General features: G+C 41.8%; 1 protein-coding gene and 1 long non-coding RNA gene across 5 annotated transcripts; both read right to left on the reverse strand.

Moving 5' to 3' along the window:
- Window positions 1-27795: 27795 nt before the first annotated feature.
- Window positions 27796-60228, reverse strand: LOC147454992 (Regulator of chromosome condensation (RCC1) family protein). 4 transcript variants are annotated; one of them, XM_086516847.1, is made up of 10 exons: window positions 59814-60228; window positions 59662-59735; window positions 59479-59563; window positions 58882-59403; window positions 58452-58697; window positions 33389-33432; window positions 31946-32128; window positions 31750-31840; window positions 31589-31632; window positions 27796-28313 (listed from the first exon to the last, which is right to left on the reverse strand). In XM_086516847.1, the coding sequence occupies exons 1-10, from the start codon at window positions 60079-60081 to the stop codon at window positions 28179-28181; spliced, it is 1692 nt and encodes a 563-aa protein (XP_086372973.1). In that variant the 5' UTR covers window positions 60082-60228; the 3' UTR covers window positions 27796-28178. The 4 variants fall into 4 exon arrangements, with proteins under 4 accessions (XP_086372973.1, XP_086372976.1, XP_086372975.1 ...); XM_086516850.1 differs by having other exon boundaries at window positions 28203-28313; window positions 31946-32073; window positions 59814-60227; XM_086516849.1 differs by lacking the exon at window positions 27796-28313 and adding an exon at window positions 30553-30911 and having other exon boundaries at window positions 31946-32073; window positions 59814-60225.
- On the reverse strand, window positions 32127-33320 carry LOC147454993 (uncharacterized). The gene is made up of 3 exons (XR_015188724.1): window positions 32820-33320; window positions 32520-32597; window positions 32127-32285 (listed from the first exon to the last, which is right to left on the reverse strand). It is a non-coding gene; the product is annotated as an uncharacterized LOC147454993 (long non-coding RNA).
- Window positions 60229-62126: the final 1898 nt, after the last annotated feature.

The raw sequence follows: 62126 nt of genomic DNA on the forward strand, positions 1-62126 counted from the left end.
CAATGATATCTTATTAAGTTAAAGAATTATCCTTTTGAAGATGCAAGGGGGAACAATACTCAAAGTTATAAAATTCAAAAGACTAGATACATTACATGCTTTTGCCAGCTTAGTCTCTCAAGCACCTAGTAGACCTTGCCAATCTACTATGGAAGATGATAAGTGCTAAGTAAAGACATGCTTGCGATAGCTAAGTCTTCCAAGCACCAAGTGAAATTATTCACCAATCTAGAAGAATGTCGATGGGTAAAAAGTGATTTAATTAGGGAAATATAGGAGTTTAAAAATAGAAGCTAGCTATGTAATTCCAAGTAATTAAATTTAATCATTAGATGCCAAGTATAAAGTCTCAAAAGCATTATGGTAATTTTTGGCAAACATTCCAACAATGTTGTGGTGTTAGCGATAGATTTTGCTGAAAATTACACTTTCCAAATACAAAACGAGGTATAGTAAAATGCATTGGCACAATAAGTAATGAATAATTCTTGTGCATATATAATACTGTGACATGAAGAAGGTAGTTGGCAAAGGAGTGCATTTTTTACATGTCTGATGATAAACAACATGACACCTTCTTTGTTCAACATTGCTTGTTATTACACCATGAGTATCTAAAGTGAGCATGGAAATAGTTTATTGAGAATTGGCTGTGGTATGATGGAGCCCCTCATAGTTCAAAGCGAGGCAACCTTTTTATTGCATAGGCAGGTATGTGTGTGCTCATTTCTTTGTCTGCTAGCAGTTGTTTGTTCATTTATTTGTCAATTAACAATTGAGGCTTTCTAAAGGTAGGAATTTCCTAATGGCTATTTCATTTAGGTATTTCATTCATGACAGGAGTATGCATGCAACACCACTATTTTGGCTCAGGGCATGGAAAGGGTGAACACGATGGAGTAGTTGTGAAGAGTGCACTCACAATTGAGCAATTGAAGGTGGATGGAGCAAAGCTTTGAGATACAAAAGATTTTACCAACTATTTTGTAGCAACCCTAATTAGCACTCATAAGGCAAGGAGGAGGTTTGTGTTGGTAAAGTCTAAAAATGTGAACCAAAAAACAAAATGGGATGTCAACCTTGTAAAGGGTGCACAAAACTTCCATTCAATGTATGGTTTCTCCAAAAAGGACCCAAGATGGGTTCTTTTTAGGTCTCTATCCTATATTTGTGCATTTTGCATTGATGAGGACAGGGATCAATGCACAAATCTTAAGCATATTAGAACATGGCAGCTAAAGAAGCTCATACCAATGACTGCAAAGAAACCCAACAAAGAGTCTGCACCAAGATTAAGGTGCGTTCCATGCAATGCTTTGTTGGGCGATCTTGTGAAGGTTGGTGACAATTTTGTAGTCCATGTAGAAGAAGATAATGCAAAAAATGTACCCTACTATAGATAATGTGCGACAAGCCAAAGCATAAAGGGCCCAATCTTTTTGTTGTCAAGGAGGAATTCATCATTGTGTGTACTATCAGAAGATCCCATCGAGGAAAGTGAGATCTTCTCTCCTACAAGACGGACCTACCCGAAGCCATTGTCTCGTCTTCAAGTGGCATACACATCAAGTTTCCATTGCCTCATGTTCTATATAAAGTGAAGGGATACAAAGCTATTTTTTGTGTTTCACTAGAAGAAGATGCAAAAATAATTGAAAATTTGAGAATATAGCTACTAAAATTTATATCACTGAAGTAGAAAAATCTAGAATGTGGAACCAACAATTTGTAGCCAACGGTTTCGTATTATCTATTTGTATAATATGAAATGTAGTTTCCTAATTATCTTTTTGCATCAATTACACCAAATGTCCTCTTATCTTGTGAATTGATCACATATATTGTCAGATTCTCAAGTCACATAGAAAGAATGTACACACTATGATAAGTCCTATCCACAAAGAATCATCGATCATTTATAGTTGCACGACACTGAGAACTTGCATGTCACACCATGTAGAGAGTAAAACATAAGAAATTTTCACTTTTCCTCTTTTTCAAACTACATCTTTGAACCAAAATGAGATGTGTTTCATAATATATGAATAAAAAAAGGGCTTTGCAAAAAAGATGTGCTATATTATATGCATATTCCAAAAAGGGCTTTACAAAAATATTTGTATACTCTTTTGTGTGTAAACTACCACAATGGGTCATATACAAAAAAGTGTTCTCCATAAAACCATATACAACCATTATCTAAAAAGGATTCAAATCTTGTTTGTCCTTTTGTTCAATACTCCTAACATTTCCTTGAGCCTATCTTGGACTATTGTCATAAGTCTAGGAGTTGGTGGGTGAACCCCTTGTAGTGAATAGCCAAGGGTTCTACAAATGCTTTTAACATAGCAAATTGAAAATAAGGGTGCTGCCAATGAAGTCTCCAGAAGAAAAATATCCCTTAAGACCTCCATGGGAGTACCAACCATATGGATTAACATTTACAAATTCTGGTATAGTGCCCTTGAAATTAGCTAATTTCTTGAGGTAGGTTAATAATAATATTGAGAAATCATCATCGCTAGAGTTTCCAATGTATGACCAAGATGAGATGCATGTAAACTCGGGGTTCAACTGCCCTTTCTCTAGAGTGTCATTTATCAATAATGTTGGCATAGGGTCGTAAGGGTACCCCAAATCATTTAGAGCAATAAATGGCTTTAGAAGTAGAATTTCACCCTCCTTATGGGTGGTGGACACCACTCTATTGAGCACACATGGTCTGGAACATGTGAAACTCCCAGTCAATAGCAAAACCATTCTTTTGAGCTTTGCTATCATTAAGGTCAATAAGGAGAGACCCATTGTTCTTTGATGACCAAGTTCCCACTAGAAATTATTTACTTAATTATTTTCAAGAACTTAGGCCAACCAGGCCATAAAGAAACCACATGGTTTCCCAACCTGTACAGTTTGGTTTTGTGTGAAGCACAAGCATTTTTGAAGAACCATCTTTTCGATAGGACTCCATTAAGGTCTAGAATTATGAAAAAAATGGAGAAAAGTCTTCATTAAAATTGGATGCATGCATATACAAATATGGGGTCTATAGTCAGTCAATTTCTCTTTTTCATTTGCCAAGTCACCACCTTGGCTACTCTAGAATTTTGGTGAAAGGAAAACATGATACCAAGAGGAAGGTCATCATACACTTTTGACAATCTTGTGAGAGGGTCCTTGTGATGCTCTATCTCTCTCATGATATCATCCACCATAGCATCCAAGATTGATTCTCCTATGAGAGTGGCAAAGGCACCTATACAACCTAAAACAATATCATCCACCAGAGCATCCAAGCTTGAGTCTCCTATGACAATGGCAGAGGCACCTACTGATCTTGTGAGAGGGTCCTTGTGATGCTCTATCTCTCTCACAATATCATCCACCATAGCATCCAAGCTCGGTTCTTCTATGGAAATGGTAGAGGCACCCGATGATCTTGTGAGAGGGTCCTTGTGATGCCCTATCTCTCTCACAATATCATCCACCATAGCATCCAAGCTTGATTCTCCTATGATAGTGGTAGAGGCACCCATACAACCTAAAACAAAGACATTATTAATAAACAATGTCAAGCCCCTTCCAAATTGTACATTGCCTCCGATAAGCTAAAATCTACCTACATTCTATTGCATGACCTTTGGCTTTATCCTCCTCTCTGGATGGCCCTTCACATTCACTCACCTACATAGCAAGTGGCTCTTCTCCAATATCCTTTGTTGATTTACCCTCCTCCTTGGTAGGCCCTTCACCTTCACCCACCTCCGTAGCAAGTGGCTCTTCTCCAAGATTCTTTGTTGCTTGGCTTGCAATTGAAACCAACTTTGTCGCATCTCCTCCTCCTCAATTACCATTATCTCAACCCGGTTGGAATCCTTTTCCTACAAGTGTTGCCCCTCCCTTTCCAAGTTGTTACCCTCATCTGCAACTTTGGCAACTTTTAACGATAGCGTGTTACTACTACTCAATACTTTTACCTCTTTAGCTTCACCTACATGTTTACCCAAAGCCAACAATTCCTAAAAATTGATACAAATTACTAGTCCATTATTTTAAAAAATTTGCCTATAAGACAAAGCCATTGGTTGCTTAATTCTTGAGTGCTTTGGGGACTTCATACAATAATTTAGGTTATCCTTCACCTTAGTGCCTACATCCTTTGCAATAGGAATTGGAGCAGTAGATCTTGGTGACCTTTGGCATAATGAATCTTGGCCTTCCTTAATTACATTAGATTTTTGCAAAGGTGTCGCATGCTTGACACCTTCTTGATCCCCTGTACTTTTGGTGCCTACACCAACCTTCTTTCTATGCGATAGCACGGTGGACAAATTCACCTTCTTTTTTTGGTGCTTCACCTTCCTCAATTTGTCATCTTCATCAGATGATGTGTCTTCGTCTTCCAGAAAATCACCTTCAGACACACGCTTTATGGGAGTGCTCTTCACATCCTTCAACATGTCTGTTTCCAAGTCATTGAAGGAACCTCTGCTCTTTTCCTTCACTCTACAATCCACAAAAGCTCTCTTTGCAAGAATCTACTTTCTCTATGTAATTAAAGAAAGTTGGAAAAACTAGATAGCACAAAAAAATGTATTTATAGATCTACAAGAGTGATAAAAAAACAAATGGAAGCAAAATCGCTAGCTAAAAACATTAGGCTATGCAAAGTACTTAATATTGAAGTAATCTAACATGAGTACTTACGAAAATAGGTCTATCATGCACTATACCATTTCTATTTTTTGGTTCTTATACTAAACACAACCTCAAGATACTAAGAGTACTATCCTTAGTGATCATTTTATGAGTACTAGATAAAGAGTACTATACTAAGTGTACTTTACTAGTTAAGAAGTACTGAGGTCTACCAGTCATTACTATACTAAGAGTATTATACTAAGTATAATGTACTAAGAGTCCTGTACAAAATTTAGTACTATACTAAGTGTATTGTACTAATTAAGCATTACTGAGGTTTGCCAATCATTATAGTATTACTATTCCAAGGTAGTATACAAGAAACTACAAAAGTCTAGTAGGAGTATATATAACTATATTAGAGTTTTAATTAGAATGTACCATTCATTGAATGCTTATTTTTGGATGAGCATTGCCATTCATTGTAGCAATAATTTTCCAAGATACTACAATAAACACTAAAATGGTCTACTTGGAGTAGTGTACTATTAACTAAGATGTACCATTCATAACGACATGCTATGTAAGTACTACAATGAGCTAATAATACTATACTAAGAGGTCTAAACACTAGAATGGTACTACTGTAATGGAAATGGACTATGAACTTTGAGAATAGCAGAATTAGGAAATTAGGTGAAGCACTTTTGAGATATTACTTTGTGAGCATAGCGGGTGAGCTTAATTGATGGTAGCAACATAAACATGGTACCTAGTTAACTTGGCATGAACAATACTTTTGCAAGAGAGAGAGTTTAGAGAACATGACAATAGTTGAGGACCGAATTCATATGGAGCAGGTCCCCCCTCCAATAGGCATTTGTATTATAGTTTCTCCCATCAAGAGAGACTTGGTACAATACAATCTTTGTGTTCTTTGTCACCTAGGTGATGCAATGAAGATGGAAAGCTTCATGCATCACAAGCATAAGATAAACTTGAAGAAAGCATTAACTATCCCAAGCCTCAGCCCCAAGGCCTCAAACACCTTCAAAGGTGGAGAGAGCTAGCGGGGAATGAGGATAGGGAAGAGGAAGAAGAAACATTCCATAGGAGAAAGAAATAGTTCATCACTTATCATTACTCTCCTTGCTAGCATATATAATAGCATAGTAATGAAGATGGAAAAGATGGCAAGCTTAAGCATTGAAGCATAGCTCTTCGTTGGATTTGCATTCCATAGCCAAGAGTGTTGGTGTAGGCTTTCACTCTCACAAGCTTGGAGAAGGAGCTGGTGTTCCTCAAATTTCACCAAGTGAGAATAGCCTTGCAAATGAGTGTGTGTGTGTGGAGTATATCCCCCTAGCACCCCCCTTTCTTGCTTTGGGCAAAAATTCTACTTGCTACAAGCTCATTGGACCCCTCTCCCCTTAGCCAATCACATCCAGCATGCAGTCAATCATATGGGTAGTCTTTTGACAAGTGTCCTCCTTACCCCTTAGAGAGAGAGAGCTTGAAAATATCTAGATACTTGTTAGATTGAAGTAGAATCTCATTGGACCCCTCTTTAGCCCAACCAATAGCATTCAAGCACACCATGTGGTTAAGCTTAGTGAGAGTCTGACATGTGTCCCATGTGCTCTTTTAGAATTCCCCTAACTTTGAGATTTTTATGCATAGGAAGTTTCTCAAGCAACTTCCTCATTAAGTGAGTAGGTTCTCTTTTTGACTAAAGCATCTTACCCCCCATGCATAGGAAGATTCACAAGAAACTTCCTCATTAAATGTGATAAGTACCTCAAGTACCTTAGTCATCAAGCATGACAAGAACCTTAGGTGGGGTTCCCACCTCAAGCACATCCTTAGCTTGCTTAAGTTTAGGTCGGGTTCCCACATCAAGCACAGCCCTAGCTTGCTTAAGTTTAGGTCGAGTTCCCACCTCAAGCACAACCCTAGCTTGCTTAAGGTTCCCACCTCAAGCACAGCCCTAGCTTGCTTAAGTTTAGGTCGGGTTCCCACCTCAAGCTCAGCCCTAGCTTGCTTAAGGTCAAAGGACTTTTAACACTAACCATTGGAGGTCTTTAATGAAGCTAACCCTAAGGTCTTTTAAGCTTCATTAGTTGCACATTGCTCTTTGATAGACTACCTCCTTTTGGACCCCTATTGAGATGTAACCATCTCTCCTCTTGGTCCCCTGCTAAGGTAATTCTAGAAGCACTTATTGCACATTGCTCTTTGATAGACCATCTCCTTTTGGACCCCTATTGAGATGCAACCATCTCTCCTTTTGGTCCCGTGTTGAAACAGGTCTAGAAGCACATGTCTCTATTCTAACTCTTGTTCTCGTTTATTCTCCCACATTAAATGATCAGTTTAATATGAGAAAATCATTTGGTAAAGTTAGATATTATATTTTATGACAACTACCCTAAACACAAGAATAGTGCACTTGTAGCAAGTGCACCATACTTAATGAGGTCTATAATGCATTGGTGAATTACTATTTTATAGTTCTATATTAAACACTACACAAGGATAATATGAGTACTATTATATAGAAAGTGTACCATGCCCTCTAGTATTAATATTCAAGAGAACAATATAGCATGCTAAAGTAGGATACCATAAGTACTATGCTAAAACAGGTCCACCATGCACTATAGTAATAGTATTGGGTATAATAGTAATATTATAGAGTACTAGGTTACACACTAATTTAGGCCTCTAAGAGCACTATGGTAAACAAGATCCTCTTGTACTAAATGTGGTATATGTGGTGCTGCCAATAATTATACTTCAAGAATCAAAGGTACTATTGTGCTAAATGTGGTATATATTGTACTGCTAGTACTTATACTTCAAGAATCTTAGGTGCAATGCACTCCTATCATTGGTATATGGCCTTCCAAAATTGTGATTGTGTATTTAGATTCTAAGTGTAGTACTCATAAGGCATATAATGTAGATATTAATACACAAGAGTACATCAAACCCTAATCAATAGCTTAACTAATTTTTAAATTACCATGGGATTGATGAAAACTGGAATGCAAGGTGTCATTAATGAATTTACTTGATACTGCTACAAGTGGTGTTTGTAGTTGGCCTTGGAAGCCCATTGCAAAAATCCAACTACTTGGGATTTCCTTTACCTCGCACATGGGCTCATGACAAGGACTGCTCTCTCAAAATGCAAATGCAGTGCAAAACATATGGTATGAGTGAAGACATGATGCAACCACAAATAGAAATGTCAAATCCCAAGCCACTTGAGATAAGGGAAAGTACACAAAAATATTAGCTTTACCTCCTAACTTACATTGTGATGGCTTGTACCTTGACCAAGTGCTCAACATGTGCAAGTCAAAGAAAATGGACTATCTACTTTGACTCCAATTGAAGGCGAATTTTTTGGCACTTCCTATATACTTGTTCAACTACTACAATGTCACAAAAAGCTGCTTCGAGGTCCTCGACGTTCTCTTGTTTCTGTTCTTGTAGACAATAAAAACATGCACCTCTCCTCACCTGGTTAAATTTCACTTTAATATTTTTCAGTCTTCAAGATTTGTTTTTCAATGTGTGTCTTAGAGCCCATATTCTCTTGTAGAGAGAGCTCTGCCTCCTTCTCCTCATCCATTTTTTGGGCTAGAAAATCAAAGGTTCTGGAGAGACTCTCCTCATGTTGGGTCCTCAATTTTTGAATGATGGCCACCTCTTCTTCAAGTAGCTATTGAGATGCATATGACATAAAAGGTTTTGGTTTAAATTCCATTTCATAGTCAATGGATGGTGACACAACATGATGAGTAGCTCTTTTGCTCCTGTTCTCAAAAAAGTTACTCCAATCTACCTTCTCTCCATGCTTGAAAGCAGCAAATACACGAGCCAAGGTTGCTCCCACCTCATTTTTTATCATTGCTTTGATTGAATAAATATTCCCGTAGAGTTTTATGAACTCCTCTTTCCACTCCTCTCTTAGCCGATTAATGTGGTACCCTTGCCAACTCACCTTTCAGCACACCCCCATGTTTTTTCTAGCCATCGACTAAGCTTTGGACAAGTTACAGGCTTCATCTTCAAAAATTAAGGGAACTTCTTTTTGATAGCTAAAGTGGTGAAGAAAGACTTGTAGTTCGCTTAAGTGTAATGAACTTAAACTTTTATTGCCCTTTGGGCTCATCCTGCTTTTATGCCCTTTGGACACATTATGTTGCAAGAGAATCAAGTACACACACACACACACACATTTACAATGGTGCATGCAAACATAGTACACACTTAAATACACACAATGCATCCAATGGTGCAAATAGGCTTCAAAAAAATTACCTTTCAAAAATGCATGTTTGTAGCTCTCCAGGTAGAGTGTTTGAGTAGAGAGTCAGTACAGTGTCCAATTGCATGTGTAGAATATCCAAAGTTTCCAAGTAGAGAGTTGGGGTTGTCGCCATGTGCATGGATAGCACAACGGATAAGAGGGAAATTTTGAAACAGCTGAGAGAGAGAGAGAGAGAGAGAGAGAGAGAGAGAGAGAGAGAGAGAGAGAGAGAGAGAGAGAGCAAGTCCGATGCATTTTTTACCAAATTAGAAATGAGCAGTTGATATGATCAAATCTTTCTCATTATGAAATGAATAGGCATACAAGGTAGGGTTTAGTACTAACAATGGCCCATAGTATGTACACCCTAATGTACCTACACCCAAATAACTTTGCAACCTCCTTCTCAACTTGTGGAATTCAAATCTACATAAATATCAATCTCACAATTAGCTAACCCCTAATGTATTAAGACAACGTCCAACAAGCATCTTATCTTGGGTGACCCTTAAATATCAAAAGATATCTATAATAAACCTTGCTAGTGTGAGTAGTGGTGGTCTCGTGGTCAATTATGTGTGCAAGGATAAGTTGCTCTTCTCGATCTAGAAGTGTAGGTGGATCAACAAGGGTATATTCATTATTGGATGAGAGGGTAGGTGTCCTTAACAAGGTCTCAAAAAGCTAATGTGAGGCATTTTGAATGTGCTAATGAGATTATAGATCTAGCTCAAAAGAAATGTCATTAATGACATTTCAAAAGGACAATAGAAACTAGGAGCAAGTTTGACAAAAAAAATATTAGCTTTGACACTTTTGATTTAGCGCTTTTCAATATGCACGTTAGTAGCCATGCTAATAGTATCAGCCCATTGCAAATTATGTGGCATATTTTTTAATTTTTCCCATTATTTATGAGATTGGTCATATCATATATTGTCTTGACTCTTGTACTTTCTTATTTTTATGGATGTACACTTGAGCCATTAGTGTGTAGTCAAGGCTATGAGCTTCCACATTGTAATTATCTTATCTTTCAGCACTTAGATTACCAATTTTATGAGCCATGTTGGCCAAGGACCAGATTTTACAGTTTTGGCCAAGTATAAAGGTCCATCTTGAACCATAGGTTTTATTAGGATGAGATTTTAGAGCATATGATTGAGTACTCTGTGTCTATACAAACCTTTACTTGCTCATTTCTCTTGCATATAGTGTTGCATTTTAGCTCCAAGTTTGGCTACACATTGCCAGGTAACTCTATGTATTGATGTACATATCTCACTGTATTTCAATACTTTGTTTGTGACTCTCTACTTACTATTTTGCTTCATAACTTGGGATTTAAGTATTCAATTGAAAAATCATAAGTTGTTGTGAATAGATATGGCATAACTAAGTTGTAGGATGCTCCAATGTTGATTTGACCTACTAAAACTAGAATTAATATTTAGTATCATTTTTGCAACCAACCGTTGTTTGGTGGATTTGAGACACAAGGGTTGGCCTAGATAGTCTTATCTACCATCCTAGAAGGTTTGGTAGCAATCAAACATCATGTGCCAGAGAGAGAGAGAGAGAGAGAGAGAGAGAGAGAGAGAGAGAGAGAGAGAGAGAGAGAGAGAGAGAGAGAGAGAGAGAGAAGAGAAATTGGAAAAGAGGAGCTACATGGAGTTGGTAATGAGTGGCTATCACTCATTTGGCAGATAGAGCTTTTTGCAAAAGATTAGGGAATCCAACACAAACTTGATGGAGAGAGCTTTGTGCCAACTGTCCATTCTTTATAAAAAGCTCCCTCTAAAGCTCCCTCAGTTCCCCTACTCGAGTTTGACTAGCAGCCATAGACTAGTTTTTGGTAATTTGGGAACACTTGAGTTTGGGTGTCTGATTATAGTGCACTTGTCCGATTGTCCAAAAGTATGACACATTCTTGTTGCCTCCATGAAACGGACCGACAACGGCCCTCCGATTGCCAGTAATGTATGTGGCTCACTATTTTGTAATAAGACTATTGGAGTTAGGCAACCCCATTCAATTTTGGTATTGTTTTTGGGGATGTAGCCACCTTAAATAGAGAAAATTGTGTACCATTTTCATTATCTCAAAAATAATCTTGGTACATTTCAAAGGATTTTATATAGTATGTGACATTGAAGTGTATTCAAGAAGTTTGTATGTGAATTAGTGATAGATAGAGACCCTAAATCTTTGCTTGAAGGCATAGAGACAACTAAAAATCAAAATCTTCAACATTTGCACTAAAGTTTAGTATCATGATACCAAACAATTGAACTTTGACCTTGCACATTGGTTATACTACTTGTATACATAGTGCCTAAGAAGTTTGGGGTGATTTGAGCCTTGACACTGGTGCCAAGATAGAAAATCTACCAAAAAATACAGGTAGACCAAGAATCTACAAACATTTCTTGCAAACATCACTAGACCCTCCAAGCATAGGTATGTCAGTGATAGTTTGGACCAAAATTGAGCAAAAGTTTAGTATCTGTTACCATATACATGTGGTAGTGATGTGTGTGAACACACTAGGACCGCCGGGGCATTTTTTCCCTCTTTAGGAGGTTTTTTCCCCCGTGCATTGTATATACGCCCATCACTCTAGGGCTATCAATCTTTCCATTGCACACTAAGTAACACACTCTCTATTGTGTGCCTTGAGCTTCCTTCGTCTTCTCCAAGCTGTGTGTGTTTCTCTGCAACCCTAATTCCAACAATTGGTATCAGAGCAGGTCACGTCCTCTCGGGCTTAGTCGCCGCTGCTCCAGCACACGCCTGCTCACTTTCTCCGATTTCAGTGAGCTTTGGCGAGCGTTCGCAAGTCGACAAATATTTTGGGAATGCTCGAAGAGCTTGGTCTACTCAGAATTTTGATTTGGGCTCATTTCGGCCTCCATTTCCACTACAGGCAGTACTGCACAGGCTATTTCGTCATTTTGTGCAGAATTTCTGTAAGTGCCGTTTTGTGCATAACAGGTGCCTTATAGTCTTCTACGGTTTGTGCTATATAGCACAGGTTGTTTCCACTCCGTTTCTCCTATTTTCGGGCAGTTTTCACATCAGGGCAACATTTACCAAGGCTAACAACAACAACACAGATGTGTTCAAGATGTTTGTTGTTGAGGACAGGTTGGATGGAAACAACTACCCTATGTGGGCTTATATGATGCAACATGTTCTTGTGTCAAAGGGTGTTTGGAACATTGTGCAGGGCATTGATGTACGTCCTGGTTCTGAGGATGTAGGCGATGTTGAGGATGTTGTAGGTCTTGCTGCAAGGATTGCAGCTGTTAGAGTTGTTTTGCCTACGGAAAACAAGCTCGTTGAGATGTTAAGGATGCGCAGGCTCATGCATTGATTGTGTTGTCTGTGAAGCGCACCATTGTTCCTCACATCCGTTCAGCAAAATCTGCAAAACAGGCTTGGCATATTTTAGCAGGTCTTTATGCAAGCCGCAATGACGCTAAAATTGCTTTGCTGCGTAAAGAGCTGGAGTCGAAGATTATGCATGAGGAAGATGATATGGACACTTTCCTTGCTAGTGTCAAGGATATCAATGAGCAGCTTATTTCTGCAGGTGAAGTCATTTCAGATAGTTCCCTTGTGCAGACTGTTCTTGATGCCTTTCCAGATTCCTACCAGAATTTTGCTAGTACTTGGAGACTTATGACCCAAGGAAATCCTGAAGTTGTCAAGTTTGATGCATTATGCACATTGCTGTTGCAAGAGTCACTTTCCAAAAAAAACAGGACTAGGTAGCGTGCAGTTGAATAGGCTTTTATTGCTTCTCAAAGAAGGTAACAGTAATGCAGCCACTTCTTATAGTTCTTCTGCGAGTGGAAAAAATTTTGTTCCTAATGCTTCTGTTGGCAGCACTTCATCTGGTAATTCTGGTGATAAGGGAAAAAAGAAGATGCGTTGCCATTATTGTAAAGCCAATGATCACTTGATCAAGTCGTGTCCTAAGTTGAAGGCCAAAGAGGCTAAGAAGAAAGAGGGTGGTTCCACTGCAAATGCTGGTTCCACTACAAATGTAGCCATTGTTGAGTCTTCTGTGAAAGGAGGCTGTGTTGCTGATGTTGATGCAGAATGGGCGTTTAGCGCAGAGTGCACTTACAATCCTGTTGTCCATGATGCATGCTTGTCAGTTGCTGCAGATTCACATGTGTGGTATTTCGACAGTGGTGCTACAAAGCACATTACCTCACATCGTGAATTGTTTACCTCTCTCGAGTCTGTCCCTCATGGGAATTCAGTCACTTGTGCCAACAATGCCTCTTATCCAGTTCAGGGAGTTGGAAAGATTGTGCTTATTGATGCTAATGGCAGTTCTTTCACACTTGTTGATGCACTTTATGTACCTGGGATCAAGAAGAATCTCTTGTCTGTATCCGCACTTGCTAGACTTGGACTTGTAGTCAAATTTGTGGATGACGGATGTACAGTTCATGATCTCAGTTTCGGTGATGAAATTCTTGCATCTGGGTTTTTGTGCCATGGGCTGTATAAGCTCACTTTGTATGACAAGTGTGGACAAAATTTTGCAAATGTTGTTGCAGATTCAAGGGCTATTTCAGATGCAAAACTTTGGCATGCACGTTTTGGTCATCTGAATTTTGCCAGATTGCTGCGTTTGCAGAAATCTGATATGGTTGCTTCTTTGCCGCCTCTTGAAGCACATGTCAAACATGTTTGTGAAGGCTGTATTTTGGGTAAGATGCAGCGTTCTAAGTTTCCAAAGGATGGTTCAGTTCGGGCCACATGCAAGTTGCAGCTTTTGCATAGTGATGTTTGTGGACCCATGCAAACTCCGTCCTTGGGCAATTACCTGTACTTCGTGACTTTCATTGATGATTACTCCAGGCATGCATGGGTATTTTCCCTTAAAGCGAAGTCCGAAGTTTTTATGTGCTTCAAACAATTTCTGGCTATGGCTGAAAATGTCTCGAAATGTACTATGGGCACCCTCCGTTCCGATCGAGGGGGGGAGTATATGTCTCATGAATTTAATGCATTTCTGGCTAGTCGTGGGATAAAACACCAATGTACAGTGCCTTATACACCTCAACAAAATGGTGTTGCTGAGAGGAAAAACACATCACTGACGAAAATGGCACGATGTATGGTCAAAAGTCAAGCTTTACCGCATTCTTTTTGGCTTGAGGCCATCATGTGTGCCACTTATGTACTTAACAGGTGTCATACAAAAGCTTTGCAGTCTATTACTCCATATGAAGCATGGCATGATAGAAAGCCTTCTATTGAGCACATGCGTGTTTTTGGCTATTTGGCATATGCTTTGGTGCCACAAGTGCAGCGCAGAAAATTGGATGATAAGGCTGTCAAATGTTTTTTTTTTTGTTATAGTCCTGAAAGCAAAGGTTACAGGTTGTATCATCCGCAAACAAAACGTATTCTGGTTTCTCGGGATGTAGTGTTTGTGGAAGATTCTGTTCAGCCCTTACTGTCATGTACTAGAGACAGTAATGTAAGCTCACAGGACATTTATGACACTTTGTTGCCTCTTTTCAGTGGTGGAAATACGAATGTAAGTTCCAATGAGGCAAATGTACAGCCTATGGGGGTTTCTGAAAATGTTCTAGATCAGCCTATTACTGATGCAGATGTACATGATGTACTTGATGAGGAAACGGCTGAAAATGAGCAGGCTAGAGGTATGCCAAAATGGCTGGTGCACACTTTGCGTGACAGTAAATTGGATGCACCTTTGTCTAGTCGTACTCGTTCAGGCTCTCGCCATGCATCTTATGCATTAGCTTGTTATGCTTTGGCTGTGTCTAGCTTACATGATGTTGAGGAGCCTCTGACTTTTGATGAAGCACAAAATGCAAAAAATTGGATGGCTGCCATGCAATCAGAATATGATGCACTTATAGAAAATGACACATGGACTTTATGTGATTTGCCTCCTGCTGGCAAAAAGGCCATTGGTACGAAGTGGGTTTACAAGTTGAAACGCAAGCCGGATGGTGAGATCGATCGCCATAAGGCTCGACTTGTTGCAAAAGGTTATGCATAGCAAAAAGGCATAGACTATGAAGAGACTTTTGCTCCCACTTGTCGTATGAGTACTGTGCGTTTTGTATAAACATTGGCAGCTCATTTTGGTTGGGATGTACATCAATCAGACATTGTTACTGCTTTCTTGAATGGTGACATATTTGAGGAAGTTCATGTAACGTAGCCTCACGGTTTTGTCATAAAAGGACAAGAGGACAAAGTGTGCAGATGTAAGAAGGCTTTGTATGGGTTGAAGCAATCTCCTCGTGCTTGGTATGAGAAAGCTGACACTCACTTGGTTAAACGAGGCTTTCGTAATAGTCCAACAGAAAGCACATTGTATGTAAAGCGTGAGGGTGATGTACTTCTCATTGTGGTTCTTTATGTTGATGATTGGCTGATCACTGGACCGAATGAGAGACATATTGCTGAATTTAAGGCTGATTTGAATGCTACTTTCAAGATGAAAGATTTGGGGCTATTGCATCATTATTTGGGTATACAGTTTAAGCAGTGTGATGGTGGTATTGCCTTGTGTCAGAAAAGTTACATAGAGACATTGCTATGTAAGTTTGGACTTGAGGATTGCAAACCTATTTCCACTCCCATGGAAACAGGTTTGAAGTTGAGTCTACATGATGCTGGTGATCCTGCTGATGTCACTCTTTACCAAACTGCTATTGGCTGCCTCATTTATGTATGCAACACGAGGCCGGATATTCAGTTTGCAGTCTCACAGGTCAGCAGATTTATGCATAGCCCAGGGTCTAAGCATTGGCAGGCTATCAAGAGGATTTTCCGCTACCTTAGTGGCACTTTACATCTTGGCTTGTTTTATCCCAAGGGGGGATCATTGCCGCCAGACTTACATGCTTTTTCGGACTCAGATTGGGCTGGTTGTTTTGACACGCGAGTGTCCACAAGTGGTTTTTGTTTCATGCTTGGCAGTTCATGTATATCATGGTTGAGGAAGAAGCAACCTACTGTGGCCACTTCGAGTTGTGAGGCTGAGTACAGGGCAGTCTTCACAGCTACGGTTGAGTGTGTATGGCTCAGACGCCTTATGGCTGATTTGGGTGTTGGACAGGACACTGCCAACACTATCTACACTAACAGTCAAAGCGCATTGGCAGTTGCGAGGAACCCAGTTTTTCATGCTCGCACAAAGCACATTGAGGTGCATTACCACTATGTCATGGAGAGGCTCTCAGCAGGAGAGATCAGCTTGGCTTATGTGCCAACACAGGACAACCTTGCAGATCTTTTCACAAAGGCATTGTCTCGTGAGAAGCTTGAAGCTTTCCGCAAAGCTTTGGGCTTACTCCCCTTTGTGGACTGATCATGTCCTCAGGGCATGGCACTTCCCTTTACTCATGTGCCAGCTCTCGTTCACCGCATCACTCCAGGGGGGATTTGTTACCATATACATGTGGTAGTGATGTGTGTGAACACACTAGGACCGCTGGGGCATTTTTTCCCTCTTTAGGAGGTTTTTTCCCCCGTGCATTGTATATACGCCCATCACTCTAGGGCTATCAATCTTTCCATTGCACACTAAGTAACACACTCTCTATTGTGTGCCTTGAGCTTCCTTCGTCTTCTCCAAGCTGTGTGTGTTTCTCTGCAACCCTAATTCCAGCAGTATCATGATACTAAAACATTGAGAAAATCAAGTCTCAAACATTGTTGTCTAGATGCATTAATGTGGGATGTGAGTATAGCTTGACAAAAGCAGAGTAGCCGGTGTGACTAGGTACCCGCAAAGGTGCATGCGGATGCATGTGAGAGTGGGTGAGTTATGAAGAGAGAAAATGGAAGTGACAAGAGAGAAAGACAAAGAGGACATGGGAAAGGGTGAGGAAATCTAGGAGATTGTGGGAAGTTATTGAGGAGTTACTACAAATGGAGCATGGAGGTGAGTAAAGTGGGGCTAGTGTGTGCAAGGGGAGATTTATGTGGGGTGTGCACAAGGGGGTTTTTGTGTGAGAAACGATTAGTAGAGAAAAACAAAACCCTTAGGAAATGTGTAGGTTTACTAGGCCCAATGAGATTGATTCATCTTACGACAAATAGAATTTTTTTGCATAATGGGAGAATATTTTAAACTAGCCTGCCTATCACTAATATGAATTCTTTCTTTTTTTTGTTGGCCATAAAGGATTGTACAATAACACTCAAGCTCCGGACTAGCCTTGAGGGGCCATAAGATACACCAAGGAGCTCTATAATCCCAAACTTAGGAAAGCTACTACACAATATTTCTTACGTGGTGCTACCTAGTTGTGAGCACGATGACGTGGATTGCTTGATTCCACTCATTGGATTTTTTCCTTTTTCCAATGGATACGATCACTCCCTGGGCCTTCTTGGATAATCTTAATGAAGCTAGCTCTTGAGAGGTCGTTTTTTGAAGACTCGCCAGTTGATAGCCCTCCAGACTTGCTTAAAGTAGCGAAAGCAAAAAAATTGTGTGCAAATTAAAAGAGCTTGGTTATTTACAATCTTCCCTCCCAAGAATAGATCGTTCTTGACAAAGCCAATATTTCGGGTCTTTTGTATCCATTTGCAAATTTTGCCCGCAAGGCCTCTAATTGTCGAGCACTCCTTGAGTAAGTGAGGGGGATCTTCACTTGTCGCTTTGCACCTCGAGCATCTATCTAAGCCAATCCCTTTGGCTAGAACCTTTACACTGATTGGCATAGCATCCCATAGCACTTTCCGCATGAATATCTTCATCGCATGGGTCCACTGGGTTCCCAAATGTTGCTTACTATCAACACCCATCTAGATTTTGGCCATTGCTTACTCCATTATTTGTTGAGAGGGGAAAAACAATCACACTTGAGGGTTAGGATGAGGTAGATATCCTTCGTTTGGGACTTAAATAATTGTCTATTTTTGGACTACTACCAGGCTAGGCTTTCCACTCGAATTCAGACACGCAAATAGGCATCAAAATATTTTTCAACCCTTCAATGACATTATTGATCATCACTCTTTCAATTCCATTGAGATGAAATTGGGTGTCAAATGGTCTGCTTCTTTCCATCTCGTGCTACTGCTATCCCAAACTTGGACCACATGTCGGAGTCCTTTGTTGTTGAACTTTCCAAAAATTTCTCTCCAAAATGGGTTCAATAATTTGCTTCCTACTTTAGATAGCCATGTGGACCAATGTGTTATGGAGATTTGGAATATCTAGCTACCTCCAACCATTCTAGAGCCTCCGTTGCTCTAGGACTTTTCTATACCAGCTCACACATGGTGCCTCCCAAGCTCAGGTTTGTCCACCGAGGTGCCAACAAGTTGAATCCCTAACTCCTTCCATTGACCACCTTGAGGACAAAGCTTCACCTTGCCAATCATTTCCCCTGTCATAATGGCCCATGCCTGGTCTTGTTTTGTGATTGAGACCATAAATTTGGCACATTACGCCTCTGCGTGAATTACAAGGTTGAGGATCCTAATACCACCTTGCTCCTTGGGTCTTTCACAATAATCTTTTCACATGTTTCAAGAATTCTTTTCAATTGTATCTAGCTTTTTTGAGGAGTGGACCAATGAAAGACATGCGTGGGATCATAAACAAACTAATCACCCTCACCCTACTCTCGAAGGGAAGGAGCACATGTTCCCACTTTGGCATCTTGCTCCTCACTTTGTCCAAGATCCATTGGAACATTTTCTTGCGAGTGATATCAACCCCAAGAGTGGGTGAAGATCAACAATCTCTCATGTCCATTCGGCTGGATCAAATGATTTATATTAGAAATTATCACTCTGATATGAAATCTTAACAATACATCGTAAATAGACTATGAGATTGGCTGTATTCTCAATTCTTTATACGAAATTTTTGTGCCTTGAATGAAAATTGCCTTCGCCTTTGTCAACCCATTGTCGCCTCCTCCGTCTCCTTCGGTGCTACACGATAGCTACTCTGCGGCTCTCTCACCCACTCTGCACCTCCCCCAACTCTCAGCAATCATGCCACATAGACATCGCTCGTCAGCAAGAGCCCCCAAGTTGCAAGCTCTTCGTCCTATGTCCGCTGTTGCTCTCTCCCATGGGCATCTCTGACAATTTGTCATCGCTGCTATGGTGCAACAGCTCTCATTGTCGGTGGCAGCGATAGCTTGTCTACAAATAGCCACCACTTGGCATCCTCTCTCGTCGTCTGTAGCCACCACCTTCACTTTTCCTTCATGATGCGTGCGCATGCACGTGCGCCTCCCACCTCACCTGTTCGAAGCCATTTCACTTCGTGCACATCTTGCTAGATACTAGCCAAACAAATTGACCCAAAATCATTGGAAATTTGTTAGTATGTTGCTACGATTTTGAACTAATTTGCTTAGCAAGAATCTCAGCAAATGCTCATCTCTTTCAAGGGATGAGATCTTAAGTAACCCATTAATGGCGAATCACCGATCCCTTATGCAAGAAAAAATTCTCCCCTCAACGTAACGAGAAAGAGAATAATTTCTCTTGTATGGCATGCCAAAGACTTTGGAAAGTGAATTTAGACATTCCTACTCTTAATTCATAAGCTTCCCTTGTTGTATTTCACTCTTGCATGCTCTTAGGATTTTTATTTGGGCATCGATGATGACAATGAGTGCTTTGAATCTCTTATGGTCTTCTCAAAAATTAAAAGAAATTGGATGTTTTGATCTATTTTGTTGGGTTAGGGTATTCAAAATGCATACTCATTACTTGGGAAAGAAGAACCCAAGATCACAGGCACAAAGTATGGTACAGATGCTAATATACAAAGATAGATTGACAAAATGATGGGCATGCAAAGGTAAGGGAGAAAGTGACTTGAATGTCTTTATGTCCACACAAAAAACATGATAATAAATTAGGAGTGAGAAGTAAATAAAATATTTTATTTATATGTTGAAAAATGCAAATCTGAATGGGCTATGATCAACCGATAAGCTTCAACTTGTTTACACACAAAGCATGTGTTGGCACATAATGCTCTCATGATAGTCCCTCTCCTAACATACTAAATTACATAATGTGCCTCAATTTCCTTAGTGTAAGCATGCAACTACCAAAATGAGATTTGACTATTACTGATGTTAATGCTGGCAAAACCAGCATCGAGATTAGCCAAAAAAATCATTATGTCAAATGCACTCGATTATAACCGTACAGTTCGATTCACAAATGGCCTCTTGTGTGCAATAGATACCAACCATGAGACAATGCCCACAAGAAAACACATAAGTTTCATAGAAACTCGGCCAATCCATGTCAAATTTTATGTTGCAATGATTTTCCCTTGGCAAAACAAAGCAATGTCTTGATAAACTTTGTAGTACACAAAGATGTAATAGGCATGGATCAGAAATCCCAAAATGTGCATTAATTTTATCCTTTGAATTACCAGTATATATCTCTTTGGACTATTCATCAACATGTCATTCACCAAAAAGAAAACAACAACCTTAAATTAGAGCCTCATGCTTGATATATAAGCTACCTTCTTGTACCTTACTACCCAAGCAAGGTAGAAATTTCTTTTGGTATTCAATCCTGGCACAAGTTCCATAACTTTTCTGTAGTGCATGCCCTACATAATATATCACATACAAGAGATATCCTACCAACACATTCACCAGTTAACAAACACCCACAGCAGGTCAGTCCAATTGAGTTACTCTTGGTGCACCCAGTTAATATTTGCAAAGGACATTGTTGCGATAAGCTCCCTACTTTTAGCTACTCTGTGTGTATGCTGCACATCCATGTATACACCACCCATGTGTGTCCATATAGCATCCACGTGCGTAGCCAAAGCATTCTAAAAAAATCTTTGGATGGCATGAGATTCCTCTCCCTCTATCAATAAAAGAGGCCTATGTATCTCTCATCCGAATAGAAAAACTAAGTGTTCTTCCATATTTTGTTGAGTATTGTATAGATTTGTCGATCTACATTCTCTTTCACTCTTTCTCTCACTAGTCATGGCTTTCTTGTGCTATAGTCCACCGTAGCCACTTCTCATAGACATCCACTATCCTTGCTTTGGCAATTCATGGCATGAGGTACTCTGTCAAGGCTTGTGAGTGAGTCATAATCCACCATATAATGTCAAGTGGAGACCCAATCCCTACATGGAATTTGTATCCAGTTTGTAGTTAAGTACCCAATGCAAATATCCAATCGATATTGGGGTTATGATTTAAGGAGAGGAAATCCCATGATTACCCTACCGCACTGCCTAACAATGGCGACCCCTTCTTGGCACCTTGCTACGAAGGTTTCTCTTGGCATATCTCAAGCATTGCAACAACTTATCAGTAGACAATTTTAGCGTTTGAATTCACCAACATGCTGATTTATAATAAAGACTATATCATTAGATGATTGTTTCTAGGATCCATCAGGCAAGTGCATTCAAACATGCCATCCATGCAAAAATCAAAATCAAACACTAACTGTGACGGCAAGTTGTGCTTATATGGCATGCATTTGTCATTTCGATTTTTCCTGAAGGTGTCCTACCAATTGTCTACAATAAAAAGGAATTGAGAAGTCCTTGCTTGACAAGGATGAGACAGAGGAAAAGCCCTCGATGGGTGAGGATTAGCACCATCATTGTTGGGGCAATCAAGAGTAGCAATCTTAGCCTCCACCATCCCCTTGATGTTGGGCATTGGTCATTGTGGGTTGCCTATGCCGTCCTTGGGGTATTCCACATCCTCATACCATTTTTGTGAGGGTAAGAAATTTTTGTAGGGATGTGCTTCTGGTCGATCATAATAAAAGAAAGGTGCAACCTATGGTGATATAAGGAATGCTAGGTGGATGCAAGATAGAGTGGGCTAGTTTGTAGGTTAGATAGAAGCTTGATGTGCTAGGGACCCCAACTTGAAGCTAACCAAAGCTGTGTGTGTGTGTGTGTGTGTGTGTGTGTGTGTGTGTGTGTTAGAGAGAGAGAGAGAGAGAGAGAGAGAGAGAGAGAGAGAGAGAGGAGGGAGGGTGAAAGAGAGAAAAATGATGCTCACGAGTAAGGGAAGGGATGGTGGAGGGAGAGCTTGGGAAATCTTGATGACTTTGATGATGCTCCAAAGTGCTAGATTTGGGGTCTTTTCTATGGGATATGGGAGGGGGGGGGGGGGGGGTTTATTATGATCCAAGAGTGAGAGTGTGCAAAGAAAATCTCAACCTTCCCCCCATGTGAGAGAAAATATTAGGCTATGCTAGTTCTAGAGAGAGAGAGAGAGAGAGATTGAGATTAAAGAGGGATGAAGATGTGAGAGATAGGAGAGAGAATTTTTAATCTCTATTCCTAAAATAATCAAGTATCTAACGATGAGGCCAATCACTAGAGTGGGAGATGGACCTGTTTGTTGTTGATCCTAGACATTATAGGGATAATCCCAAGAGATCTCAAAGGTTTCTCTACCAAGAATGGAAGAGAAGGCCTTGTTATTTAACAGCCAATTAGGAAAACCAATCTTTTATGCTTGGTGTCTTTTGGCTTTACTTGTTTTCACTTCTCTTCACAATACATAATGGGACACATATGTATATGTATTATATATATATATATATATATATATAAGGGGAGAGAGAGAGAGAGAGAGAGAGAGAGGAGGGGGAAGGGGGGGGGGGGGGGGGGGGGGGGGGTTTGTTGATGGGATGGAGCTACAATGTCAACCACCCCTCCTCTCCCCTTAATTTCTTAGAAAATCATTTTTTATAAAGTGGGAGGGGCATTTCTCACATCTAAAAACGATGCCCACAAAATGCAGTCTTTGGCTTCTTATACCAGCACAGAGAATCGACTTAAAAGCATACAAATCTCTTTAAAATAAAAAATGTTGATTGGCATTTTTAACTTATGAAAGATTTTCATGACAAAGTTGATATACCATGACTATTATTATAATGGTTGTAAATCATCTTCACAAAAGGAACAATGATGAGATATAGGTCTGAATATGAATCTTTTATCTCTTGAGACACATAGGCTCTTATATGAATCTTTTATCTCTTGAGACACATAGGCTCTTATATGGATCTTTTATCTCTTGAGACACATAGGCTCTTACCAAGATGCATTGGACTTCTGTCAATGGACTTCTATCAAATGTAGCAAGGTATTTAGGAACAAGACGTGATCAAATGGTTCCTAAAGTATGATTTAGGAACAAGACACGATGAAATGAAGTACATGATTTAAATCTTGTTTGGCTACAAAGAATACTCCCAAATTGCAAGAATTTAGCACCTCTTGGCCTACTTCGGTGTATGAAAAAAAACAGTAATTTTAGCTTTGTAACCAAAACTCAGCACATAGATAATGTAGAGAGTAATTGAGAGATAGAGAGACAAGGGTTAGGGATGGCATTCAGAGAGATGGAGAGGTGGAAATCCTCCCCTACACGGTATTGGCCCATTTGGTATTTCTTTCACTTATGTAAAGAGTTATAGTAGCTCATGAGAGATTGCACCTTGATTTTGTGGGAGCATACAAAGAGAAAGATTGTTCAAGCAGTCCTTACACTTGGCTAAATCAACCCTTTAAATAGAGATGTGTGTAAATTTACACAAATTCTAAGTGCCAAGTGTCTGTACTTTCTTCTTTTGCTTGAGCCTTTGATGGGTTGTTTTAAACTAGTGGTCGATTCTTCTCTTGTGTGTGTGATTTTACTGGTACCTGTCATGCTTGAACTACCCTTCACTAGGGTCTTGTGGTAGTTGTTATGCTTGAAGTGAAACCTCACTAGGGTTTCCTAGTAGTTGCTATGCCTGAAATATAATCTCCCATGCAAGGACTCCAGTTGCTTTGCATGAATTGTAATCTCCCCCGAAAGGACTCCATTTTTTTTGCATGGAATGTAACTATCAACCAATTGACTTGCATGGACTTCTACTTGCCATGCATGGGCTCCAGTTGACTTGAATGGATTGCTACATATCTTGCATGGCCTTCAATTGACTTGAAAGGACTACCATGCATGGACCATCCGAGTGTCTACCTACCCTGCATGCTCTTCCAGTTGTTTTGCATAGAATGTCACTATCATGCATGGACTCCAATGGACTTGGATGGAGTGCTACTTGCCATGCATGGACTCTAGTTGACTTGAACGGATTGCTACATATCATGCATGGCCTTCAATTGACTTGAAAGGACTCCTACCTAGCATGCATGGACCATCCGAGTGTCTACCTACCCTGCATGCTCTTCTAGATGCTAAATGCAAGTATCCTTGCTCATTTCTGATCATTCCTTGCTAGTCTATGGGTCACCCTACATGGTCTGCCAATTTACCTTCTTCAAGGCACCCTACACAAGTCAAGCACTTGTAGCTTCACAAGCACCAAAATTTTCGACAGATCTCATGTAGGTTCTCAAGTGATTCCTACAAAATCAAAAAGTATATCAATGCATTAAACACTTGTAGATATTCAGCCCTATCCATGGCTATGGGCTAAATCATTGACATTTGCAAATCAACCTTGCAATGGCCAAAACTGGTGGCATTCCCTCTCCTTAAAAGATGAGTAATTGTCCTTAATTACACCTACATAAAACTTAGAATAAGAGTAACCATGGCTTACGAACATGTATACAAATCATTGTGCCAATGCGTCCCTACACAATATGGCCTACACACCATAATGCAATCATTAACACATATACTATCAAAATAGATACTAGTCACATTTCACATCCATGTTGGTCTAACTTTTCACATTGGATTTAGCATGGTGATCCAACATTTCACATTGGATTTTACCTCTTAGTCCAACCTTTCACATTAGGCTCATCCACAGGTCAGTCACTAGCCATCACACCTTGGTTCCACTTTTCACATCAAACCCATCTAGGTGTACCAATGGACTAGTTATCCAAAGAGTATGCTACAAACTTACATCCCTCATAGAAGTCCCACGAGCAGAGTATTGCCAGCTCGTGTTAAAACTAACACAAAAGTGACTACTATGTTCTCAGGTTGGTCAATCTATTGACAAGGATGGTGAAGTGTGCTTCTTTACGCATCAGGCACTGCATCAACTACTGAAACGACTCGATCAAGATTTTTCTAAAGAAGCTACAAAAACAAAGGTCTAAAGGCATGGATACCAAACCTGAGGGTTATCTATCGATTCACTCTCCACATCCCCAACTCACACTTGGCCCACCTTCATATAATTTGGAAGGATCTACCATTTTACATTTTTTGTAATCTTGTAGATACTGCCAAGTGTATCACCACTAAGTATCTAAAGATGAGTTACTTGATCTTTCATGATCCTTCTTTTCAAAACAAAACAAGAGTTCTTCACTAGTATGTATCTATTGCTTTCACCAATAGAAACCACTTTGTCAGGAAAACATGACCCCATAGAGGTCTTGATGTATCTTTGCACATACTTTCATTAACTTTGAATTGTTGATCTGGATACAACTAGATTGACTAGTCCTGGAGCTTAGCAATCTATATAAATGTCTTAAAACTCTATAGCTTTTGATCATAACCTTTAAGGGTATCTTCCTCTTCAAGTAGCATTTGGTTCCATTCTAAGAGAGCATCTACTTCAAAGGATAGTTTCAACCACGTAGATGGGAAAAATTCACCCCATGTTTTTGGAACTTGGCCCTACAACAAAAGTGTTGACCACCACTATCGAGCATTCCCCTTCAAGAAAAGGGAAGCGTTCTAATCTTGTAGGCTTCTATGAGATTTCCCCAAGAAAGCTTCTGTCAAACTATTGTATGAAGGCAAAGGCCTTATGTTCATCCTTGGAGCCATGAAAAGTGTCAAACTTGACACTCTAGCTTCCTCCCTTGTAGTCTTTTTGGGCATCCCATTATATAAGTTATGCGAACACGTTGTTTGATTCAACCTCTCTCTCATCTTTACTGTCAAGAGACTCTTTATGTCCATATGGCTCCATCATTGTCTTTGACCTGGATCTCCACTCCCTCATAATTCTCCTCCTGCTGATTGTTATTGATCTCCCTTGAATTCTCTAATACTGCTGAAAGTAAGATGTTGGATTTCTTGTAGAAGAGAAATCAACTCTACTTGCAATACCATTGTGATCAACTTGCCTACTACCCATGCGGTAGGGGATAACAAAACAATAAATTTCAGCTTTGTAAACCAAAATTTTATCACATAGATAATGTCGATATAAGACATAGTAAGTGAGAGATAGAGAGACTGAGAGATAGGGATGGGATTGAGAGAGGTGGAGTTCCTCCTCTATGCAATATTGGCCCTTGAATAGGTGGCCCTTTTGGTATTTCTTTTACTTATGTAAAGAGTTCTAGTGCATGAGAGATTGCGCCTTGATTCTATGAGAGCAAGCCAAGAGAGGGATTGTACTAGGAGTTCTTACAATCAACGCCTTAAATAGAGATATGTGTGTGTTTACATAGATTCTAAGTGCCAAGTGTGTACACTTTTTGCTTTTGTTCAATCCTTTGATAGGTGGTTTTGGACATGGGGCTAGTTCTTCTCCTTTATGTGTGGTTGCTTAGTACCTGCCATGCTTGAACTACCCTTCACTAGGGTCATCTGTAGTTGTTATGCTTGAACTACAACCTCACTAGGGTCACTAGTAGTGCTATGCTTGAATTTCAACCTCCCATGCAAGGTAGACTACCACCTGCCATGCATGGACTTCAGGTGACTTGCATGGACATGTAGTTGCCATACATGGACTTCGATTGAATTATGCATGGACTTGAATTGACTTGCATGGAATCCATTAAACTTGCATGGACCATTCGAGTGTCCAACTACCCTGCATGCTCTGCCAGATCCTAGGCGCCAATATGGGTCACCTTGCATGATCTACTAATTTCCCTTCTCCAAGGTGCCTTGCATAGGTCATGCACTTGTAGCTTCAAAAGCAATAAAATCTCCCGCAATTTCTCAAATGATTATTGCAAAATCAAGAGCCATGTCAATGCATTCAATGCTCAAAAATACTCAACCCTATCCATGGCTATAGGCCAAATCAATGACAATTGATCAGTCCTGCGATGGATAAAATTTGTGATATTCAATCTATTGATGGATTGACCTTGTGTGCCAGAGTCCAAATCACATTGAATTTGGCAAGGAACCTATGTAACATATACAAAACACTATGGATGCGTTGCAAAAAGTTCATCGTTGCTAGGCATATTTTGGATACGGTGTGTTCCTAAATTCATTATCTTATAAACTCTTGGATGTGATCTATTCACAGTTCACGAATAAGGAGTCTTGGACATAGTGTGGTCTCCATTTTATCTTTTTGTATGAGGCAATCAATGCTCAAGATGGCATAATTTTTGTGTCGATGGTTGTAAATCTGAGGTGTATCATTTGAGGTGGGGGACAACCACATGCACTTCACCACCCAACTGTCCTATATATAATCCCTTTGCCTGCTTCATATAGACCTCTTAACCAAATGTTAGCCTTGGCCCTTAGCCTAGCCCTTGGTCTGACATTACTCCCCCTTGGAGAAGCATGTTTGTCCTCGAACCACAAAAGTGTGACATCTTTGTAAGAACACTAATGTTTTCCACAATGGCACCCCTCACAGGTCTAGACATCCATCTGATCGATACATGATTCAATAGGAGGTCCAATGAAACCAATAAAAACATCTTGATTTTCCACATTGTTCTTCCTTAGAAATTGTTTGTGTAACCTATTTATATCTTACATAATATGTAGAATCTTATTTATAACTCACTTCAGTATTTGTAATGAGTTACCACAATTAAGAGGTGTCTAAATGAATAGCCAGGTGGGTCGATATCATAAACTCCTTCCACAATATGTATTGGCATGGATACGTCACAATTCAACACTTATATCCCAAAATTGCCAATTTGTCAAATCTATGTGCCATTGCCCTTGATCTTAAATCAATGGGTAGTACTTTGGCATGGAGTAGAAGCCTTGCTTCTTGTTAAGTCTCTCAAAGCACTTTTCTTTGCACAAAAAGAAATCTTATCCAAAGTAAAGGTTTAAACACACAAAAAGAAGAACTTGAAATTGTCCAACCTTATCACCCCTCTGTGGCCAGTTTTCTTGAAATTCATAAATAAATTCTTGCTTGAGAGTGAATTTCAATCTACTTTTGTTGTTTGTGCTTGAATCTGGATCATAGCCATGTATGCTGATAAATTGAGAGTTGTTCAATGTACCATGCATTCCCTCTTGGCCTGGTTCATACTGACCCCCAATGAAATATCACTCAGATATGTTGCAAGGCCTCCCAAGTTGTATGTTGGTATCATATTCCAAAATTTGGAATCTTCTATGCAATATGCCTAAAATAAAACATAAGGACATTGTAAGAATAAAACATAATGAAGTTTTTGTGCTCATAGCTGACGAATGCTCATGGGCCGACATACATATGTCATGGAAAAATAAAATCAACCTTGTTGAGCTTTCATAGAAAATCGACCTTGTCAAATCATACATTTATTGAGAATCATAAAAGTACCTTAGATTTCCCAATGTTGAAATGACATAGCTTAGGAACTACCTAACTTCATTTGATTGAAAATCCTTTCTTGATCCAAGTAACTTTTGCTTGCCTAGGTGGCGAATTGCTTGAATGACCACCCTTGGCATTGGAACTTGTATCATGACAATTGATCAACTCAAGCACAAAAAAACTTTGTCTAGGATTCATGCCCTAGAAACTATCCAAACCCAAAACTAGGAGATGAAGAAAGAGAGAATCATTCTAGCTTCCTAAAGTGTAAAAAATAGTCGGCCCTATTGAGCATCTTTGTCTCCCTCAGCAAGCAAAGGCATGATAGAAAGAGCTCTGCCTTGCGAGCAAGAAATTTTGCCTCATCTTACCTTACTACAATTGGATGTCATTACCAACTATTGTCAATTATTCTTGACTGCTTTGGAGTAAGATCTTTCACTTGAGATTATGAAACCTTACTAGTCGTCCTTGCCTTTGTATGACACAGCTTAGAATAAGGTATGACTTTGTGGCCCAGCTTTGGGTCCTCCTATTGCTGGTAGCCACTCATGCCCGTTCAACCTAGAATATTTTATCAAAATGTAAAATTCAAAACCCTTTTGATACATCCTTTCAATCGCAAGAAAGCCCCAATTGTTACAAATCATTTGCTTGTACAAATCTTCCAAGAAGTTGCACTTTGTTAAACTTAAGCCCTCGTACAAGCTAAATTTGATGCCAAACTTTATCCACCGCCATAGTCAAATTACAAGATTTGGCCCTGGTATTTCATGAAAATCCAGGCCGAATGAAGCATGCTCCAACACAGATGAGATCCAGAAATTAATGGAACACAATCAGCCATGAACATGAAAGAAAGCAACAGTTTTAGCTCTCATTTGGCTGAATTCAATAATGTCTTTTTACAGCTTATTTCCAAGGGTCTTAACTTTTGATGATGAGATGAAGGGTTGGCTTCGGAATTTGAAGCATAGAGTTGATTTTTTTAACGCTGACAGCATAGTTGAATGGCGCTACATAAACAACCAGGTATCGCTGGCCACTTTGAAGCGCTACAGAAGAGGCATCGTAAGCTACAACAAAAAAAAGCACTATTGAGAGAGAGAAAGTCTACAAGTAGAAAGGGAGCAAGGTGAAGATGTGTGTTACACACACACACACACACACTCAGATTCGACAAGAGAGAGGGAGGAACGAGACGCGAGACTAGAGAGAGAAGGTTCTCTCTTGGTATCCGCATCGAAAAGAGAGAGAAGGGGCTGATTTCAGAACGAATACAGATAAGCACGTCCCTCTTCTCACACACCCGGCACTACTCTCGACGATGATCTCGACTTCGGCATTCTCGACATCGTGTTTTTTCTCAATCTCAGCGTCTTCAGCATCGGTTTCGGTGGTTGAGAGAGAGAGAGAGAGAGAGAGAGGAGAAGAAGAAGAAGAGAATTTTGACATCGTAGGAAACTATCCCAAGAGACCTTAAGATCTAACCGACAAGGAGAGTTGAACTCTTAGACATCTTATTCGAGAGGGATATGTCATAACCAATCTACCACACTTGGGTGATACAAAGGGTATACCATTTTTCTCTTCTTATTGCATGTGCACACACACACACACACCCCAGAAGAATCTACAATATTTTAAAAAAAAACTACAATATCACATCTACGAACGAATAAATTTTGAATTATGAGGTGAGAACCAAAATATGGAGAAATTCAATGTAAATGCCATCTGTACCTAGAGTATTTGAAACCAGGGTTCTTTCTAACACCCTCTTTCTTGACGAATCTGAACTCATCGCTTCTTCCAAAGCCAAAAATCTACTTTCGATTACAATGGAGGCACAATAAATATAAACTAACATAATATTGCGGAAGGGAGAGCCCTTTACAGGTGTCGAAATCTGCCACATGAAAGCTAAACTCTAAAACTAAGAGAAGCCCCTGTGCACACGATATGTGCACACGATAAAGAGGGAGAAAGAAAAAGAGAGAGAGAGAGAGAGAGAGAGGCCGCCTTCGCGGTACTAGTAGAAATAAAAGCAAAAGAACAAGCCGAAATGAAGAAAGGGTAGGAATCCCTCTCACAAATGAGAGACGAAGATTTTCTAGAGTTTTGCGAGAAACAACTTTTCAAGATAACAAAGCGGATTTCCTGGTTAGCAAGAAGCCCTAGCTAACATAACGTACTGAGTTCACTTCAACTCTAAAATACAAGAAGCATGACCATGTCCTTTCCCTTTCGTATCTCGTATACACACTCCAGATGCCTCAATTTGATGGATACAAAACGATCTTCAAGTCGATTGCACTACTAAACCCAGCGTATGCCACCACCCACATGCAATCTCCCTGGCACAACTTCCTTCCAATGGAACTTCTACAGGAGAACTTCGGTCCACAGCATCACCTTGGCCAAGCTTTAAAAACCAAAAACAAAAGCTCTACTCATACTAGACCAAAATTTGACTTCCAAGAAGACAGTATTCTTTCCCATGACATTATTTAAAAAAGAGATTCTGAACAGTTCAAAATAATTATGCAAAAGAAAAGCCATTTGAATTATAATCTTCAGTGTTTCTATAACAAAGGCAATGTTATGATGACGTTCATCATAAGAAAGGCAATGTTAAGAAACGCAATCACATTGATACCATTTCTTGGTGTCAATGCCTTGATAGCTTCAAAGCTCTCTGCATTTCTCTATGACCCATTTAGACTCAACACTTTCGTCCACAGAAAGAAATAAAGGGAGGCATAGGACTTTGAAATGGTATTTACAAGGCACTCCTGTATCTCTGCCATTGCAAGCGCTAGAGAAGTTCTTTACCCATGCAGTGGCATAAATGGAAAACACCCTACTTCAAAAACAAAATTCACTTTTGCGTTTAGGGTGACCATTCATCAGTCAGTTTGTTAAGCCATATCTAGGATAACAGAATGCCTGACACTGCCACTAGTTCAGTCGTATGAAATCAAATAACACAACAAACCTCTAGAAAAATATCTGTCAGTTCAGTGAAAACAAATAACACGATAAAACAAATAACACGATAAACCTCTGCTCTCGAGAAACTAGAACTCATGAGAAGTATACCTGTCCATATTTGTTCCAGCCCCAGCAAAATATCCTGCCAGTATCTAAAGCGTCCAACAAAACCAAGCAGGGTAAGACTGCTTCCAAAAACTTTCAACTTCTGAAAAAGTCCAATTAGCACTAGCTCATTACTGCAATTTTGGGCAAAGTCTTTCACTAACCTGTAGAAATTGCGCTATGACGAGCACCACAGGAGACAGATGTTGCATGCACATTTTCGAGAGCAGGAGTGTCCAAAAGGCGAGGAAGAAGCTGGATAAAACAACAATCATATCTTTGCACAAGCCTCAAGCCGGGGAGTGCTGAACTTTAAGAAAACCCTTGGACAAATCACATGCAAGAAACCACAAAAAATACCTCAGCTTGATCGCTTCCTGTTCCAAGTTGACCAAATTGATTGCCCCCAAAAGAATATACATCTCCTGATTCAGTAATACACACAGTATGCCACAAACCAGCCGCAACAGCCTTGACTGGCAAGCCTCCTAAGGAAGACACATAACAAGGACTAACTTCATCATCTGTACTACCCTGACCACACTGCAAAACCGCAACACACCACTGTACTGATCATGAAATGTACGTGAACTGGCAAAGTACGAATGCCAGCATTACAAGTAATGGCCAGATTCAGAACGTGTAGTTTTAGAAGAAACCAGTAACCGTTGACAAGTCCAAGTTCGACTCCGGACAACACCTAAACATTACACTTGTTGAGAAACATGAGTACTGTGAAATCTCTGAAAGATTCGTGGTACCAGTAACTAACGCACCCAAAAGGTGGCTAGCAACACATACTAAAACAATCGATCTTAAAACTCTCGACACACTCAAAAAGTAGGCACACTACTCTTTGAGCCACTACCCACGTGAGTCCCCAACAATCCCCCAACCTCTACCAAACAAAGATTGCAATTTGGCTTGCCAGTACCTGACTTTGAACAGCAGTTTGTAAAACATCGCATCAATGTGACACTCTTCCAGCTTGAAACTTCAAAATCTTCAAAATCTACCCTTGCACAAAAAAGAACCTTGCAGCTTGGAACAAATGTGTTATCCATTCAATCTCATAAGACTACACAAGATTCTCACAATGACCACCTAGGGTCCAAATCAATGAGAAAATTTAGGATTGTTTATAAAATTGTAAAAAACCAAATTCGAGAGGCCTGGAGGCCCCGTGGTATATGATACTTGCAGAGGCAACATACAGCAGCAGCCTGAGATGAACCTGGAGGCATCGTAGTAATCTCAGCACCAGTGTGCCCCTTTAAAAGGCCTCGGTCATGTCAGGTTCTGCTGCTGCATCTCTACATAACCTGCTAAGAACATTCATTTGTCACAGTTCCAAAGAGCTTCGAGAATAGGAGAGAACATCATGTAGCAAGTTGGATTATGTGAAAAGCAGAACACGAGAAACAAATGAACATGTACCGAGAGAGAGGCGTAGTAAAACCTGAACTTTGTTGAAACTCCTCTAGCGCATGACCCTCAGGGGAAAAACAGTCAAAACAAGAAAAGAAACTGAGGTGTGATACTACCAAGAAGCCAAACAGCTCTGCTAAATCTTACATCCCCTTACACTCTCTACTCCTAGAGAAGGCGTGATTGTCAAAAAAGAATATCCTACAGACATAGCCGCAAAGCAGGACTTATACCTCTAAAACATATAGCAATTAGAACCTCATTGTCATTACCTACAGTTACTTTAACCTTTCACGCTTGGCATACCATAAGTCAATTCCTCAGATAACTTTCAACTTCAAGAGCACAGCACATTGATAAAGTTGATCCGCATACCTGACCATATAGTCCCCAGCCAAACGTCAGTAACGCTCCAGCATCTGTAGCAGACAAAAAGAAAAACTTTGAGCATAGCCAACTGCAGAAAATGGCCAACTAAATTTCTTTCTGGGGGCGAAGGGCGAACGGCAGGGAAAAGAAAGGGGAAGGGGGGGGGGGGGGAAGGGGGGGGGAAGGGGCATGTTGTTCCTAACCGAACAATCCCAAACAATCCTTTTAAGTAGAAATCTCACCGTTCAAATTTAGCTGTAATATTTCATCGTTTTTATATCATTTTCATCTGGATTACAAACCCATGGCCATGAATGGTGGGCAGTCCATGCAACAAATTACAAGTCATAAAATAGTGCGACCTTGATCACAAATGTAGAGCAATGAATGGTGATCGGTCCATGAAACAAAAGCAGAGCCTCATAAGTAATGAAGAAGGTGTGGACTTTTGGGGATAGCTCGTTTTCCTCCGTTGGATAACGCATTCCAACATAAGATTGATTCTTTGTTCCAATTGAAGTAGGGCAATCATCTGATAAAGTGTTACATTAATCGCAAAACCACTAGGCATCCACCTCAAGTTTCAACAATGAGCGATTTGTAACGATCAAGAATAGGCTCTGTATAGTTGTCACCTAGTGTTTCCATGTCTCAAACATCTCCATCGAGATGCTCATTCAAGACAATAGTAGGGTAGCCTTACGACGCGTTTTGAATCTGTTGCTAAATTGGCTTTTATCTAAAGGAAAAATCATTCTAAAATGAATTATGGAATTTTAAGTGAGGTTTTTTCTCACTAGAGACATCCGAGTACATATATTTCTAGTGCATTATTCAAAGTGATGATGGGAGCACTATGAACGGGAATATCCATAAGGCCACCAAGAACAGGTACTTCCGATGCGTCACATCGAATGGGTGACAAGGAGCATCGGGAAAAAGTATTCGACCATCCGAGAACAAACATCTATGATGCGTCATGGGATGGGTGATATAGAGCATTGAGAAGGAGATTGTACCGTAAATTTCGTGAGAAAGACTAGGTGATGGCTATTCCTGATTTGCCACATGGTGGGTGACCGGGGCATCGGAGAGGGAATTATCCATAGTCGGGAGGAAATTCGAAACGGTGTTAGATTTGTGCACAAGAATGAGCAAGCACTTGAATGAAGATGGGTTCAAAGGAAACTTTGAAGAAAAACAGATGCTTTCTAAACAAGCGGGTTGCTTTTCCATAAAGAGGTTTATGTTAGCATTGCATCTATGCATGAGATTGCATCCACGAACGCCTGGGTTGTGAGAGCGTAAGCATTGTTTTCAGCTTATAAGGTCTTACTGAGTTTTTAGCAGGTTCACACTATTTTTAAGAAAGGCCAGCTGCCTAACCAGCCAGAAACCAGTGCCCCCTCTCTCTTTATCTTCCTGGCAGCCCACGATGTCACAAAGTGATGACATGGCATGACCTAAGGGACGGACTCCGGAAAAGAGGGGTCAAAACCCTACTGAAAGATGCAAAAGAAGTTGTACCAACTTGCAGAACCTATCCGAGAGGCCTAAAATTAAAAGTCATCAATTTTATAAGTTGTTCCAACTTATGGGGCCCTATCCAATGGGGCCTAAGGGACACAAGGCTAAAAAGTAGCATGGAGGGCTGATGATGTGGCAGTTGTACTGACGCCCGCGAATCGCGCTAATGATGTGGTAGGCCGTACAGATCTCTGCAATGTGCACTGCTCCTGTACGGATTTTTGCAAATCGCGTTGGCTGCTCCTAGCGCTAACTTTTGGGCCAATATGCTTTTAGATTTGAAGCTTTTCATGTATACTGCTTTTGGAAGGCCTAGGGCCTATAAATTGAGTGACAAGCCCTCAGTCCCGGGCACGGGACACATGAGCTTGGAAGCACTGCTGAGAAGAGGACCCTCGGACATTGTATGTTGTGAAGAATTAACAATAAAGAAATACCGAAAGCGGCGCCAATCTCTGGGGGCATCTCTTTGGGCGCAGAATTATGATGTGCCGTGTCATCTTTCTCGGTTCTTTCAGTCTTCTCACGTGTGTTGTGGTAGATTCTCAACTTAGAGTGTCCAAGTCTGTTACAGTGGCATCAGAGCTCAGTCTTCTATAAAGGATCCGATCCCTTTACTCACAGCACACATGGATCCAGTGGACGAATCCCACAAGAAGAAAATTGTGGTACTCCACCACTCTGGTTCGGGAGAGAATAGTGAAGATTCCAATGGACATCATCCATCTTCGGAAGGTTCGGAAGAGTACGCGCCATCTCCACCTACTGAGTGCGAAAGGATGGAGAAGCAACATCAACCTGCAAAGGTTGACGCTTGTGCCTAGCAGATGCTTCAATACTCGAAGGATCCTCAAAATGCGAAATTTTTTGTCAAGCACCCGCTTGACGAGATGCATTCCAGATGGCGCACCTCCATTTGTTCACCTCTGAAGTTGGCCTTGAAGAAGATGACTACACCAAGGACTCCCGCTCAAAAGGTGTACTCAAAAATGAATTCGAGGAAGCAGTAGAACGTCAACAAGCTCATGAAGACCAAGACGTGGCCAAGGAAACAAAGTCGAGCAAACGACTAACCAGCCTAATTGGGTCGAAGATCTACTTTTGAGAATGCCAAGAAGGCAAAGAAACGTGTGACGTCCAATTCATCCTCATCCGAGAAAGATCCAAAGATCTCGGAAGTATTTTGATGGTTCAGACAAGGATTCTTCTTCCTCGGATAGTTTAGATACTGCTGAACCGATGTTTTCAACAAAGAGGAAGCACTTTTATAGAGCCAACCAATATAATTTTCTCGAGAACAAGGGCAAGAAGCCCAAGGAATTTGAGGAGGGTGGGCAAGCAATAAAGTTAGATACTTTTTCTCGTTTTAAGGATACCCACAAGGCCCTCGCTTTTATCCAACAGTTTGACATCACGTACTCCAGAGGACGCTATTGAAAGCGTTCCAAGGTCCGGAGGACGGCATCTTACCTCAAGGGAAACGCACAAACCCGGTGGTCTACCCTGCTTCTACGGAGGGAGGCACCAACGAAGTGGCTTCAGTTCAAGCGAGTTTTTACTTCCTCGTGGCTACTCAAGAATATGAAGGCGATGTGATCACAGCTTGAAATCATTTGAGGATGACCAAGGAAGACACACTAGATACTTACTGTCAAAGATTTTGAAACACTTTCTTACCGGCCTCTTCTTTCAAGAAAATCACGTGCAGGCAATAGATAGAGCGATTTTGTTGTGGTTTACCTAAGGAGATATGGCATTATTGTCTACTGCAGAAGTCCAAGTTCATGCAAGTCCAAGTTCATGCAACAACTGATGGGACACGCAAAGCAAAGGTTTGCAATGCATGGGGACACTCTTATGTACCCTACAGATAGATTGGTCACAGTTCGGACCAGACAAGATATGAACAACAATAACCAAAGAAAGGGAAAGCAGCAGAAAAAGAAACCTTCAGGCTCTCGATTGTCAGCGAAGCAACGCACCGAACACTTCAGAGAGGTAAATGTTACCATTGTGGGGAACAAGGGCATGTGTTTACCAGGTGCCCAAACAAAGCACCAAAAGAACAATCAGAGGACAAACTAAAGAGTTCTAAAGCAACGGAGGACAGAGCAAAGAAAGGAAAGACAAAAAGCACAACTGGTAGTTGATTTTGTGGGGTCCGACCGTGAATAAATGGATGAAAGTACGAAGCTTTATAGGGCGTGGGGCAAAGTACAAGATCAAGATGCCCTTATCTTCTTCGATAGAGGAGCCAAGGCAAACTTCATTTCCACTGAATTCGACAGGATGTTGCCATTACACCTGTCATAGACAAACTTCGGTTGCATTGTCAGGGGTATCTAGGACCCGAGGACTTTACATCATGCCCTTGGAGGGGTGTGACGGGAATCCCTTGGTTCCATAAGAACAATGTGGTGGTCGATTACAAGGCGAGAAAAGAAACTTTGACGAATGAAAAGAGTAGAGATATAGTTCTTGATGTAAAATTGAAGGGCGGGATAGTCCCACTTGTATCGGCTTCGACCATTTTTAGATTAATGAGATCCAGTCTATTTGTTTACTCGATCTTCTTACATGAGATAGATAACAAGAAAATGTGCGTATGAGGAGAGTGACCTCCTCAGCGTCTTGAAGACCACACAAATCATTTGATTCCGGGCAATACGCCACTGAACCGGCAACCTTACAAGATAAGCAGAGCTCAAAACGAAGAAATTATGAACGAAGTGAAAGAACTCTTAGAGAATGGTCTCATTCAACCCAGTATATCACCTTGCTATTCGCCAGTGTTGTTGGTTTTAAAGAAAGATGGATCTTAGAGAATGTGCATTGACTACATGGTTCTCAATAAAATCGTAATCAAGAACACATTTCCAATACACAAGATCGATGATATACTGGACAGGTTACAGGATTCTACTTGTTTCAATAGAACAACCTAAAAAGTGGCTATCATCAGATCAGGATTGCTCCTGGAGATGTATACAAGACCACATTCACAAAGTCCTTTGGATTGTACGAGTATTAGGTGATGCCTTTTGGTCTCAAAAATTGTAACAAACTTGGACACCCCAACTCAAGCTTCTACCACGACACAATAGAGATTCACTTCAAAACAGTCCACAAGAGACGACACGGCCCGATATAGTTATGTGCCAAGGGATATTGGCCCCAAAGATTGACGCCCCTTTCAATATTTATTTTTATATTTGTGAGCAAAGTACAATGAGCCCGCGGGTGCTCGCTACAGATGCTCTGGGAAGTGAGCCCTCTTGGGTCACTTATAAAGGTTTTACAAGGGTTGCTAAAAGCAAATTCCCAAACGCATTAAACTTCAAAAAATGTCTCCCAAAAGCTAGCGCTGCCAAAAGCAGCCAGCAAAAATCAAAGAAATCTCAGAATTTCGTACAGTCTTGCCACGTCAACATGCTTTTCGCTTCTTATAAATGGCACCTAAGCCCCTTGACAAAGGTTCATAAGTTGGACACGCCACGTCATCAATTTGTGATATACCCCCCTCTTGAAAGATTTATAATCGCCCTTGATTACGCCTACAAAACAGACAAAGGCCATAAATTGTCTTAGTAGACACTTAATGTTAGTACCAACGACTAGGCACAATGTAACAGACTTGGACACTCCAAGTCAAGAATCAATCGCGACAGCACCAAATAACCACTTCAAAACAATTCACAGACCACAATAGATTTGCACTGGCCCGGTGGAGTTCCGTGCCTAGAGATATTGGCCCCAAAGACTAGCGCCCCTTTCGGTATTTCTTTATGTATTAAATCAATGTCAAAGTACAAGAGCAGTTAAGGTTTCACTCTCAGACTCTGCGTCCACATGCTCTGAGAAGTTAGCCCTAAACCACCAATATATAGGTTACAAGGGATGCCAAAAAGCTTAAAAATCAAAAGCAGTTTCTCTCTCTCTCTCAATGAGAACAAAATAAAGCTAATTCTCTCTCTTTCTCTTCTCAATTTCTCTTGCGTAGCCAAAAAGCTGCTCAAATTGCGTAGCTTGCTTTTTTTCCAGCCTCCGCAAATTCCGGGAATCCGTACCTGCTGCCACGTGGCATGGCCGCCTAATTTTAGGGTTTCTAGCCATTTTAGAGTTTCAGCCAGCAATCAGGGTTAGGGTTTACAAAAATTAGGGTTTCTAGCAAAATTAGGGTTTCTAGTAGAAATTAGGGTTTGCAGGATTTTTGGGGTTTCTGTTGTCAGTAGCCACGTCATCACTTTGTGACAAACCACCTTTTTCTTGCCCTTTCCGAAGCTTTGTTTCTTGCTTCGCTTTTTACCTTTTCTATCTTCTTCGCTCGAACCTGAAGAGCTAGAAGAACTCTAAGATGAAGAAGAAGAAGAACTAGGTACTCCTTCAAATCGAACATGCTTCTTCCGTTTCTTTGCCTTGTCAAAAGACGACTGACGACCCAAATATCCCGGGAAGTCGATGCTTTTCTTCCGCTTTTTGCCGTGCTTTTTGGTTTCTTTTGCACGTCAAAAAGCTGAGCAATCCGTGCATCAACCACCTCTTCTAATTCCTTCTCTGAATATTTCTTGTGAGCAGAAGGTTTCTTGAGAGTGGGTGTAGTGGTTTTCTGCCACTGCTCATGCACTTCTTGAAAAGAAGTCTCGCTCATATATTTTGCAAATTTTGGGTCCTTCGAAAAATTGAGCATCATCTTCGTTGCATCACTGATCAACTGGCGACGCTCCATCTCTCGCCGCTCCGCCTGAGTAGGCCGAGGCGGGCCATACTCTCTGCCGGAATCTTCGTTGTGATCCCTGCCCGTATCTCCAGATGCAGAGGGAGTCGACTGATCCTTGCGTGAAGCCATAGGTGCCGCAGAAAAAAAATTGGGGATCGGATTTCTTGTAGAAGAGAAATCGGCCGTGCTCTGATACCACTGTAACAAACTTGGATACTCCAAGTCAAGAATCAACCGCGACAGCACCAAATAACCACTTCAAAACAATTCACAGATCACAATAGATTTGCATTGGCCCGGCGAAGTTCCATGCCTAGAGATATTGGCCCCAAAGACTGGCGCCCCTTTCGGTATTTCTTTTTATATTAATCAGTTCAAAGTACAAGAGAGTGGGTCGGGATTCACTCTCAGACTCTGCGTCCAGATGCTCTGAGAAGTGAGGCCCTCACCACTAATTTAAAGGTTACAAGGGATGCCCAAAAGCAGAGCCCCAAAAGCTTCAAATCAAAAGCAATTGCTCTCTCTCTCTCTCACAGAGAGTCAAAACTTGAAAGCAAAAGCATTCTCTCTCTCTTTCCCATTGCGTAGAGAAAAAGCAAAATTTGTATCGCTCATCATTTTATAAAATAAATATAAAAAAAATTAATTTAAAAAATCCAGCCCTCGCCATTTCCGGAAATTAGGGTTTTTGGCAGAAATTAGGGTTTGCAAGGATTTTAGGGTTTCTTGCAAAAATTAGGGTTTCTGATGTCCGCCACGTCATCACTTTCTGAAATACCCCCCTCTTGAAAGCATTGTAATCGACCGCGATTACGCCTGCAAAACCAACAAAAGCCATAAACCGTCTGAGCAGAAACTGACTGTTAGTACTTACGTACTAGGAACACACATCTAGCACATGTACAAAATCGACAGTCACATCACACGACATCAGAGGACATCACATGACATTCAACGTTCATTCGGATCTTAGACCATGATTTATCGGCAGTGTAGCTAGCAATCACATCTAGGTCCAATCGGGACCTCATCGATGTCCGATTGACTAACCCCTATTGCAACCATGTCTATTCGTGATCAATCAGACCAAAATGCTGCATGCACTCAAAAGAAGTCAAGAACAAATCAGTATCATTATCAGGAATTCCATTTGATAAAGTCATCCAACAGAATACTGTCAGCTCTCAGTATTTCTGAAGCTCAAAGAGACATCAGTGACTTTAGTATCAAAATCAAGGCATTTGTTGACAAAGGAGCGGAGTAACTCCCCTCTTGTGCATCCCAATGCACCAGATCTTCGGCCAAGCTGAATTTTTGGGTTCCGTTTGGAGTAGACCATGCTAAACCAAAACATCGAGGTAAAGTTTCACAATCCGAGGAGTATCTGCTAGGTCCTCCTCCTCCATCCACTTCGCATCAAATGCAGGATGGTTCTTGAACTTAACCAAGAATTGCCTTTGGACTTTACCTTTCTTCGTATCCGTATGTGCCAACATCTGTTCAGGGACAAGGGTCTCCTCGTTTTCTTCCATTGCACGTTGCTCATCTGGCTCCCCATCATCAGGCACATCACCATTAACAGGTTTCAAGAGACTCACATGCAATGCATTGTGAATCCTCCAAGTATCTGGCAGTTTCAATCGGAAGGAGACATCATTTATCTTTTCAGTAATCTGGAAAGGTCCGTAGTATCGTATACTAAGCTTTGGAAAAAGCCTCTTCTTTCCCTTTTTCTTTCTTAGGCGTGCCTTCTGAAAACCTAAGAGCACCCAATCATCCTCCTTCAGTTTCAAGTCGCGACGATGGCGATCCGCTCGCTTTTTCTTTCTGTCGTTCTTGAGACTTTATCGTCGTCTTTATCATTTTGTTCTTTCTATGCCTTTTTAGGGCACTTCGCGGAGATATGTCCATGTTCCCCGCATCCAAAGCACTTCCCCCCTCTGATGAAGCGAGCTCTCTCCTCAGGAGTAAGCTTGGGTCAAGCATCCTTTTTCTCTGGGTTGCTCTTTTTCTTTCTACTTTCATTCCGAGAAGTCTGTTCGGCTCATTGTGTCATGGCCTCATATGTGGGGTAGGTCAGACTGCCAGAGTGAAAGGCAAAGCCCCGCTTCGCATGACTCATCAACTCCTGAATAGAAGCTGACTTCTGTTCCAAGCAGTGATCTCAGATCTCTGTAGGTAGACCCAAGGTAAACCGCTCAATCTGTTTTCTGAACGAGATCTTCTTGAATGAAGAGGCGAGTAGAAAAGAGCTCCAGAATCTTTCACAGTTAGCATTGATTGAATCTCTCTTGGTCATCTGTCACAAAGTGATGACGTGGCGGACAACAGAAACCCTAATTTCTGCCAGAAACCCTAAACTTTCTGCAAACCCTAATTTTTACCAAAAACCCTAATTTCCGGAAATCGCGGAGACGGATTATTAAAAAAATATATTTTTCTTTTTTTTTTTTTTGGAAAATGATGAGCGACGCGAATTTTGCTTTTGCTTTTTTTTTATAAAAAAAAGAGAAAAGACTCTCTAAGAGAGAGAGAGAACTGATGCTTTTGATTTTAAAAGCTTTTGGGGCTCTGCTTTTGGGCATCCCTTATAACCTTTAAATTAGTGGTGAGGGCCTCACTTCTCAGAGCATCTGGACGCAGAGTCTGAAAGTGAAACCCTAACCGCTCTCTTGTACTTTGATGATTGATTAATACAAAAAGAAATACCGAAAGGGGCGCCAGTCTTTGGGGCCAATATCTCTAGGCACGGAACTCCGCCGGGCCAGTGCAAATCTATTGTGATCTGTGAATTGTTTTGAAGTGGTTATTTGGTGCTGTCGCGGTTGATTCTTGACTTGGAGTGTCCAAGTTTGTTACAGTGGTATCAGAGCACAGCCGATTTCTCTTCTATGGGAAATCCAATCCCCGAATTTTTTTCCGCAGCACCTATGGCTTCAGGCAATGATCAGTCGACTCCCTCTGCATCTGGAGATGCGGGCTGGGATCACAACGAAGATTCAGGCAGAGAGTATGGCCCGCCTTGGCCTACTTAGGCGAAGCGGCGAGAGATAGAGCGTCGCGAGTTGATCAGCGATGCAATAAAGATGATACTCAATTTTGCAAAGGATTCGAAGATGGCAAAATATATGAACCAGACCTCTTTGGAAGAGGTACAGATGGAGTGGCAGAGAACCACAACACCACTCCCGAAACCTGCTCTCAAGAAACCTTCTGCCTCCAAGAAATATACGGAGAAGGAACTGGAGAACATGGTTGATGCACGGATTGCTCAGCTTTTTGACACGCAAAAGAAAGCCAAAAAGCACGGCAAAAAGCAGAAGAAAGGCACTGACTTCCCGGGATATTTGGGTCGTCGGTCGACATTTGACAAGGCAAAGAAATTGAAGAAGCGCGTCAAGTTTGAAGACCTACCCAGTTCTTCTTCTTCTTCTTCTGACAGTTCTTCTAGCTCCTCGGATTCGAGCGAAGAAGACAGAAAAGGTAAAAAGCGAAGCAAGAAGCAACGCTTTGGAAAGGGCAAGAGAAAGGCAAAGAAGGCTAAATCCCGCCCAAAGACTGACAGTTCTACTGAGGACTCGTCTACAGACAGCTCAGATTCCGATGACGGAAAGTTTTATGCGAACTAGAAGAATTTTTACAAAGCCAACCAGTATGACTTTCTCGAAGATAAAAGCAAGAAAGTCCGAGAGTTTAAGGAAGGTGGCCACTCGATCAAGTTTGATACTTTTCAGGAGACTCAGATGCTTCGAAGGCTGTGTCTTTGACATCGCTTTCGCGGGAGGACGCTATTCAGAGCACTCCAAGATTCGGAGAGCTGCCTCTTACTTTAAGGGGAATGCTCGTACTTGGTGGTCCACGCTTCTATTAAGCAAGACTGTGCCAGTTACATGGCTGAAATTCAAGAGGCTTTTTATTTCTTCTTGGTTGACTCAAGAGTTTGAGCGAGATATTCGAGCTGCTTGGAACCATCTCCGGATGACCAAGAGCGATACAGTGAATTCTTATTGTGAAAGATTCTGGAGCTCTTTTCTACCCGCCTCTTCATTCAAGAAGATCTCATTCAGAGAACCGATTGAGCGGTTTACCTTGGGTCTACCTACAGAGATCCGAGATCACTGCTTGGATCAGAAGTCAGCTTCTATTCAGGAGTTGATGAGTCATGCGAAGCGGGGCTTTGCCATTCACTCTGGCAGTCTCACCTACCCCACAGATGAGGCCATGACACAACGAGCCGAACAGACTTCTGGGAATGAAAGTAGAATGAAAAAGAGCAACCCAGAGAAAAAAAAGGATGCACGACCCAAGCTTACTCCTGAGGAGAGAGCTCGCTTCATCAGAGAGGGGAAGTGCTTTGGATGTGGGGAACATGGACATATTTCCGCGAAGTGCCCTGATAAGGCACAGAAAGAACAGAATGATAAAGACGACGACAGGTCTGAGAGTTCGAGAGCAGCTGAGGAATGTGGCAGAAAAGGCGACTGCCTTTCAGACATTGAAAGAGAAATTCACTACAGGACCAGATTTGACTTTGCCGGACTTGCAGAAGTCATTTGAAGTATTTTGTGATGCTTGTGGTCGTAGTCTGGGTGCGGTCTTGATGCAAGAAGGCCATGTCATAGCTTACGAGAGCCGTTTGTTCTCTAGGCCGGAGATGACAGCACAGATCTATGGGAAAGAGCTTTTGGCGGTTATCCACGCTCTTACTCAGTGGCGGCATTACCTACTCGAAGCGGATTTTACTGTCTTTACAGACCATCAGAGTTTGCGCTACTTCTTGTCACAGAAGCAGCTTTCGGAAAAGCACATGCGGTGGGTGAACATCTTGTCACAGTTCCACTTCCAGATTGTCCATGTGCAGGGACAGAAGAATGTGGTGGCAAATGCTTTGTCTCGGAAGCCGTTGGTTCTGGCTATTCCCGCGATACATCATAGGAGCTTCGAGGATATGGTCGATCAGTATGCCACAGATACAGATTTTGCAGATATTTTCACACGGATACGGGATGGGGAGACAGTAGCGGGATACTCCCTTCGGGAAGGCTACTTGATGAAAAAGACTATGTTGTGCGTTACACAGCCGTTGAGAGAAAAGGTTATGACTGATTGCCACTGTCCACCTTTTATGGGTCACCGCGGCATTGCTACCACCATGAAGGGGGTACAGAGATACTTCTTTGGGCCGAGACTCAAAAAGGATGTGGAAGAGTTTGTGCGCAGTTGCTTGGTATGCCAGAAGGTCAAGTTTGACAGGCATAAGGCACAGGGATTGTTACAGCCTTTACCCACCCACCCCTGGGAAAGTATTGCAATGGATTTCATTTTTGATCTCCCGAGAGCACAGAATGATCCCGATTACATGGCACGTCTAAGACGATTGTCTCCAACAGAGACCCCAGATTTATGAGTTTGTTTTGGAAAGCAATTTGGGAGAACATTGGCACGCAGTTGCAGTTCTCGTCATCGTTCCACTTGCAGACTGACGGGCAATTTGAGATTGCCAATTCAGTGATTTTAGATTTATTGAAGTCTTGTATCTCGGATCAGAAGACTAAATGGGAAAAGAACTTACCTTTGGTGGAATTTGCCTACAATAACACGATACACTCTTCGACGGGGAAGACGCCATGTGAGCGTGAAGCCATAGGTGCCGCGGGAAAAAAATTGGGGATCGGATTTCTTGTAGAAGAGAAATCGGCCGTGCTCTGATACCACTGTAACAGACTTGGACACTCCAAGTCAAGAATCAACCGCGACAGCACCAAATAACCACTTCAAAACAATTCACAGATCACAATAGATTTGCATTGGCCCGGCGAAGTTCCGTGCCTAGAGATATTGGTCCCAAAGACTGGCGCCCCTTTCGGTATTTCTTTTTATATTAATCAGTTCAAAGTACAAGAGAGTGGGTCGGGATTCACTCTCAGACTCTGCGTCCAGATGCTCTGAGAAGTGAGGCCCTCACCACTAATTTAAAGGTTACAAGGGATGCCCAAAAGCAGAGCCCCAAAAGCTTCAAATCAAAAGCAATTGCTCTCTCTCTCTCTCACAGAGAGTCAAAACTTGAAAGCAAAAGCATTCTCTCTCTCTTTCTCATTGCGTAGAGAAAAAGCAAAATTTGCGTCGCTCATCATTTTATAAAATAAATATTAAAAAAAATTAATTTAAAAAAAAACCAACCTCCACGATTTTCGGTAATTAGGGTTTTTGGCAGAAATTAGGATTTGCACGGATTTTAGGGTTTCTGGCAAAAATTAGGGTTTCTGCTGTCCGCCACGTTACCACTTTGTGACATACCCCCCTCTTGAAAGCATTGTAATCGACCGCGATTACGCTTGCAAAACCAACAAAAGCCATAAACCGTCTTAGCAGACACTGACTGTTAGTACCTACGCACTAGGAATACACATCTAGCACATGTACCAAATCGACAGTCACATCACAGGACATCACATGACATTCAACATTCATTCGGATCTTAGACCGTGATTTATCGGCAATGTAGCTAGCAATCACATCTAGGTCCAATCGGGACCTTATCGATGTCCGATTTACTAACCTTATTGCAACCATGTCTATTCAAGATCAATCAGACCAAAATGCTGCAGTCATTTCATCTATCAGTTCCTGCACTCAAAAGAAGTCAAGAACAAATCAGAATCATAATCGGGAATTCCATTTCATAAAGTCATCCAGCAGAATACTGTCAGCTCTCAGTATCCCTGAAGCTCAAAGAGACATCAGTGACTTTAGTATCAAAATCAAGGCATCTGTTGACAAAGGAGTGGAGTGACTCCCCTCTTGTGCATCCCACTGCACCAGATCTTTGGCCAAGCTGAATTCAGGGTTCCGTTTGGAATAGACTATGCTAAACCAAAAGCATCTAGATAAAGTTTCACAATCCGAGGAGTATCTGCTAGGTCCTCCTCCTCCATCCACTTCGCATCCAATGCAGGATAGTTCTTGAACTTAACCAAGAACCGCCTTCGGACTTTACCTTTATTCTTCGTATCCTTATGTGCCAGAATTTGTTCAGGAACAAGGATCTCCTCGGTTTCTTTCACTTTGGGTTGCTCATCGGGCTACCCATCATCAGGCACATCACCCTTAAAAGGTTTCAATTGTGAATCCTCCAAGTATCTGGCAGTTTCAATCTGAAGGAGACATCATTTATCTTTTCAGTGATCTGGAAAAATCCGTAGTATAGCATACTAAGCTTTGGAAAAAGCCTCTCCTTTTCCTTTTTCTTTCTTAAGCGCGCCTTCTCAAAACATAAGAGCACCCAATCATCCTCCTTTAAATTCAAGTCGCGACGATGGCGATCTGCCGCCTTTTTCTGTCGTTCTTGAGACTTCTGCAAAGTCTCGCGAACCTTGGCAAAAGCCGTATCGAAATCTCGCGTATATTCATCCGCTTCAAAGATCTTATCTTTCGTGCTTAGGAAGGGTGGAACCTTCGCAGCACCTTCAACAATCTCAAATGGCGCCTTCCCTGTCGAAGAGTGTATCGTGTTATTGTAGGCAAATTCCACCAAAGGTAAGTACTTTTCCCATTGAATCTTCTGATCAGAGATATAAGACTTCAATAAATCTAGAACCACTGAATTTGCAATCTCAGATTGCCCATCAGTCTGCGGGTGGAACGATGACGAGAACTGCAACCGCGTGCCCATGTTCTCCCAAATTGCCTTTCAAAACAAACTCATAAATCTGGGGTCTCTGTCGGAGACAATCGTCTCAGGCATGCCATGTAATCGGAAAATCATCGTGATCATTCTGTGCTCTCGGGAGATCAAAATTGACTAAATGGGGAGCATTCATGTATTTGGTTATGCCGTTTGGTCTATGCAATGCTCCAGCTGTCACAAGACGGGCACCACGTGCCAATAGAAAAGAACAGACTGAATAGAATTTTAGCACTTCAATAACAACTGACCTGAAAGAGAGAGACGACACGCGACACGAAGTGGCGGAATTCCACCCCAGAGAGTATTGGCTCCAAACCTTGGCGCCCCTTTCGGTATTTCTTTATATTGCATCAACACAATATAAGCCACTACTCCACGCTTTGCACCTTCACCAAGAGGAAGCATGCCAGAGAATGAACCCTAACCATATATTTAAATGCCCTTGGCCTGAAAAGCAGTTACAGTGAAAAACGCCTTCAAAACTCAAAAGCTTCTGGTCCAAAAGCAATGTCAAAAAGCTGTCAACACCAATTTATGAAAATCCGTACAGTCCTGCCACGTCAGCACCGCCAACGTGAAAAGCGGAAATCCGTACAGTTCTGCCCAGTCAACGAAATTTTCGAAAATCTCTGTACAACTGCCACGTCATCAGCTACCACGCAAAACTGTCAGTGTGTGTGTGGGTCCTGCTTTATTTTAATCCTTTAAGTCACTTGGGGCCCCATCGGACGGAGTCTCCATAAGTTAGTAGGACTTCTTCTTCTGTTACTTGTTCTTCTTAGGGTTTAGGCCCTCGGCCACCATATGTAAGTTGGCCCTATTCTTCAGGGCTTTGACACGTCAACAGTTTGTGACATCTCCCCTTCTTGAAAGAGAGTAATCGTCCGCGATTACAGCATATCTGCAAAACAACTCATGTTAGCTCAAAAATTTTCAAGAGACATTCCGAGGGAGAATCAGTTTGCTGTTTTTGTTAAGGAGTTAGCTTCTCCTTTCGGCTCTTTTGATCAAGGAGTTAGCTTCTACTTTCGTCCACATCGGAACTCTTGATATTCCGGCGTAGTAAAATTAGCCATCACACCCAAACCGTACTGATCTTCCACGGGTGTCTTGATGCAATAAAATTACATACCCAGGCAATCTCATCCACTTAGGAATATTCAGTGGTTGGCACATCACAATGCAAAACAAATGCTCACATATGCATGTTACAAGACATAGAAACATAAAGTCACCGATGAACACTCCTCCCGCATAACCTAACAAGGTCCGAGCCGGGAGATATTCAACGACTCTCTCATCACTCCTCCCGCATAACCTAAAGGTCCGGGCCGAGAGATATAGAGGCCTTTTACAACCAAACGCCCACCAGACCGCAGCCTGCGTCGTTTGGAGGTGATGAGAGTAACCGCTACTCAGACTTCTTAATACTCCTCCCACATAACCATCCAGGTCCGGGCCGGGAGTCAAAAACAACACTTTTCAATCATCATTTCTCATTACTCCACTGGGGAGTAAAATCACCAATCATTGAAACCAGTATTAAAACCAGAGTCAAACATCTCAAATAAGCACCAAAACAAGTTCAAAACAGATACTTTCCATTTCAAACAAATTTTCAAACAATACTTTCTAGCTATAAAGAAAAACAAATAGAGAGTTCATTCGAGGTTTTGTTTGGAAAACCTAACTTTGAGGACAACTGGCTTGTCCTTCTGCATCACGGTGATGGTTCAATTCTGAACCTAGAGAGTTGCATCATTCTTATCGTGCCAAGGCATACCCAAGAGAACATCGCAATTGCCCAACTTCATTTTGTGGAAATCAGCTTTTCCATGATAATCTTGAATAGTCACTAGAAGAGCACCAATGAGCGGTACTACTTTCTGAGTTTGCCTCGTGGCTAGCTCAGCTTCAATTTCTCCACCCTTTGTATCATAATCAAAGTGCATCTGCTTTAAAAATTCTGGATGGATGAAGTTCTCTGTAGCTCCGGGATCAAAGAAAATAAGGGCTTTGAAGCCATTGACTTTGCCATATGCTCGACACAATTCATTTGTACTCTCTCAAGGCGTATGCCATAAATATCAGGAACTAGTTCAATAGCAGATCTAGCTCTCTTAGCAGGAGGTGGCGCTGGGGTTCTGTTGACCGTTGGTGCGGGCGTCGGCTCCTCTGGTCTATCAGTGCCTTTGGGACAATTAGAATGATTATGCCCTCTTTGAAAGCATCCAAGCATCGGCCTTCTTGTAGTAAGGTGTCTCATTGTTGAGGCGTTAAACGAGGCCTTTGCGGTTGATTTTCACGAGACTGTCAAGAATTTGTTCATTGTTGCAAAGAGTTGTGGTTAGTGGCCAGAGATTCTTCTGTGGTAAACTCTAGCTTTCCCTTCATCAGTTTGTAGCCGACCGCGGCATGGTCCATGAGTTCTTGCATGGTAGAGACTTGCTTGGATAGACAATATTCCTACAATGGTGATGGTAGTCCAATGGTGTATCGCTCGCATTGGGCTTCCAAGGAAACAAATCTAAAGAAGGACACCGGAAGGTACACGTCGAGAAACCTTTGGTTATATTCATCCATGGTTTCGGTGGCAAGCATTCTCAAGTTGCCCCACTCTACCAAAATCCGGACTTCAAACATAGAAGTAATGTAACTACGTGCAAAAATTGTCTTGAAAGCTTGCCAGGTCGTTGGAGCATGCGGTTGTGTCGCGATTGAACTCCACCATTGCATAGCATTATCTTTAAGAAATCCCACTCCTCGAGAAATCTTGGATTTTTCTGTATAGTTCCCTAGAGCATAAATGTTGTCGAATTGCTGCAAGAACTACAATGCTTTCTTGCGATCTTTCACCCCGGAAAAAGTGAAAAATTTGACTGTCGGGCCGCCATCTTTGAAATCTTTGGGTTGGTTAGGCGTATATCCCGGGTATGGATAATAAGGGTATCCATATGGGCTCCAACCATTGTAGCTTGGTGGCGGCGGTGGTGGTGGAGGTGGGGGCAATGGAGGTGGCAAAGGCGGCTGTACTGGATCAGGGTTAGATGGCTGCACCATATTCTTGAAAACTCCCCCGATCGGAACAGACGGTTGAGAAGGTTGCCGGTTGGAAGCTCTTGTACTTTTTGATGCCAGAGGAGGAGGTAGCACCTGGGGCATCAAAGGGGGTAACATGTGGTTCAAAAATTGTTGAAAACTTTGCAGCATCGAAAGATTCTGCTGAGGATGCCGCGAAATAATGTCGTGAAGTTCGTTGAGCAGAAACTGCAAATATTATGTTGAATCCATGAATTCCAAGTCTTGGGTTCTTTATGGCTTATGCCCTGTAAGACAGAGCGATGAAGACGGGTGCGCGTCCGATGCGCAATGAAGTAAGGGTGGGAGTGGCTAATAAGTCCGGGAGCGGGACCCAAAGAACTTCAAGTAAAATTCCAATAGCTCTGTCTGCTCTTTTGTAGGACCGGTATGCTTTCAGAAAAGCACACGCCTGATGCTCTAATACCACTGTCACAAGACGGGCACCACGAGCCAATAGAAAAGAACAGACTGAACAGACTTTTAGCACTTCAATAACAACTGACCTGAAAGAGAGAGAGACGACACACGACACGGAGTGGCGGAATTCCACCCCAGAGAGTATTGGCCCCAAACCTTGGCGCCCCTTTCAGTATTTCTTTATATTGCATCAACACAATATAAGCCAGTACTCGACGCTTTGCACCTTCTCCAGGAGGAAGCATGCCAGAGAATAAGCCCTAACCATATATTTAAAGGCCCTTGGCCTGAAAAGCAATTACAATGAAAAAAGCCTTCAAAATTCAAAAGCTTCTAGTCCAAAAGCTGCCAACATTTATGGACGACTTCACTATCTATTCAACTGAGGAGAAGCATTTGCTCTTTCTGGAAATGGTTTTCTTGCGTTGTAAGGAAAAACGGATCTGTCAAAACCCATTTAAATCTGTTTTCTTGGTCTGGAAAGGACAACTACTAGGACATATAGTGTCCAAGAATGGCATAGAGATAGCCAACGATAAGATCCAGTGTGTCCAGCAAGCCAAGGCATCCCGCACAGCATCAGAGTTAAGTTCATTCTTGGGATATATCAATTTTTATAGAAGACTTGTTCATATGCTTGCTTCCAAGGCATTACCTTTGTATGAGCTCACAAAGAAGAATAGCAAGTTCATTTGGACTGCTGAATGTGAGGAAAGTTTTCAAAGTTTGAAGAATGCCATTATCAATAAGCGAGTACTTTGACAACCGGATTGGGATGTTATTTTTCATGTGCATGTCGATGCTTCAGGACTTGCAATGGGAGCAATATTGGCTCAACCAGAAGGGAGGACGGATTATCCAGTATATTTTGCCAGTCGGAGATTCAGCCAAGCTAAACAAGGATATACCACTACAGAGAAAGAAGCCTTAGGAATGGTTTTCAGTGCTACTAAATTTCGACACTATTTGCTGGGCATCAAGCGTATTATTTTTTATTAACAAAGTCGTTATTCAAGGAAGATTGATTAGATGGATGATGTTCCTGATGAAGTTTAAATTCCGCATATTTCATAAGCCCAAAAAAAACCATTGTTGTGCTGATTTCCTATCTAGGATTACTGATGGATACTCCGAAGTATCCTTGAGAGATGAGCCAATGGACGCAGAGTTGTTTCAGGTAACAGCTGAGGGAAACACCGATCCAGAATGGTATGATGTGTATCAGTTTCTTTCTAAAGGAGGATTCCCAGAAAACTGGACTCAGAGTCAGAAGAAGGCCCTGATTATTAAGAGTCTGAAGTTCACAATCATCGAAGGATTGCTCTACAGACTGGGAGTAGATGGGGTTCTTCGACATCATCGAAGGATTGCTCTATAGATTGGGAGTAGATGGGGTTCTTCGAAGGTGTGTACCAATGGAAGGGAGAATGCAAGTTATTTCTGAGGCACATGATGGAGATTCTGGAGGACATTTCTCCACTGATATTACTTACAAGAAAATTTTGCAAGCTGGATTGTGGTGCAAACTTTAATATCTAATGTTAGAAGCTTTTGCAAAACATGTGATATATGCCAGAGGATGGGCAGACCAATAGCAACTGATATGACTCCTCTTACTCCAGTTCAGCCACTGGGAGTATAATGTATTTATGAAATGGGGTCTAGACTTCATGGGTCCATTCAAGAAAATCACTCCAAGGAAGAACCGGATATATCGATGGCCACTTGTTATGTCACCAAATGGGTAGAGGCCAAGGCTCTTCCAGATAACACCGCGCAGTCTACTGCTGTATTCTTATTTGAAAATATTATCTGCCGTTATGGATGCCCTGTGGAGATTGTGTCTGATCAAGGGACACACTTTATTGATGATACTATGGATATTCTTATGGGAATGCTCTCAGTAAAGCACCGAAAATCAACGCCATATTATCCCAGGTGCAATGGGCAAGCAAAAAGCAGTAATAAAACCATCAAGACCATTCTCACCAAGATTGTGCAGAAGGAGCCACACCAATGGGGTCTTAAGCTCCAAACTGCTCTAGGGGCCTACAGGACAGCTTATAAAGTCACTACTGGACTAACACCGTTCAGAATGGTGTATATACTGAAGCTATAGTGCCTATGGAATTCGTGATTCCCAGTCTCGGGATGGCGGTAGAGTATGGATTGGATTTCAATCACAATCTTAAAAATAGATTGGAGGAATTAGCATGGTTGGATGAGTTAAGACAACGTGCTATGCTGGAACAGGAAATTGTTCAGCAAAGAAGAAAACAGGCATGACAAACGAATCAAAGTTATTAGGGAGTTCCAGAAGGGCGACTTGGTTATGCTCTATCAATCCAAACTGGGCCCTAAGAAACCAAATTTAAAGTGCTTGGGCTGGTCCATATAAGGTCGATTGGGTGTTTTCCAATGACACAATTAGGTTGAAGGATTTATATGGATTACTACTGCCAGTGTTTATAATGGGGCCAGGATCAAGCTATAAAATTCTAATGAGAAAGAGACTTCCAGAGAAGAAGATATTGGCATTCTAGGAACTGATGGCCAGGAAAATTCAGAATCAGTCATTCTAAATCTTTTTCATATACAACCAGTACCAAAGCCAGCCAAGGTGTCAAAAAAGTCTCAACACGACAAAACAGTGCCAGTGGCGACAGAGTCAGTAACGTATTCGAGCCAGTATCAGTTTTTATGGAAAAGAGGGCCAGTAGGACTGCATGTGATAATCATTAAAAGGAACATGGGGAGTATTAGCCAATGCATGTGTGCCACGTCGCGGACGGTGCACAAAACTCTAGGAACGGTAAGTAGGGAGCTTTTATGGCGTGAACGTGTATAACAGTAAGACGAGTAGGCATTCTTCCTCATAAATATCCTGCACGACGCCTGTCTGTTGTTACACACTCGCCATCGCCAAGCTCTGAGGCTTCTTCACTACAACCACATACCTCCTCGTCCGAAGAATCTGTCGATCACTGTCTATACCTACCTGACACACCGGGCTACGGCTTTGACTATCCAAGTAAGTCTTCTTCCTCTACAGACTTACCGTCCTCACAATGCATGGGTAGAAGAAAAATGTCGGAGAAGATGCAGAATAGCATAGACGAAACTTCGGCAATTATCACCGCTCTTAAAGCTTCTCTACCACTTATTCCCCATAGCAAGATACAACGGTATGTGTTCATTGAGCAAACTCAAGCGTTGCTGCGACTGTGGGATTTGCATGGGGTCGTGCAAGCTACAAGAATTGATTTTGACACGGCTATAATCAAGCAGGTTCTTGGTTCCTTCAATGCCGAGGATGGCAGTGCTGTAGTCAATGGTATGAAAGTCACAGCAACTCCTGATAGCATTGCTTATGCTTTCAAAATGTCCAATAAGCCGAAACCGACCACAGCAACTACAGAACAGATAAATTCGGCTCTCAAGGAAGATGAAGCAGCAAGAAAAAACGAAAAGCTAGTGCACAAGGGGTTCCAGTAGCAGGTCTATACTCCCTGCAGCTTATAGGTTTGTGGCTGAAGCTGTTAGCCTGAAAAACAACCCTACGTAGGTGTCAAAAAAGTTGTTTGCTATGTTGCTTGCAAAAAGATTAGATGCTATAGCCAAAATCAACTTATATCAGATCTTATCGCATAATATGCTCCAACAGACTGCCAAATTGAAATCTCAGAATGTTTTCAAAGCTTAGTATATCTGGAAATTTCTTTACTGGGCAACTACTCCAGATACTCATTATAAGGTACGGATGGCTTGGAGTCAGAAGCCCATTCCAGAGACTAACAATGTTAAGCTCTCTTCAAATGAAGAGGCTCCAGATAATCAGTTGGCTTTAACTGGACAAAAGAGGAAGGCTACACAGGTGATGGACAGTATTTCGAAGAAATCGAAGGCTACATTGGCCAAACGCAGTGCTTCTTTATAGCAGCTATAGAGTCAGGTTAAGTCTTTGCCTACTACAAAACTTTCAGTAGGCCAGACTTCAGCCACACCTGCAGAACAGACTCCAGCACAGACCACTGCTCGGACTAGTCAACAAGAAGAGCAGATTCCAGCAGACACCATTGCTGAAAAGGACCAGCAAGAAAGGTCCAATGCTGATCAGCTGGCGGTTCATACTGACAAGGGAAAGAGTCCAGAACCTGCCAGTCCAGCCACCAAGATTCCTATTCTTTTCAGTGAATTGGCTTTATCCCTAGCCAAAAAGGTCAGACTGCAGCAGTTATAGAATCATCCTCTCAAAGGACGACTAATTCTTCAAAAACCTAACTTCGCAATATTACCATACATGGCTCCTGTTATGGTTTATGAGGCAATTCCCTCTGACCCAGCAACGGTAATGGATGGTTGCTTAGTGCTTATCCAAACATCATGGAGCACGATTGTCAATGCTTTGGGACAAATGATGGATGCCTCATCTTTCACTGATGAAGTGACTATGCTAAAAGAAGAACTGGGAAACAGCGAGCAGCAAGTTCAGAAATAGAAGCAGGATATAGGGGCACAATCTTTGAGGCATAGTATTACTGAAAACCAGTCAATCCGGACAATTTAGGCATTGGAAACGAAGCTGTGCAAGCTTGAAACAAAGAATAGGTAGTTAACTGAAGACAAGGCAGAGGCTGTGAGAAATGCTGACAAATTTGAGACTATGCTGAGAATGAAGAGGGTCGATTTCAACGCATTGCTGACTAACCGCACTGCATTGAAAGCTTCTCTAACAGAGAGGTATATATATAATAACTTGGTTGATATTATGAATTCAGAAGGCAATGTCACTCTGAATATGGATAATCTGAAGGTACTTATGGAAACCATGCAAAGTGATTTGCAAGATAAGCTTTTTGAATATAACAGTGCTTTAGCAAATCAAGCTATTCTGGACTATATTGATAAGCAGAATGATCCTGATGAGGATTCTAAGAAAGCAGAAGAGCAGGATGAGGAAGGGAAGGACAAACCAGCAGACAAACATGATGATGATAATGACTTTCCTCCTTCCCCACCTGCGGGTTCTGGTGTTGGTGGATCAGCTTCCACAGGGGGAGTCAGCCCAACAAAGACCAGCCAGACCAGCACAAGGGCCAGCCAGATCAGCAGTCTGGAGACCAGCGGACTGATGATCAACAACCAGGCAATGAACACACGGACAACACTGGAGGCTCTCCAGAACACCAGTCATAGCACAGTCCAGATGGGAAAGGAAAAGCCAAAGCTGTGACTGAGACCTTAAAAGGTGATGGACAACATTCATTATAGCTCATCACACTAAACAAGAGATTGACACATCCACAAGCTCCTATTACTAGGATGTATTTGGAAGATGATGTTCTTCTCTCTGATCTGGAACGCTTTCAAAGGCTATATATGTCGGCGCCAGAGAAATGATTCAGCATTAAAAATCAGCTGCCTTCCACGATCAAGAATTGTGTCAACTGCATGAGCATCCCAGCAGAATCCAGATGCTGGAGAGGATACCTGAATGGGCACTAACTTCTGATGATAGGATCGTCAATCCACACTGACAGCGACAGTCCACTGCAGACCGACATCCTCTCGCCCTTGAATTAGATCTGTTGCTTGGAAACAGGCCTACCTACAAGTGCATCAAGGAAGTTAGGAATCAACTGAAAGAAGTTTTACTTCAGGTGCAAATTGCCACAGGAGTTTTGGACCAAAGGGTGCAGGCTATGATTGAAGGTCAAACTTCAAGCAGTAAAAGACCTTGGACTCAAATGACAGTAGGGGAACAGGCAACTATTCTCCGATGAATCTTTCAGCTAGTCCAAGCTACTCGGAAGATGATGCAGCAGGAGAATCAAGCTGTACTTAATTTTCTGGAATTTGTGCCCGATTAACCAGTTCTCTTGTATGTATTGCCTGCTAAGAAAGCTTAACTGCCCAGATTTTTCCCAGCTTTGTATCCTCAGCATCTAGAACCAGTGAATCAGCTCACATACTTTAAAATCACTGATGAACTTCAGGATTGGTATGAGCGAGCCACTGTAGAATGGAAAACCTGGCAAACAGTGATCAATGATGCTCTCAAATTGAATGATGTCATGCCACTGCAAGGGGAAATGCAGAGGGTCAAACTCTGTATGGGACAATGGAAGATCCAGCTCCGTGGTCTCACAAAGATCACAAATCAATTACTTCAACTGACTGTAAAGACCTCCAATATCTCTGAAAAGGATATCACGACTAAACCAGGACTGTGGCCGCAATACAGAGAAATGGATGAGATTCTCTTTGAAGCAAGAATTAAAACAAATCAGCCTCTTCCGTAGGGATGGATCCACACAACTTCGCATTGTCATAAGTTGGCCAGAATCCGTCTAACAAAGGGTAAACGCACTCTGTATGATCCCAACAACAAAACTTACAATCCTCTCACGCCTTATGAATTTGAGATGTCCACTGAAAGGCGGAATCAACTTCAACAGGAGGCCATTTACATACTTATCCAGAAGGACAATACCAGCACAGAAGAAGGGCAAGAGGACGCGGGTTCAATGGAAGGATATTGGGTTGTTCCATCTCAAAAATCGGACGGTGGATTTTCCCAATGAGGCACTGGAATTTCTATAGCTAGGATACCCTTGGAATTACAACTGTAGGGGTGTCAAGCACTCAACAAGCATGAAGTATAGTATAAAGCTAACAATACGGAAAGAGTATTGCCATGAGGAACATTGGCCATACCATGAGGAACATTGGCCAAATCAACAACTAGAAGGGTTTAGGGCTTAGGATTTAAGCCAACCAGAAGGCCGGATGGTTTCCTCAATAATATCTCAGAATTAGGCGGTGGATTTTTTTCAGAAATTTTGGAATTATATCAAAATTCAAGAAAGGAGGGAAGGATGTAGAGTGCGAGGACAATCCCAGCAGGCGGGAGCTGTCCCTTAGAAGGCAGAACAATGGATCAGTCACGCTAGCAATAATTACCACAGACAGGTTACTGTTGTAACTCTTGGGAGCTATAAATAGGACCCGTTACATTGTAATTGGACTGATGGCATCTTAGTGTTCTAAGCTTTCTCACTTCTTAGCTTAGTTGCTTTGGCTTTAGCTCTTTAAGCATTCTCATCTATAACCGTTTGCACTTAAACCCATTATACATTGTACCGGTTGTCCTTGAGCTATTAATCTGAATCTGCAAATACTCATTTCAGTCTTTCAGTATGTCTCTCGTTTCAGTATAATCTTCCAGTTCAGTTATCTATTTCAGTCCAATCAGTTCTCTATCTCAGTCTCACTAACTGAATTGACAACATAACCAGTAGCTTTAAATTCTAACACTGGAATCAGCTGTCTGAAGAGATCAGCTCCAATTCCAATATCTTCATAACTAGCACACCATAAGCATGCAAGGTCGCATCTTCATGTCTTTCACAGTCATTTAATTTCTGTATTTCCGTAGGAAAACTTGCAAGTTCTCCTATAAAAAGCAGAGCCTTCTTATAAACTTGTGTCGTCAAATTCACAACCGGTCACTTTTGGGGGTAAAGATTATGTCGATGCGCATGAGACTTGAGTACTTAATTTAGTGGTACAAGAAAAAAAAAGGTTCTGATATAGAAACTGAGACTTTCACAGTGGCAGACACAATACTTAGCCCATACCTGTTAGTGCTGCACTATGTCGCCCACCACATGCAACAGCCTTTATATGTGACCCTGGAACCTTTGGTAGAAAGGCGACATCGACCATGTTTATTCCTTTGTTTGTGCCCGTGTGGATATCTTGCCAATATGGAGAGCCAGAGCCAAAACAAGGGACTGGATGTGGAGATGAGACGGTTCTAATCCGAGTTCCCAACCCTAATTGGCCTTCTCCTCCATAGCCCCAGCCCCACACTTGTCCTTTATCTGCATACGAAATTAAAATACTCGTTTAAATCTCTGGATACATAATAAGTTGCAACTTTCAGACCCCAAAAGGCAAAAGAACACATTATTCAAAATCTGCCACGCAAACTAACATCATCTATTCTGCATTGACCACAGGACTCTAAAGGCATGACGAGAGGGTGGCCACTTGGCAACAGTATACCTGAAAGTGCTAAGGTATGTCGTCCCCCTGCTGCAACTGATATAATCTGCACACCAGGATGAAGAGTAACCAGGCATGGAGGTGCAGAAACATTCTCATCACTTGCCATGGTTGAGCTTTCTGATGAAGTAGATTGCTCTATTGCTAACCTTCTTTTCTTTAATCCTTCTTCCCCAGCCTTCTCAACCAATGCTCCTGCTCCTGGAGCCTTCAATCCCTTACTGCTTTGTCCCTGCAGCTTTTCAATTGGAGAGGATGCTTTGCCTTTGGAAGGATTACTGCATTTATTCTTCAGTGTCGCATCCATTGAAGAGATAAGAGCAGAGTCTGGGGGATCGACAAGGTCGGTGAGACTTAATGGCCTTGAGAAGAGTCCTTCTTCATTGCCATCTCTTTCCTCTAACTGTGCATCATAAACTTCTCTGTCAGATCCAGACCCCAGACCTTTTGGATTTGCTTCAGTTGACAGTTTGCTAGCTGGGACACATTCCCTCCAACCCCACGTGTAAACCTCCCCTCTATCTGCATGCAAATCAAAGAGCTTGATATAAAATTTATGGGTCTCACCTGGCGAACACTAAATCTAAGTCCACAAACCTGTTACAACAGCGCAGTGTGCCCACCCTGCAGCTGCTTGAATAATGGGACTCTCAGATGGTAAAGGAAAAGGCTCTGGTCTTTCCTGCAAGCGACAATATATGTATTCAGAATTAGACAGAAAGAACCAATCAACAACTGAAACGTGTGAAAGAATTCACAACAGACGTGGTAATCGCCAACCTCATGCTTCCCTGCAGTAACATAGCTCTGCCCAAGATCACCTGTGGACCCCCACGTGTTCACTTTACCACCGTCTGTAGGAATGAGAGGGAGAGGTATAAGAATGCATGTATGGAATGTCTACGCAAAACTGATCGGCAGCTTGCACTCACCTGAGATAGCCATGGCAAAACCACATCCCCCACTACAAACAGATTTCCAGCCCTGGTCGTTCATAGGAGGTGGAGCTTGAGTAGGATGAAGAAGGGGGGCTCTCTGAGGTGATGAAGCAGGTAGATACCCCCACATAAGAACCCTCAATTGCCTGTCTCGGCCATCCTGCTGCACCCTCTGAGGAGAAACCATCCTGATTTGCTTCCCCATTTCCTTTGCTCGCTTTTCTTTATGTGGCTTGCTGCCCACGTCGTCATCTACCGGCATCTAGCTGATCAAGCTTCAACGCTCTCTCTCTCTCTCTCTCTCTCTCTCTCTCTCAAACACGCGCGCGCGCACAACAAAACCACAGCGCTTCGTTGCTGTCTCCAAAACCCTAAGCTCTACCACAGCTCTTCTCTGATGAGTACTTTGTTCGGCGTCCACGTGGCCACGTATAAGCGGCTGATTTCATAAGGATTTCAGGCCTGCCGCGTGGCGTTCTGAGATCCATCCTCCTTTTGCTAGGAGCCTTGAAATGCTACGAATCACTTTCGACATGGCCATTGGTCTCTTGAAAACTTTCCATCAGTTTGACACGTGGTAAGTAGGGTAAAACGCCCAACTTATTATTGGGGTGTCATTGTCCTTTCTTTGGGGGGTGGTTTTTTATTGACACGTGGTAAGTACCACACCTTATGCTACAAATTTTGCTTTGCAAGCCACACCCTCCATGTGATCCGCGATCTACTCTCCAAATAAAACTTAGGGAAAATTACCATTTATGTGTGCACCATCTCTCTCTCTCTCTCTCTCTCTCTCTCTCTCTCTCTCTACAATGTTAAAATTCTCTTCTTCTTCTTCTCTCTTGGAGGCGGACACAGGCCCAGAGGAAGCTGCCTCTCTCTCTCTCTCTCCCTCCCTCCATCCGCCGTCCACGGCAATTGAGGGAGCCCTTTCTCTCTGACGCAAGCGATCGGGCAGAGCGCGATGGGAGCACGCGAGGACGAGAGCGAGTAGCGACGGTGGAGGCAGAGGGTGATGGGAGTAGCAGGCAATGCATCGCGCGAGCACAGAGGCAAGGCCTAAGGCTTGTGGAATTTGTGTGTGTTGTGTGTGTGTGTGTGTGTGTGTGTGTGTGGGGTGGGTGGGGGGGGATCTCATTGTTGATGGGAATTTATTTCCATCCAACCCACAAAATACCCATGACAATGGAGATATATGTTTTAGCGTCTCAGACAAAATTATTCTCCAATCAGCTAACAAATAGAGGCATCTGTGTTCAAAAATGATGAACAGTTTCATATGAAGAGGCCTCAATACCACCTCATCTTCTATTGAGGAGAACCAATCTTCCTATGAAGAGTTGCAAAAAGATTTGTTTTTAGAGATGTTTGCAAGGTTAATTGGGGGTATTTGGGAATTTTTTGTAAAATTGAAGGGCATTTTGACCAAATATGGGGGTACATTAGAAATTTTTTAAATTTGAGGGGTCTTTTAATTTCCTTACTGGCTCAGATGAAATTAAATCCACTCAATAGCGGGAGTCCTCTTCCCCCCCCCACCCCAACACACACCCACACCCAAAAAATCCATGTCCGACAGTCACCTCCCTTGCTCCTCCCATTTGCCCGTCCCTTCCCCTCTACCCTCACTATGTCCCCCCCCCCCCCGAGAGAGAGAGAGAGCTAGAATAATCATGCGCATAGAGAGAAAGAGAGTTGGTCCAAATGCGCAACAGAGGCCCAGTCTCTCCTGTGTAGAGAGCCCCTTAAGGTTCGCGACTCGTGAGGGAGGGACAAAGAGAGAGAGCTTTGGGTCACATGCAGCAACCTCTAGTGGGCGCACACACACACACACAGGCGCTAGGAATAGAAAAAGAGATAGAGCCTCCAACTGTTAGAGAGAAAGGCTCCAAGAGAAAGAAAGAGAATCTACTTAGGAATTTGATTTTTCTTTTCTTTGATGTGGTGCAGACATAGTAGCTTGGAGGGTGACCGAAGCATGCCCTAGAGGGAAGAGAGCCATTCAAATAACCTACATTAGGTAAACCCATGAGTGTGTCCTCCTCGACAGGAGAAAGATCGAATGAGGGGGAGAATCTTTGGGGATGCTCTCTCTCTCTCTCTCTCTCTCTCTCTCTCTCTCTCTCTCTCTCTCTCTCTCTCTCTCTCTCTCTGATGGTGCCAATTGTCGAGATCTTGCATATGCTTGAGGGCCATTCAAACAACCTCATTAGGTAAACCCATGAGTTTGTCCTCCTCGAGAGGGGAAAGATCGAATGAGGGGAAGAATCTTTGGGGAATCTGTGTGTGTGTGTGTGTGTGTGTGTG

Source organism: Adiantum capillus-veneris, chromosome 7, assembly GCF_014529385.1.
Source record: "Adiantum capillus-veneris isolate H3 chromosome 7, ASM1452938v2, whole genome shotgun sequence".
In the NCBI taxonomy this organism is placed as follows: domain Eukaryota; kingdom Viridiplantae; phylum Streptophyta; class Polypodiopsida; order Polypodiales; family Pteridaceae; genus Adiantum; species Adiantum capillus-veneris.

What these genes read in the sequence shown, in the direction of transcription:
- LOC147454992 (XM_086516847.1), bottom strand. Translation starts at nt 60,081, where the DNA reads ATGCCGGTAGATGACGACGTGGGCAGCAAGCCACATAAAGAAAAGCGA. An exon ending in ACATAGTGCAGCACTAACAG is followed by an intron (nt 33,433 to 58,451) that starts GTATGGGCTAAG and finishes TGTCTGCTACAG; the next exon opens with ATGCTGGAGCGTTACTGACG. An exon ending in CAGGAAGCGATCAAGCTGAG is followed by an intron (nt 31,841 to 31,945) that starts GTATTTTTTGTG and finishes TGTTTTATCCAG; the next exon opens with CTTCTTCCTCGCCTTTTGGA.